The sequence below is a fragment of the Ammospiza nelsoni genome, chromosome 8, assembly GCF_027579445.1.
Source record: "Ammospiza nelsoni isolate bAmmNel1 chromosome 8, bAmmNel1.pri, whole genome shotgun sequence".
In the NCBI taxonomy this organism is placed as follows: domain Eukaryota; kingdom Metazoa; phylum Chordata; class Aves; order Passeriformes; family Passerellidae; genus Ammospiza; species Ammospiza nelsoni.
The window spans coordinates 9886554-9958642 of NC_080640.1; the positions used below are offsets into that span (position 1 = coordinate 9886554).

The window sequence follows — 72089 nt, forward strand, 5'->3', positions numbered from 1 at the left end:
AAAGGAGGATTTAGGCTGTAATGTTTTTCATTTCCCCTCATTGTTTGGTAGGCTCTGTCTGAATCTGGGATGCAAAGAATCCCTCAGCTTTCAAGAAGCAGGAATTCCAACTATGAAATCTGAACCTACCTCTGGTAAAAATGAGTGGAAAGCACAGGCCATGGAATGGAACAGGGCTTCAGGCAACAACACCAGGCACCTCTGAGAGACACTGCCTGGCTACAGGGTACTTCAGAGAATGAGCACAGCTGCTGGCACAAGACATAATGGAACAAATACTTTGGTGGAAGCAGTTTTGGCAATTTAGCCACTTTGCAATATTGTGCAACATCCCTGTCATTCTTAGGGAAAGCTAGAACCTTCTGGGAAACTGTTTCCTCTGCACAACATCTAAAGAGGACATCCAGTACCATCAACTTTTACAGAATGAATATTAGAGAATGATGATGAATATTAGAGTCAGGCAAAGAATGGAAATGCCTGCAAATCCCCATCTGCCCAGATTGCACAGGGCATTTTATAAACTCTGGGATCAATCCTGGCAATGGTTTGCATGCGTATTCACTTTAGTACACAAAGCCCTATTGAAATGAACCAGAAACTTGTACAGTGCATTTCAAAAGGACTTTGCAAAATACTAAGCAACAACTGTGCAGAAACAATAGGTCATAATAATGCCAGAGCTGCTGGTGCATCCTGTGTTCTCAGTGCAGTGCTCCGTGAGCCATCAGTTGTTGTATTCACCTTAAAAAATTCAGGGAAATAAAATACAAAAACAATATTAGAAATCTGGCGTCTTTCCATAAAAACCAGGAAAATTCAATGTTGCCAAGCTGAGGAAAAGCAAGCTTTAAAGAAAACAAAAAGACCCCAAAAGCAAGGATCTTGAATAAAATGTCTAAAAGAGACATGGTCCAAACATGTGGCACTTTAAAAAGCCTCTCATGAGAGTTTCAAGTCTGTAAGACTCAAAGTTGGCACCCTTTAGAATTATCAAAAAGTAGAGTTTCAAACACAACGGTCCCTGGAGAACACCCTGACCACACCATGGAAAATGCTGAAACCAGAGCAGGCTGGCTGTCAGCATGTGCATTGAACTGCTCTTGCTGTGCTGGCTTCAGGCTCTGAGGTCCCTGGGACAGACTGTGGCTCCCCCAGAATTCACACAACACTGCCAGTGTACAGTCAGTGCTTGACAACACAAACATTTGTCATTTCACCAAGCTCTAAGACATGGAGGTGGGTGCTGATGGGGTTTACATTATGCCATCTACTCACTAGTTTTAGCAAAATCTACTTTTATGCAAATCCTACTTCTCACTGGGGCAAATGGCTGAAGATATTTTAAGCAACATTAAAGCCTATAAATAGTCACATCTCCTTTCCTTCCAGCGTCCACTGGAGGATGCTGAGTGCTTCTAAGTACTCCACCTGACCTGACATGTTACATCAGAACTAAAACTTTAAGAATCCCTGAGAATTCTGATTTAATCTAGGAAACCACTCCCAGCACGCAGAGTGTGAGAAAGAATTGCTCCACTTCTAACAGATATGCCAGCATTGCTTCACCGTGGGAAACAGTTTCAGGCATTTTGGTTTTTAATGGCACTCTGGGCATAGATGCATGGAACATGCTCTTTATTTCCCCTCCTCTGTACAGTGCAAATTGACAGTTATATCATAGAAATTAAAAAAAAAAAAAAAGGTATCAGCATTCACTCATTACAGCTCTTCCAGTTCATCTGCATCACAGTTTTTTCTTTGCAAAGTGAGGAACGATGCCAGTGTCATCCTGAGGCAGAGGGCTGCCTTCTTCCTTCATTTTCAGGCTCTCTTCTGCAAGCTGGGATAGATACTTCTGCAATCACATAAAAAAACCAAAGCATTGTTACCAAAACTGGAAATATTCAACACAGGATTCTTTATGCCTCTTCAGAGCTCTAACTCTTCCAATATCTCAAAAGGAAAAGAAAGCACACAGAAGCCCCATTTTGGTGAAAACTCAAGCTAGAAGATATGGCTGTGACAGGCAAACTAGCTGAATACATGGAGAGCCTCAGAAGTTCAGAGCTTTACTGTGTGCCACAGGAGGAACTGGTGACAGAACCAGGAGGACTCCACTCCCCATCAGTCTGTATGACCAGACCTCACCTCTACTCTACTCCCCTGTGCTACAGGGCAGGAACTAACTCCACTGAGTCAACTGCATTCTGGTGTGTCAGAACATAAATGTGATTTCAGAGTCTTGATTTAAAGTTTATATATTATATTTTCAGCATGTCCAGCTCAGAGATACACCTTTTGTATGAGAACATTTTGTTTTAATGGAATAATCACACTCAGTAATAATCAACACAATTTAGCAATTTGGCTAGAGTATTTACCTTTATTGTGTTTCTCTAAGATAAAGCCTTTCACTGCTTTGGGTACTCACTGAGATTTAAAAGAACAGACATGGCCAGTGAGGCTTTCAGCCTTTTGGCAGTGCTCTTAGTTGGCAGAGCTGCACGCAAAATGGATGATGAATGGGTATGGGTCTCAAAATAGTGCTCAAACTATTTATTCAAGGTCAGGAGACATAGAAATGGATGGAAAGAAACTTTTTCAGCAACAGTTAGTGCAGAGACACCTGGGAAATTCCAGCATAATAATGTAGCAGTATTCTTTTTAATTATTTACACACATCACCTCCATTATACTCAAGAATAACTGATCTACACATTATTAGGATCATAAAACTCCTATTCTAGCTATTTTCTTATGCTGATTTATTTTGAAAAGGTCCTTTCACATCACTGCAAAATTCTCTACTTGCAGGATTTCCCCAGAGTACAGTTTACTCTTTGGCATCCATGGGGAAGAGATTAAATAAGAAATGGCTGTAAAAATCCTAAGGGCTGTGTTAGAATTGCCACATTCTCTCAGATAAATACAAGTTTTGAATATAAGAGGTTCATCTGAAAGTTACTCAGCAATGGTAATGAATGGACATACCCATGGACTGCACCCTTATTACTCTGACTAGAGAGACTGGGCTGTGGAAATTACACAACTCTCAGTCCTGATCTCTGGGTGCAAAATTCCACGTGGCAAAAAGCCAGAGTAAATGTTACAGTAGTATACAGAGATATAGGGACCATAAAGGCAGGGAGACATGTTCTGTACAGCATGAACTGTAATAAATCACTAACACTTGTCCCTGCATCAGATAACCCACGCTTTTGGGGCTCTTCATGAGCACCGACCAAAATAAGACTGAGTTCTATCCACTACCTTTAGCTGATTTTGCCAGCTGTCATGAGTACCACAAACAACAGATTTGAAATTCGAGATTCAGATTAATATACAGCAAAATGGAAGTCAAGTAAAAAAATGTATATTTTTTCATTTAAATACAAGTTTTGACAATTACTGCATAAAGCCAATGGAAAACAGGATGGAATATTGCACTGAGTTGCCAAGGTAGCTTCCACCAGATGAATGGTAGCTGGAGGAAGGGATGGCAAAAATATGGATTTTTTCGACACAGGAATTGCAGTGTATCCGTAAATACAAATATCACCTGGGAAAATAATTTATTATGATGAAGAGAATTAAAAATTACAAAAAGTCTGCAAGGCTGGCAAAGAAACAGCTGATTTTTTTAATCAGTGATTGATATTATTTGAGGGGCATTGTAGTTAGATAAAGTTGACTACTTCAAGACAAAACTATCACCATTTAAACAAGGCTTTTGGAAGAAAATTGGAAAACAAGCTGTTCAGTGTTGCATCCATATCCAAACACTGAACATATATTTTGGATGTGGCTCAAGGAGATCACATGAGAGACAACAAGTAGCAAATCAGCTATAAAAGACTCAAAGCTGTGACACAATTTGGGACACTGTTGTTGTCACTGGATGATGGCATTTGGCATTCAGGAAGGAGAACAGGAACACTGCAGCAGCACTCCCATAGCTGCACTACAGAGTCCCTAGTTCCTACATTGGTGGATACACTCATTAACTTGCATCATCACAGGAGAAGCCTCATATTCCTTGCAGAATGCATAAAAGATCATTATGGAGACTAAAAGGGTTCTAGCAGCACAGGGCAGTGATTTTAAATTTGCTAAGTTTCCATTTGAGCAGGCAAAAGTTGGACAAGACATTTACTTCCTGTATGTAGCAAGATAAGAGGTATGGCTCAACAGAACAGCCTGTTTTTATTGCTGCATTTGGCAGATTTAATTTTAACAGCTTTTATAGTCTTTGTTCTTTTATCTCAAGTCAGTGTTAGCTATCTCCCACAGTACTCACTGGAAATGTCTTAATGGGGAGAAAAAGAGGTTATTTTCACACTAAGTCAGTTTTAGTTGGGCCTGTTTCTTATGACTTTAACAAAATAAGGTAGAAAATTAAAAAAGAAAAATCCCTCTTCTTTGCATGGAACCAGTTTCCAGGGGCAGGAGCTGCAATCTTTCTTTAGAATGAGTTTCTTGGGGACAGACTTGCATGGGATACACAGCCTGCACTGAGTGGTGCCACCTCTGGTGAATCCCTCTGGGTTTTTTGTTTGAAGCAAAAAAAGGAATGCTAACTTGGCACCTGTTTTTCAAGCTTGCACTTAGAGGGTCCATTATGAGCAAGTATGAGAGCTCTGTAGGAAGCCTTTGGAAGCCAGAGGCCTTTGTATAATTACAGCTATGGAATTTCAGGAAAACCAAGAAGAAAATTCTCCCAGAGAAATGACTTGACTGTGAGTGTCAATGCCTACTAGCCAGCTAAGGAAAGAGAGCTATTACTTGAACAGAAGCAGAGTTACTGCATAGTTACTGTGGGCAGAGGGAAGGAGCAGAGAAAGGAGGAGCAGCCCTGCTTTGCTCTGCCATCACTTTTGCTAAGAGTATGAGAATGCCAGCACGAGTGTGTGTGTAGTGTACACACCCTGCTCACAGGCAGGACTGGGGGTGGGAGCCTCGAGGAGCCCTGAGCACGGGACATTAGGGCAGGCAATGCTCAGGCTGTTGTGACTGATTCTATTGATGGTGCCCCTCAAAAGCGACAAAGGCAGGTCTTTGATTGAACTGCAGGCACACATGGTCTCCCTGCGCTGTTACCAACTGCTGACGTGTTTTTGTTACATTCTTATGGAGCAACAAGCACTGACATGCTCCTGCACATCCCGATGGAAATGACCCAGCAGGGCTGCTCTGCACACAGGGAGGGGATTTCAGCAGGTCACAGGAAATGCCTGACAGAGCCCATGTGTCACAGAGAGCTGCGAGCTGAAACATGCTGAGAACCCACACCAACACAGAAATGGCTCTGGCTATGATATCAGACAAATGCCATGTTTAATGCTCCTGATGTTAAGATGTACTGAACTGCTGGGGTCACTGCCAGTGACAGAAACATCTGGGACCCTCTGAAACAGGGAATTAAAGATCTGACTTGCATGCTGTGCTAATCACAAGGACCAAATGTAGATGAGAAGTCTCTTTTTACCTATGATCCAGAAGTTGATTTCAAGGACCTGAGACTGAGAAATTAGCATGCTAATGATTGGAACTACTGAAAAGTTTGTTTACCTGAATTTCACTTCATCTGAATTCTGTCTACAGACTAAAAACTAATTTTTTATCGCATCATCTACCTTACACACAAACCATTCCACAAGCTTGTTGTTAGGTAGCTTCAGGTGTGTTTTTACCTGGAGATTTTTGTAGTGAACAGTACTCCTGCAGTGACTTGTCTTTGCTGTCTCTTCATTTGTATAGAAGAGTCCACAGAGCTTGCAGTAAAACCCAGTTCTAGGCACCACGAATTCCACGCCTGTTGAGAAATTCTGAATTACATTAAAGTGTCAGTTGAAATCCTATCCCTCTCATAATAAACTTGTTTTCAAAGAAAAAAAATATGCTTTTTAGTTAAATATTAGAATAGGAAGACTGAATCCTGAATCACTTCTCTGATTTCCCTAATTTTGCAATATTGAGCTGCACTTTTAAATCTTGTGTATTGAAAACACACCTTTTCTCTTCTCTCTCAGATATACATGCTTTAAGATCTATTTTGTCATAATATTGACTGGAAACTTCACTCTGTAACCTCAAGGGCTAGAAAGGCAATAATACTGTTTAGCAGTAAATACATGTTCAAGTTACACAGATTGCTTTTGAGGATGTACTTCTTCCAGGTGTTTTGCTCATAATCAGTATTTACACAGTAAAGCCAATACTTCTGTTTATGCTTTATGCCAAAGACTTTTAAATTACTAAGTAATTTTTCATATGTATTTCACATATAGTCTAAGGGAACTTATTTCATCTCATCAGCTGCCTTTTGCCATTCATTTGGAATGAATTAGCAATGATCTAGAATCAAAAGGCTGTTTCTTTCAACAGCTACCCGTCTGTCATAGACTCTGTTCCTTCTCTCCTCACATCTGCTCTGAGAAATAAATATAGCGAGTAGCCTTAAAGTGACATCTTGTTGTAAGCCCTGGGTATTGCAGGGGGCGGCCCAACGTACCCAGGGGAATGCTGAGCTCGGTGAAGACGTCCTCTTGCTCCCAGCCTGCTGCAGAGGGCCTTTGTTTAGGCTCTACCTCCGGGAATTCCAGAGATCTCATTTCCAAGTACCTAGAATTTGCTTAACAAATGAATAAATGCATTGAATGAAAATAGTTTATTAAAGAGATGTTTGTAAAGCTTCTTGGGAACACTTTCTGGGTGGATCTATAAATGAAGTAAAATCAGGAAAAAAATGCTTTTCCATTCCAATCAGAGGCCTGTTTAGTGCAACTCCAGCAGCTGTGCTATGGTGTGCAGTCACTCTGCTTTCTCCCAGTAGACCATTTTTCTATTTCTAATTTAATGCTATGTTTGGAGGGGGTTTTGTATTTTAGTCTATAAACAGAGCTATAACATTACACACCTCTGGCAGAAGTATGGCCTGACTGCAGCTTTTTAATCACATATATTACTGCATGATCAGTGCTGCAGCTGGGCTGACACAGGGGCTGCTGAGATGGGATGGTGGGGGCAGCAGGACCTGATGAATACAATTCTCCAAAGCTGCCTTTTGTAGGATCCCTGCAGCATCATTGGCATCTTCTCCCTGGAGCCACTCCTCCCATCCTCATCTCTCCAAGGGATAGTTCCTGCTTTATGGCACTCAGCCACTAAAAGATTTTGGTTTCTGAATAGTAGGGATGGATGGTGGGTCCCTGCTGGCTGACACTAATTGACACAGCAGGAGATTCAAGATGTGGAAACACTGGGTTGGTTTGCTGAGGTAGATATAGCCAGTCAAAAGAACAGATGATGTCCCTTCCCATGATTGTTATCATATGAATTAATTTTATTTAAAAAGAAGAGGAATTTGCTATCACAAAGCTACAGAAATACAGATAAACTGGTCTGATTCTTCTTTTTCAGTCCTTACGTCAAAGAACTACTTTACTTGCCCTGACAAAATTTCTAATGGATTGCAAATTTCACCTAAATAAGGGATATATTTTCTTATAAAACAAACATGTTTTTGCCCAAACCAAACCTTTCCTGTCTTTCAAGTCTGTAGTTCAAAGATCTACAGTTTCTGGCTATGAGAATGAATTTTTCTTCACTTTTAAATATGTCTATTGCATGATTTAAAATAAAATAATATAAAATCCTAACTGGTTGGCTTTCAAGTTAACTTTAAACCTACCCCAGGATTCCAATATTGCAGCAGAGAACTTGGAAGACCCCCAGTAAGCTGGTAAGCTAAGACACTCATGGCCTTTGCAGCAACTGAAGCTCCACTTCAGTTGATTTCTGTGCTTCTGAGCTGGCAGCTGCATTGGTAGAGGGCCTAGAGCCTTGGAGAGCAGATCCCAGATAACGAGTCCATGTCTGAAACCTGGGAAGCATGAGAGGCCCTGGAGCTTCCAGGCTCCCTGCTGACAAGCTGGAAGCTGAGATGCTGGAAACACTAGTAAATATGCTCTTGAGACACCCAACTCTTTCATCAGCTGGCTGCCCAGGAAGCCCAGGAGAGCCAACTTTGCCCTGCCCAGTCCCATGGCAATATTATCTCCAAACATGCAAAGTCTGGCAAGGTGTCTTCAGGCCAATCAGGCAAGTATTAAAAACGAATGAGTTTCAAATCTGTCCTGGAGGAAGAAGTTAGCTCAAAATCAGATGCTCACATGAAATGCTTCCAGCATTGCACTCTCAAAAATCTTCCATCAGCTTCTTTTCAAAAGCCCCTGTCCATCACATGGGCTCTGGCAGCAATTAAAAAAGAGCATTTCTGACCAACATACTCAATGTAGTTTTTCACTTCATCTCACTATGCACAGCCCATTTTCAAGTATCATGGTAAGGAACTGAACTGACTTTCAGACCTCAAGATCCCTTTTTTCCTGACAAATATAAATAGGTAGCTATGATTACATTTATTGACATTATCTCACAGCACATCCTATCAGTTATATTAAAGGCAGCATGCAGTAGAACAGGACATGATAAAGCAAGTCCTGGCAAAAGGCATATATTTGCATGAACAGGGACTGAGAAGTAACAATCTATGCACGATATCCATATTAAAAATGCTTCAGTACAGTGTGTAAGAATACCCACCTTGTCCAGGAGCCAGCCAGACATTACAGATACTTTTCTGTTGACCTTCAGAGACTGTCACTCATTTCATTGACAATTCAAAATAAATTTAGCAAGGCACTGAAAGACTTCAGCTAAACTCATGTGAACCTTGACATGACAATTATAGCAGCTTATGCCTTTCAGAAAGCTTGCAAGCTGCTTATCATATTTCCTTTACACTATTCATCTAAGAGGCTCTAATGATTTAGCTTGGCCGAAGGCACTGGGGTTCTTTTACTAAGCTGCTCCAAGGACAAGCCTTGATACTATTAACGACACTTGTTCTTGTTAGCAATAAATTTCAGTCTACCCTCAGAGAAAACATGCAAGGCTCTCTGCAGGCAGAAGGGAAAAAAAGCAGTAGTTACCCTTGGCCTCTGGACACTCTTGGCTTCCATGTCTTGTTTCTTCACTAGCGTTTTTAATGAGCGTTTCCGTAATTTCTCTGCTCTCAGCTCCTTGTGATCCCATCTGTTTGTAATCATCTATAAATGCATCAGGGAGCTGGAGAGTCTCTTCTTTCAGATGAACAGAAGGTATTTGGTGATCTTCAGGCTCTAAACGAGTGTCAGAGCTCTTATCAATTTTCCCTTCCTTCTGCTGGCAATCAGACTCCTTAGCAGATTGGTCTTCTTTCAACTCCTCTGGCTTCTGTTCAGGGTCCAGATTTAGGCTTGATGCTTCAGTTACAGCATCATCATTATCATCATCCTCATCATCTTCCTGACAGCCACTAGAAGCTGCACTGCCCTTTGCTGTTCTGAAGTTTGTTTCTAAAGCTTTATGGGCAAATTTGTCGTCACTTCTTGTTAAGTGGCTGTGATCGTTTTTCAGTTCTAGCATGGTTGACATACAGGGACACATTTCTGAAGCAGCTTTATTTTTCTGATCAACTGGGACTATTTCTTCAAGCTCAGTTATATCAGGCTCCATAATTAAATCATCTTCTCCCACTTCATCTACTGTCACTAATTCCTCCATGTTAGCAGGATACCAGGTCTCACCTTCTATTTCACTTCCACTCTCCCAGTCTCGGTCCTGTCACAGACGTAAAACATTTGAGAGATTGGTGATTATAGTTAATCACTGTAAAAAGTGGTCCTTGAAACCAGGAAAAACATTGATATGGCCATGTCTAACTCCTCTTGTGTTTTAATTTCAAAGAGTGATATGCCTTGGTGCTGTGATTTTAAATCTTATGCACAAGGACAAAAAAATCTCTTGAATTATCACATAAACTTCTCTTTGTGAAGATTCTGTAACTGCCTTGGGGACTGCAGTCTCTCCAGTCCTCTGCTCCTTGCTTTTCTGTAAGCAGTAGAGCAAGGCACAATGTGTTACACTTTGTTATCCAATTGATGCTACTGTGTGATCTCCCTCCTCTGCCTCCTTCTCAGTGCAATGAAAATATACTGAACCCCATTCAAGCCACTGTGGCTTTCTCTTTCCTGGACCAGGTCCTTTAAATTCACATGGTGACTGAGAAAACATGGCTTCCTTCTGCAGTCATTTCCTTCCACCAGCAAGATCCCTCTGGCAGGGACTGTGCTGGGAGCCACTGGCCTAAACTTTAGGAAAAAAAGCAGGTTTACAGTTATACCCCAAGGCACATATTCTGAAATACCTCATACATGCAGTTTCAGACTTACAGGACTTAGGCACTAATACTGGACTTGTGAAGTCTTAGAATTAAAAGGTATATCTTACTTTTAAGATATACTTGCATCTTAGATTTCAACTCCCAGACTCCTTGTGTACACACAATCTATTAATAATCTGTATTCTCCTCCTGTTTGGCTATTCCCACACTTCCCCTCCTAGAATCCTAAAACAGCATGAAAACTCTGTGAGCTGGCACTGCTCTTGCCAGGAGATCAGTTTTCTGCAGCAACAGATATCAATATCTTCCATATTTGACCATCAACCCATGACCCTACAGAAATGAAGCTGGAGGAATTCCAGGGACATTGCTGTCCCCGACTGCAATGCAGCCGTAGGGGTGCTGTAAAGCATTATTTAATTAAAACCAGAAACAATCAGAAGACTGCTATCTATAGTTCAGAAGGCCAATGTTCTAAGCAGTATTCATCATATCTCCCCTCCTTCCCCACTAACTGACCACATCTCCTATTTTTGGGCAGGGTTTGCCAAGTTACCCACCTCACTTGGGCATACATTCCTCACAGCTGCCACTGCCAAGCGCTATGTATGTGAAGCAATGTACATGAGCAAAGAGTAACTAAAAAAAGAATTCTGGAGACTTCAGGAAAAGCTGTCCCTTAAATCAGAGGTCAAGATAAGGCAAGCTAATTTTGACAACTTCCTTCATCCAACCCCTTTATGTGGTTTTTCATGAGAGGTTAATATTTAATTTGGGAGGACATTCTACCAAACCTGAGGTTTCAATCATTTTCTCAAAGAAGCTACACCAACAATGTGTCACCAACCTTCTCTTTCCTTGTGTTTTCCAGAATCTCTCCAGATTCTTTTCCTTGTTTATTATCTGAAGGTGAGCTCTTCACTGGAACTTGCTCCTCTTTTTCAAGCTAAAATAAATACATATACATGTATACAACACACAGTGGTGCTCTAGTATGTTTCTATTCTGGGTTTAGAGAAGCAAAGTCACTCACAAGGTCACATTCTTTATTTCTAAAGTTTATGCAAGTCAACTAGGCTGTGGGAAAAGACCCAACAATAAATTCCGTTAGCAGAGCTGTAGCTGTACAAATACGAATTAAGAAAAAGAATTTTAAACTAAATTAGAGGTGTAATTTATATCACAGAGTTGGCTGAAAGACAGGTGGGGGAGAATGTCAATTCATTAAAATTTCCAGCCTCCACTCTTCTGTTCTCTACCCACATTTGTTATGTTGGCTCAGATGTGGTAAGGAGAGCAGCAGTGTTAAACACTGCAGAAGACCTCGACTGTTTAGTTTATTGACACAGCATCAGTTGAAAATGGAATTGGTTGTACAGTTCATACTTGGGAAGAACAAAACCACAGTACTACCTCATACTTAGTAAAAGAGGCACAAAGCAAAAGTGAGTCCAAGACATACAAAACTATTTTTTCCTTTTAAAATAAATTACTAGCAATAGTCCCCAGAGAGGTATATCTTTAGCAAAGCCACTGTAAAACAACTTGGAAAACATGCAGAGGAGTGTGATTTAGGATGCTGTCTGACATTTCTCTCTGACGTCTCCTCCCAGGGAACCACACACCATAGTAAAACACCAGCCAAAGGAGAAAGATGATAAAAGGTGGTACAAACATGCTTATCTGGCATGAGGCAGTGCTGCTGCTGGTTACAGACTAGTGAGTTACAAATCTAGGAAATTCCACCAACTCAGCCCCTCAGGAGAAGAAGGTCAACTGGAAACAACCAACAATGGCCCTGGCAGCACAAAGGCACAAGCAAGAGATGGAGCCCTGGTCTGCCAAGCATATCTGCAGGCTCCTGTGCCAACAGACCTGAGGGTGGATGGCAGCAGCTATCCCTGGGGGACTCCAGGGGTGGCAAGGTGGCCAAGAGCCAGTAACCAGATCCCCAAGGGGTGGGGATGTGAGTATGGGCTGTACTCAGACCGAGCAAATGAGGTATCTGGAGGTGTTCCCCCTCCTACTTCTTCCCAGTGGAGAATCAAACCCAAAAACATTGCCACTTTACCACTGGAAGTATTTCTCCAGAGATTGCATAATTTTATAGGTGAGCTGATTCAGTGGTTTCTGTCATGGGAAGAGATTTCTGCCAGAACATTGAAGGGAGTGGTGTGAATTATCCCTGCCAGCCACAGTTGAGGGTAGGCACACATGATTAATAGAAACAATTGCTCTGTTGAGTTATCCAGAAAGAAATGTTTCTCATTAAAAGTTCGTTCTCCATTTTGATAGTATAGCAACCACTTCCCTGTATAAATACTGTGCACCTCTTTAAAGTATTACTTAATTTCCAGATAACTCAGTCCTCCTCACTGGCAGCAGAAGCAGGTGATGGATGCAGAAAGAGCAGCTATGGGGCATTCTGCACAGAGTTAGGAGGAGGACAATTGCCTCTTCACACACAACCTGCATGCAAATAGCAGACTGTCACTTGGTTTCATTTGCAGCTGTCTGACCCCATCCCCTCATTTGTTACCCAAAGGTTCTATGCTAGATACAAAATGATAATGTCCATATAACCAATACCACAAGAGTGTAATAGATCTGCATGGTCTGGGCAAAAACACGGACAAGATGGCCTCCCAAGACTTCTTCTGTGACTACATTCCCTAATTTCATCATGGAAAAACATTTCACATTGCTGGCATCACACCCACAACAAATTCTCTAAGATATTTCAGAAAATGTATTACTTCACCACTTACACTTCCTCTTACATATAGTTTTAGATCTCTATTTACCTCGTTCTCAGGTGGTTTGGTTTCCTTTACATCACTGCCTTCAGCAGTAGCATCTTCTTGGTCTTTTTCAGCTTTCTTCACCTTATTCTTATCACTTTGTTTTTGCCTGGAGCCCTCAGATGCTTTGCTGTGCTTCTGTTCAGCTGCCTCCTCCCTGGCAGTGTCCTCATTGTAAGAATGCCTGCGTTCCCTTAACTTTGCCTCTTCCTTCCTCTTAGATCTCCCAGGTAAATCCTGCAGCTGCCTTTGAAACTTGTCAGATTTTGACTTAGAGGATTTTCTGTAATAATCATCTTCCCTGTTCTTGTAGCCGGACAAAGGGTGAAGGGACCCAGGGGAACCAGTCTTTAAGTATTTTTCTCGGTGTCCTCTGCCTCCTTCAAGCCGTTCATCCAAATCAAACTTGTCCAGTTGTCGGGAGTAATGTTTCCTCTCGTGTACCCACGTGTCCGTCCTGTCCCTCTTCTCGTCCCCATTCTCTCGCCATTCTCTGCTATCTCTTTCCTCTTCCCGTCGAGAGTAGGGGGACTGATCCCACGCGTCTCGCCCATTTCCCCAGTCGGTCCTGCTGGTCCCCAGCGGGCTGTGCGGTGAACTGCACGAGGTGAAGCTGGGCGTGTGGGACCGGGGTGACAGCGAGCGGCTTATGGGGCTGCGGGAGCGGGGCCTCTCGGTGCCGTACCTGCTGCAGGGGGAAAAGGCAGCTACTGAAACTGGCTGACCCACTGCTGTCTACCAATTCTTGTACACTGGAGGCTCATGGGGACTGCCCTGGGGACTGCGAACCTGAGACCCCAGGCCTTTCACAGACATGCACTGCACAGCTGCAAACAGTGAACAGGAGAAAAGGCAGTGTCATAGCCACAGAGCTTAACTAAATCCCCACAGAACTGTCAAGAATACATTCATTCATTCTTAAAAGCATCTCAGAAGGGTTTAGCATTAAAAGCTTATAATATATTAATACCTTTACAATGACCCTAATGTGTATACCCATAATACTCACTCAGCTAGGGCATCTCTGACACAGAAGTGACAAAGACCACCTGTTTAAAAGAGATGTTTTTGGACTGTGATTCCTCTTCCGTTTTGCTGAAAGTTCCAGAAGTCAGAGATATCAGAAATGTACCTAAATACATTTTAATCTGAACTGCCTCCTTCCCACTTGGTCTCAAAGCACCCCCAGCCTTTATGCTTTTCAGTCAACAGGGAGGAGAGTGGAAAAGTTTCATTTTTATGCTCTTCACATGCCAGACATACCTTCTGAGACATAATCAGTAGGAAAGAATTAGTTTCATAACATGCACAGTTTCAATTGGATCTCATTATACAGGCCCTGTACCAACTATTGAACTGTATAAAAATAGATACTATATTATAAGTGAAATCCCAGTTAGGAAAGAAAATTAAATATGAGAGGGAAGCACACAGATAATGCTCCTTATATCTGCAGATTTACAGACTTTCAGTTCCAAACTTTGGAGAAACTTTACCTGTCCACTTCACGCAGCAGGTCCCTCTCCCTCTGCGAGTGGATGTCCTGGATAATAGCAGCCACATTCTTACCGGGCTTCTAAAATAAACAAAGACACTGTTTAGCATGCTGCCCTACTCTCCAAGCTGACACAGGTGATTTGTCCTTCAAGAAACAGTATCCATGATTCACTGAATTATTCTAGAACTAGAAATACTTAGTTTCAGTGTTGTGGTTACACTCTCTTTTGCAGTTGCCTTCTCAACAGCACGATCAAAGCAGTAAAATGATACAAATGGAAAATTTGCTCCATTACGTTGTAGCAGTCTCTCTTCATATTTGGCTGCTCTAACAGGCTTTGAAAACTAGCTTGTTTTCAAACCTTGTTACACAATCACTACAGAGCATTTTCTAGGAACTGGATCTAAGAGGAAACAAACCAGACAAATTTTTCTGATACAGAATCGAATATGTATAGCAGCCTATCTCTGATCCTCTAGGTATGAACTGCCTTCTCTTGATCTCAGAGTTATTCATTCTGGATTATAGCTCTAAAGGACTATGTTTAGACAAGGAGAGCTTCAGACAAGCTAAGTGCAAGATGTATCCTGGGGTGTTGATTACTCCTAGGTAGGATGCCCTACACAGTCTGGAGTGCTCACAATTCCTCAAACACTTGGAGCACACACAGATGAGCAACATAATCATGCAGGAACTCAGCAGTTTGTAGCAGTATGTGCTAGCTCATGACTATTTCCTTCTTGGTATTTTTATTTGCTTGCTTTCTTTTGCAAAGCAAAATGATTCCGTGACCTGAAAAATTGTCATTGGAAAAGCAGAAAAATCTTCCTGGAATCTAGGCAAACTATCACATTCCTCTGGGTAACTCCTGCCTCTCAGTCAATCTCCACCACCAAACATCTGAACCCCTCCCTGTGCCACATTAGGAAAGTCTGCCCTGATTTATGAACTTTTGGCAACTCATTTTAAGTCTCCTTAAGCTAGTATACACATACAGGAGAGAAAGAGGCTTTTCCAAAGGTCAAGTCAAACTATCCAAGTTCTTTTATTTTTTTTTTCCCCAAGGCTCATAAAGGACTCTTAACATTAAATTGGAACATTACAGATCTGTTCTACAAAATAACTTTGTGCTGTGTTAGGTAATACAATATGGAGCTCTTAAGCTCTGCATTGCCAGTTCTGGTCCAAGTCACCATGAAATAAAATTACTCTCTTAGTATTACATGACAGTATATAAGCCTCTATAAATACTTTCACAAGAGCAGTGATCTCTGGACATCACTCAAGTGTCCAGAACAGAAGTGTCACACACTCTACAGAAAGTCTAAATAATATTGCTCTGGTCTGACTCTATGTTAAATGAAAAAAACCCTCATGTTTTATAACTTAGGTCATTCACAAAAAATAAAAAGAAATCAGTATTCTGTTTAGTCCTGTTACCACTGCTTGGTGTCAAGACTGCTATGGCTCAGGCATGGAAGCAGTGAAAAAAGTACTGTTCTGGGCTTAATGCCTGACTAAAAGGATAGAATAATCTTATTTTTGCTGACATGTTGTATCTTACACATGGCTGTGTTTTAGATCTTTGTTAGACCAAGGAGTCTGCTCACAATGAAGTTCAGAAGGGATTTTTGAAATAATGGTATGAAACGATCATAGAAAAAGGGGTCTCTTCCAAGAGTTACAATTTAGAATAAGAGCAAGTGTAAAAGATCAATAATATACACTGCTTAATTTATCTTTATTTCTTTTCCCATCATATTCAAGCATTAATTAGAAATCAGTAATCAGCAAGAATCTTTTAAAATGTATTCACCAGATGTGCCATGGAAACTCATATAATTTGATCAAGAATGACCATCTTACCTTCAGCTGTAATTCCTTGTATCTTTTAGACATCCTAATAAGTAACTTGTCATCATTTATCATAGCAGGTTTTTCTTTGTAGTACTGTACCATGGCTTGGGCTGCTTCACTGTAAGCCATTTCCAGAAAGGCCTAGCACAAATGGAGAGAACTTTACAATCTATTACATAACTAAGAATACAAAGTAAAAGAGAGAAAAGGCAGCATAATAAATTTTCTCTGGATGCTTCTCATGCAAAATGTCTTGATAGTACAAAATTGGGTATCTTTCCAGGCCTGAAACTGAGATTATAATAGTACCTTCCATTTCTCATTTTTTCTTTAACTGCAAATAATGGTTTCAAACCAGCTATTAAAGCAAATATGTCACCTTAGAAGATGGTTCAGTTAAAAACAAAATGACTGGTATCTAATCTTCCTTGACTGGCAGTGTTCAAGGCCAGGCTGGATGGGGCTCTGAGCAACCTGTTCTAGTGAAAGTGTCCCTGTCCATGGCAGGGGGTTAGAACTAGATGGTCTTTAAGGTCCCCTCCAACCCAAACCATTCTATGATTCTGTGATTTTTACACATTACAATCTCAAACATTTTCCACCAGCATGGATTCTACATCCATCCATTTTGTCTGCTGCAGGAATGTGAGAGAAGATATTCTATTCTTACCAGCTTACACCACTGATACACTTAAGATACTTAGAGTATACTTAAGCTACTATAAAGAACAAGAGAAGTCTGAAGTAACCCTAACAAATGGCTGAGAGAAGGCAGGAAGTAATTCACTTTTAAAAAAAATTAGTAGAAGTACAGATTCACAACACTTTTTCATTAAGATTGCCAGTATTTTTAAAACAAGAACTTGTTTACATGTGGTCATGTTTACATCCTCATCTAATTCAGTGACCACCAACTTTTTTTTCACTTTGAGAGCAGACTTCATGTATTTAAGTTTCTATTACTAAATCAGAGGTTTCCCCCCAAAGACTGTCTTCATGTTTATGTCTTTATATCTTTATGTCTTTTTGCCAACAGATGTCAACCCTGGTAACCCCAAATGTACAGTACCTGATTAGTAGATTTCATGAGGATATAGTTGGTGACCTTTCCAAATGGGAGGCCCAGGTTAATGACATCATTCTCTGTGCAGCTTCCCTCAGGGAGGTTGCAAATGTGAACAACTCGACCCAATGTAGATTTCCTCTGGGGAAACTGGGGGAAAAAAACCCAACTTAAACCAATGTTTGTATGTTAGATATTTTCTCCACTAGATAACATCTTACATTTCTGCAAAAAAATTATATGCTGTGCTCACCTGCTATTAAGAAAAAATATTCTTTAAAACTTGCATTTTTCAATCCTGGTTTAGAAGTACAAATGGAAATGGAAATGTTTAGCTGCAGTCCAATGGAGTCTCTGTCCCTGGACTTTGCATAGTCCAGAGAGGATTTCTAGAAGGCAGACACCCCCTTCAAACAGGATCAACAATACTCCTGCAAAAACTAACTACTCACTGCAGTCCTTGCTGAATTTATGGATATTGGAAATCACTGCATGGGTGTTCAGGATAGCAGGGACTAAATAAAATCCTTCTTCACGGAACACACTGGGTGGGGGGTAAAAGTGATCCCACCTGACTTGTAAGAGGACACACAGCTGTACCTGGGGTTAGAAAACCTGCTACTTTTCCCTCTAACTGCAACAACACACAGGAAGAAGGACTTCCCCCTGGGGGCACAGTGAGCAGTGGACATGCAGAGACGCAGAGCTCCCAAACTGGGCTGGCAAAGGCACAAAGCACTGGAGTGGTGATCACTTCCCAAGGGTAGAAGTCTATTTTGGAGTGCTGGGGCAGTTCTGAAAGAGCTGCCCATCTCCCTGGCATGGGAAGCAGGCTCTACACCCCCTGTGCAAAAGACATCAGGGTACAGCCAGAGAGAATGTTAATTTACCATAGCTAATGACAAGCAAAACGTCACTCACACAGGATTAAATCTTTCCAGACTACCTCCATGTTTATGACCTCTCCATTAGGATTTTACTGAAGAAGTAACTCTACCTTCATTTAAAATTGTGCCATTCAAGGGAAGATGCAAATCATGTAATCTTGTGGGATCAAGTTCACCAGAGCCATCACAAATGTTTGGCTTGTCAGCAAGTTCACAAGTTACAGAGCTAATGTTATCTTATTTACACCTCCATCCTGTTGCCTTCCCTTCAGACTTCACCACTTAACCATTTGTGTATTTTTGCTGCATTAGAACCCTGCATTACACAGTGATCTGCTACTGAGCTTGCATCTCACAGAGCCCACTCAGGTGCGTAAGGTAAGTCAAAAGAGAAGTGCAAAAGTCCAGAAGTTAGGTTTTTATTCTGGCATAAAAATAACAAAGACCTGATCCTGAAAAAAAGATGAAGCAATTAACTCCAATTGAACAGAAAAGGTAGTGATGTCTGCACACATCTGGCAAGGCAGCATGTAGCACAGAAGAACACTGCTACAGCTGGAGAAAAAGGAAACATCAAATGCAGTCCCAGTGTAAGAACACTCCAGATCACCAATCACCTCCTGTTTGTTTTGTTAGATCTGTTAAAAGATGATATGTAAGAGTCAATTGGACTAGAAAGGCTCAGCTCTTCAGTGCCTGGGCTCCGGAGCCCACGTTCCCACACACAGCCCTCAGTACATTAAATCGAACAACTGTAAGACATTGCCACTTCCCCACAATTGGCAATGGCTTAAATGAAAATGCTATGCCATAAACTTGCTGTAGTTCTTGATTAAGAAGTGGTCACATACTCGTGCCAGAAGCCAACAGGCTGCACCAAGCAATAATCTTGTCAGCTGATTGCAGTTAAACTGGATCCATTCATTAAACAGAGCTGTAAATCATGGCCAGAAAAGGAATATACCCTTTCCATATCTACAATCAGGAAGTTAGAGGAGCTGTTACATGCCAGGTGTTGCATGTAATTTTCAGTAATACTCAAAGTTAACTTTCTTGGCAACCAATGTCTACAAGGAGTTACCAATGCAGCTGCATGGCTATTAAAAAACCACAAATCTAAAAAAAATTATGTACAACAGCAAAATGTACCTCATATTAATTACAATATTATTTCACTCATCCAATCTGGTGATTTTTAATTACAGCTGTTTTCTTACATTTGTTGTTGCTGCTTCTTGCTTTTCAAACTCTTTATCCCTTTCTTGAGCTTCACATGAAATTTTTTTATAAAGATAGTAAGAAACTGCCAATCTCATCCCTGCAGTGCTAATGGCTCACCACGCCCAAGTGAAGACTGGTAGCACTTGCCTTTTACAGAGGGATAGAGTTATTTGCAGATGGACAGCACAGAGCAAGCTCTTCCAGAAATCTGAACACTTTGTTTATGATTACATGCAGGGTCAAGTGTAATCTCCTACTGCTCAGTTAAATGGCAGCAGCTTAGCTGAAAGTGAATACTACCATGCAAAGGTGTAATAAATTATAAGCCACCTGGGTTGCAGAGTGAATGACAGCTGGCAAACTCAGTCTTAACACCTCTAATATAGCTCCCTGTTCATCCAATAGGCTTCTGAAGAAAAAAGGGATTTACAGCATCCAGGAAAATCAAAGTTATTGTTTCTTTTATGTCTCAAAATACTGCAGGTCATTCAGAAGAGGACTTCTTCAGACAGCTTAAATGATAAATAGTGACAGATTCTAAAGAGAAATGACACTGGTATTAGCAGTGATTTCATTTGTTGCGAAGTTGACAGACATGATGAAAAGGAACATTCCTCTGTGCCCACTATTAGTCCACCTCTGACCTTGGAGGCAGCTGTCATGAGCAGCTCTGCTCTTTGCTGGCCTGCACTCACAGTGCCTGTGACAGGCAGAAGCTGAAAACCCTTCAAATAACCTCTTGCACAGTAAAAACTGCACTGTAGAAAATTGTCTGGATTAAGGAAATCTGTGTGAACTTTCTGCAAGCAGTGCCTGATGAACTCCAATGAACTGGAGTGCCACAGGGACACAACTCAGCCTGGCTTTTCAGTGTCTGAGACCACATCAGGAGAGATATATACATAAAAGTTAACAAGGTGAAAAGTTGAACCCCTGGATTACTGCTGCTATTCCATGAACGCCTTAACATAAGTCTTTGGTGTGTCCAGCTCTAGTTGTAGCTTTCTGATATGTGATGAGTTTCATTTTATGAGTTTCATAGCCCTAACAACTTTGTATTTTCATTATGAATATGGTTTGCTTTTATTTGCCTTTTTTCTCCTCTTTTAAAATGTTTCTGCTTTGTCAGTGTAAGAACTCCTTTTAATGTTGGTTCTTTTTTCTGGCATTTTTTGACTATAGAGCTAGGAATTCAAGTGTGCATTAGAGCAATATAAAACTGGGTACCTGTGCTGAAAGCAGGCAGGGACTAATAAACCTAAACCATGGAAGGCTCCACATCGAAACAAACTTGCTGAAAGGCTACCAGTGACAGCAGAGGATATAAATACTACACTAAAATAAACTAAGGAAAAGCTAATCCAGTATAATGAACTGATCTGGGACCTCCAGGAGAATAACAGTGAAGCTGCAGGCACTGTCCATGCCACTGTTGCTACCTGGGAGAAGGACCTCAGTATGAGAGAGGCAGACAGCAATTGCTACAAATAACCAGAGAGATAGAAGGTTGTTTTATGGGCTCAATATTGAAGATAACTCAAAATTAATCTAAATCTTCATCCCAAACTGAAGCTGACCTTCCTGGGTCAAAAAGACTCAGATAATGGGGGAAAAAAGTCAATGGAAAACACACACAAACCTATTTACCAACCTCCCCAAATAACTCTGACAAGCAAACATCTGTTAGCACTGGAAAAAACAAAGCAAAACAAAAACTACAATCAAGTTCATATTCGGTCAAAATCAAAAGCATAAAAGAACTGTAGGGAAGTTGAAATAACATTCATATTCAGACTACTGCCTAAAAGAAAGCCTTCAGGGTTTTAATTCCAGTAAGCAGAAGTGGCTTCTACAAGAATCTTCTACAAGAAACAGAGACATCAATTTGCTTAGGTACTCACTCTTACCCCTGATGGAGGAGAAGAAAATGTAGGACCTGGCTGGCCAAAGGATCTTGCTGGTGTAGTGATAAAAGAGGTGCCAACATTTGGTGGATAATCTAAATAATGGATTACACACATTTCATTAAATCTTGGCTCATATTAATTGCATTAATGTGCTCAGTAAACAATGCCCCATTTACATAGTAAATAATTTCATAGTCTCTACACCAAATTATACACTGTTTTGTTGTAGCATGAAAACTAGTTATTGTTTGAAAGAAAAATAAATTCATATTTCAAAGGACACAGTATTGGCTTTCATTATTTTGTGCACAAGTTCTCAAAATTTTTCCTTTGAAACTTTTATCACATTTCATTTTAAAAACACAGTTCTCCTCAGAGACTCATTTCCTCTTCAATTAAAAAAAGTGTTTTTAACTACTTCACATACAATTATTCACCTTCGATACTTGATGGATTGAAAACTGCTGCATTATTTGGTGATAAATGCAATGTTCCATCTGCTGAGCTTAACATACACCGGATACCAGTGCTGGAAAAGAAAGAAAAGAACTTTAGGGACATGCATGATATACCAAAAACATTAAAGCTTCATTGTTAGGCAGTAAATTCCCAGTGGAAAACCACTGAAGTAAGGGATATTCTGTTAGAAATTCACTTTGAAGAATTCATTTTAAAATAATACTTACTTATCTGAAAAAGCCATACATTTTTGAATGTGAAGACTTCCCTTAATGTGCTGATCCCAGTCCTACGTTGAAACAAAGAGACAATGAACACAGGAAAAATCCTGAGACAAATTTACAAAAGATTATTCTTCCATTCAGTTTACCTTATTCTAAAACCAATACTGAGATGCTGAAGAAACCATGTGATGTCAGAGCCAAGCACACCTTCAACCAATGCATTTACTGATTCATTAATTGAATATTATCAATTATTTTACAAAAGGAAACCTTCTCTGTATTAGCTTTTAAATTCAGTGTATTTCTAGTAATGAAGCTATTTAATTCTTGCTGAAGACCTCATCCTGCAAAGTGCTAAGCACCTTCAATTCCTGCAATGTCCGTAAAGAACGTGTTCAGTATTCAAGGCAGCCGGGACAGTGCTTATTATTTCACTAGATCAGCAACATTTGTGAAAGTACACTTAGCTATTTACATTTCTATGATTCAATTGAGGCAGGCATTAAACACCAACTAACAGATCTCCTGAAACTCACTGCAATGGCATTCCCCCTGCACTTTTTAAGTGTTCAGTGAGAAAAACAAATGCCCAGCATGCCCTAGACAGGGTCTGCTTCAGCCCAGCACCACAAGCTGCAGTAAACAAAGCAAAACACTTTGTAAGCCATTGCTAAAAGACTAAAAAGTAAACATGAAAGCAAATATATTCAAATACCCCAAATCCCCAGGTTTTTTAGAGATCAGGTACTATTTAATCTGCTGGTCATTTTCCTTCTTACATACATGCTGTTATAATTTTATTGTCAGGCCACCATCAGCATGAGAACACATGCCTTTGTGGTTAGGTGCTGGTCCTGTGATGTGAGAGAAAAGGTCACAAGCACTTGTTGAGCAGGGCTCACCAGGAGGCCAGAACAACCATGGATGGCTGTGGGGCTCAGAGGGCCACTTAAGTGGCCTTCTCCAGACTTGACCTAAAAAACGTGACCTACAACACACTGCCTGGGAAATTAGGAAGCTGTTTCTTGAGGGTGAGGTTGAATTTGGAGCTCCCTTGGTAATATGAACAAAAAAGTGAGAGAGAGCACAGTCTGTACTACATGTGCAGAGCAGCTTCTTGCTTTCAGGTCAAAGTCCCTGGGGACCCTGAGACCTAATTTTCTTGTGAGACACAAGGAGGACAAATTTCCTACAGAGAAATAGTTAAAATAAGTTTACAAAAAAAATGTGTTGGTTTGTTTAAGAAAGCTGCTTCCATGAGGCTGTGTTAGGCAAAAGCCTTTGGGATCAGAAAAAGAGAAGCAGATGAAACTACAGACATGGGGTTGCAACACTGGCTTGAGTACTGGGGGATCAGCTTCAAGCTCCTCCCTGCCTCACTTTGGGCCCATGAGGTGAGCTAGGACATAGCTCAGACCTCATGTTTTTACATCAGTGCTGTAATCTCACCATCTTTCACGGCAGCATGTGGAACAAAACCCGATCTCGAAGCCCCAGTAACTGCCATGAAACAGATGTACCATGGCCTCAGCAAAACTAAGGCCTTTTGTTTCTTTGTCTCTCAGGGCACCTCTGTGGTGATGGACACTGGCAGTGAGGGGTGGCAGAAGCTGGTGGCCAGATCAGTCACCTGACAGCCTGTCCAAGGGTCTGACCCATGCCCAGGGACGCCCTCAAACCACTCACCTTCAGATCGAAGATCTTCTTGTCGCACAGGGCGCAGATGTGGGGGAAGTGGAGAGGGGCCACACCGCGGAGGTCGCCAAGCTGGTGCGGCGGCAGGGAGCGGGTGGGCAGGTCGGGCGTGCCGCCACTGCGCTCCTCCTTCTGCCTCATGCGAGGGCTGCCGAAGCTCTGCGCGCTGTGGTTGAGGCGGCCAAAGGCGGGGGGGGCGGCCGTGCTGAACTTTGTGTCAGGTGTCGGCTCTTCGGGGTTGTACAGCTCGTTTCTTATTTCATACTGCTGCTGACTCGCTGACGGCCACAGGCTGTCGCCGGGCATGAGGTCAGGCTTGTTTTGGCTGGGGAAATTAGGGATATTTTCCCACTGGTTGCTTGTACTGCTGCCATGCAAGACAGGGCCGGGATCTCCTTTCGGATGGGAGCCCGTGTGTGGGTCGCTGGGGAAGGCCCGTGCTGCACCGAGCTGTGCTGCCGCCCCGTAGGACTCCTTGGGAAATGTCACTGCCGCCTCGTGCTGCAGCTGGCCGGGAGCCCCAAAGTGACTCTCGTAGCGCGGCCCTGCTGCTGGGGTGGCAGTGTGGGTGCCGCCAGCAAGGAAGCCGTGCTGGCTGGACTGTTCCCCCTCTGAGGCAAATGCCTGAGAGGTGGCAGTGACAGCATTTTGCTTGTTGTACTCATAAAATCCCCCCGCAGCAGTAGATGTGGAAGCCCCTGCCTTGCTGAGACCCACCACCACGGGTTGCTGGCCGGAGGTCGGAGCCATGACACTTCCAAAGGGATTCATGACGATTGCGTTGGGTGCCTGGGCCTGGACGGCTCCCAGACCTCCCCCTGGGGCAGTTAAGGCCGGGCTCTGGGCAGAAAAGGCAATGCCACCAGAGGGGAACCTCGTGCCAGCGATGCCAGGCCCCTGGGGCGGGCCTGCGCTGTGGCCCTGTGGGGCGCTCATCACCGTGGGGTGCCTCAGCTGGTTGAAGAGTGGCTGTGACATGGCCACTTTGGAGAGCACCTGGTTGAGGACAGTGGCAGCGGCTGGGTTGTTGGTGACAGCAGTCTGAGCCAACTTCAGCCTGTGGAGCGTGAGCTGTGCCTGGAGTTGTGCCAGCTGCAGGCTCGCCGGTGAGGGGAGCAGGGGGCTCGGGGCGCCAACAGAGAATGGACTCTTCTCCAGGAGTTTGGCAGCACTGCAAAGGATCGGCATCTGGGTTAGCCAAATTCACCCCACACCTACCTACGCCCACCTCCTGTGAAAGCCCAGCATGGGATACACAGCTGCTGCCAGAGGTTTAGTGTATCCAAACTCAGGGAAAGCAAAGCCCATACAGGCCCTCCCACACCGTCCCCAAATCAGCAATTTTCCCCCTTTTCTGCACTTCATGCAACCTGCAGCCCCCCTGCTGAGACATCACTGATCCTGACTGATTTTGTGATACCTTCATTATTCTCTTTTCCTACAAAGTAGGTAATGTGAAGAAGAGGACATCAAATGGGATTTTAAAGCCAGCCCCTCAGGTATTTCCCACCTAGCACATCTGGCTGCATAAAGCAAGAGAAAATATTCCACATGCATTTATTTTGTTTACAGTCCTTGTGCTATTAATCTGAACAGCAGCTTGTTCTGTAACAAAGCCTATAGTTTTGCAAATGCAAATATAGAGGACGAAAAAAGTGAATGAGAAGCAACTACAAACAAGCTGTCCTCAAGAGTATTCCTTGTTCAGCTAGAATCAAAGACAAAATTTCTGCAGCGCCAGCTGGTGAAAATCAAGGTCTTTATACTTCCTAGAAATAAGAGGTACACTCAGCGTTGTCCTTCAAGTCTCATACATGGGATGAGTAAATTATTGAATTGCCTGCTTGAACTCCAGAGTTGGGAAAACAGAAGATGAATTTTTCAGGCATATGGTGGTTTCTTGCTTTGGGAAACACCTTTGAGATATCTCACCAATTCCCAGCACCACCGCCAAACTATCATTTTCATGCTCCTACTGGAAAAATGTTATCCTTCACTTTCCACCACCTCTGCTCACAGACAGCACAGCTACTCATTGCATTACAAATGGCTGTTCATTCTGACAGTGAGAGCAGAGAACACTCATACAACGGGACGTGGTCCAAAGCTCAATTAATTTATATTGTAAAAATGTATTGAGTTTCAATTGAGGCCTTTCAAAGTAGCAGGAACCATGCATCAACCACCACGCAACCCTCACTGTTAATAATTGGCCAATTTGCCAAACTGCATGGATGAAGCTGTAGTTAATGATAAATGTCTTGTCAGCATGCTACATTTGAAAACCACAAATTAGGAAAACATCTGCTTAAATCCAAAGTATGACTAAGAGAAAATGAATGGGTTTCATATTTAACATTTAACTTCCACTAGCAACTGCAAGGCACATCTGTCTCCCAAAACACAAACCACTGTTTGGATAAATGCATCATTATGTAATGACACGACTCCCTGCCAGCACAGGCTGACACCAGTGCTCAGCTTCAGAGCTGAGGTGCCTTTTGTTTCCCCATGTGGTTTCCATCACTTACTCCCTGACTTGCACTTACAACCCAGTTTGCTGTAAATTTGATTATGGATGAGAGTCAGTGTGCAAGTACAGTCAAAACAACATGGAGAGCCTCACAAACCCCAGCCCGGAGATCCTGAGGACGCACAAAGCTGCTGAGGAGTGCATGTGGTGAGAGGGGATGCCACAATGGCACACGCACTGTCATTGCCACCGGGGGCCATGGCATGGCCCTGTGCCTAGGCTGTATTGTGCCACCAGCATCTGGAGTGTCCAGACTCATGGTGTGTTTTCTGGCATTTACCACAGGCCTGACAACAGTTTTATTTTATAGCTAGTTATACCCTTTGTTCTTTAAGTAGCTGCAAAACTCTTTAAAAAACTTTTACAAAGCATGCAAATAAGATCTGCCCAGTGGTCTCAAAAAGAAAAGCCAGGAGCATATAATGTTTTCAGCACAGGAGCCACAGATGACTCCTGCTCCCAGCAATCTAATTCCACTGTGCTGCAAGCCTACGCAGCAGCGTCCCTATCCCAACAGCTGCAGCCACTTCCCAGCTCTGGTGGTTACCTGCTGGATACAGGCACAGGCTCCCTCTCCAGAGAAACCTTCTCACTTGACACTGCCACAAGCCCTGAAGCTGCCTCAGCCTCCTCATGTCTTGACCAAGTTTGGAACATTGTTTCCAAGAACCTGCACCCCCAGCTGGGCAATGCTCTGGGTGCTGGCTCTCCCCAGCTCTGTGCTTGCTCCTGGGATCTGCTGCTGGGTATGGGGAAGGCAAGGCCTGGAGTGCCCTGCACAGCCACACTGGAAATTCTCTGGCCACTCCAGACCAACAGCCTTTGGACCCTGCTGTGGAGCAGGGCAGCACCAGCCCCTTGTGCCTGCTGGCTCCATCCTGGATTGCAAGACAGCAGGCCAAACCAAGGAGAGACTGGGGCTCCAGGAAACCTTACCGAAAATGAACCCATTGTATGTTGAGTACCATATGGCATTCACACCATATGGCATTCATACCATGTGGTATTCAACCATATGGTTGTATGAAGAAGCCACAGTCTCCAATCCACTTAGAGAGGGACAGAATAAGAAGGAGCAGTTGCTCCCATGCACCAATAGGTTTGGGAATGGCCAAACCCTCAAAATCCATGTCTATTATGAATTTCCAGATTTCAGGGTGTTTCGGGTTGCGAAGTTTATCCTCCCACAGCAGAAACAGAATATTTTATCATCTAACCAAGGCAAAGAAGGAAGTGCTTGTTCTTGGGTCAGTGGGAAAGCAGATACAGAGATAGAAGGTTGGAGAAGAGCTGTACATAAAGCATCTTCTAGACAGGTACCCAGATTTAAGGATTTCTGTTCTGTTGTGAAATACATGGCGCAAAAGATATACCGGGCCAGCGTGCACAGCTTTGAAAGTTTCTTTCTTTCTTTCTATTCTACTACCACAACGTTTATGTATTTGATAACATAATTTTGTAAATAATCTTGCTACAGACTTACTAACCTGCTGGAAAGTACAAACACAAGGTGAGGATAGCACTCAGCTAAGGTATTTTGTGGGTGCCATTCCCCATTTGGACACACTTCCCACCCCCAGCTCATCCTCAGGTTACTGAAAGGCAGCCCCCAGCTGCTTGTGGGGGGTCTCTGCCACAAGATGATTGAAAGCAGCTGAATGAAGCTCTCAGGGAATTGGCCTGCGTCAGACACAGTTAGCTCTATCCTGTGCAAAACATTCCCGATTATAAGGTCAGCAATGTAAAAAGTAAACAGAACTTGTCCTCTGCAATTATTTATTTAACACCCGCTGTACAGCTGGCCTACACCAGCACCACTAGGAAGGCCAGAAATGGTCTTTCTTTGCTGAAATAATGACAGGCAGGAGTGCTGCCACACAGTTTCAACAAAGAAATCCATAGCCCAGACAAGTTTTCACACAGCTCTGAGAGACAGGAGTTGAAATTGTACATTGATATCGCAGCACTCACAATGGGATTGCAAACACTGGGAAGGTCATATCACCATAAATCAATTCAGCCCACCTGCTATCGCTGTAATCTTTATTATGCTTTTAGTATCCAGGAACAGTGTCAGAGGTAAGGTATCTAGATGGCTGGATTATTTGAGCAATCCTGTCTACAAGAGTGATGAAAAGGTTGACCACAAAACATGTCTATTAGAACAGACCAACAACCTGGAGCTTGATTTTCAACTGACAAAACTAAGGGTTTCACAATGCTGCCCAGCACCTTTCAAAATTAGGAAAGAAAAAAAAAATCTGGACTAATAAATTAATGATCTGAGTTACAACTATTTATATATTCACAAATATTTGAAATGCTGCACAAGGTGTGAATTTGAATACTTTAAAAAAAAATCTAATTCATAGCAGTGCAGAATTTTTCTTGTCTCTTCCATGAATCTTGCATATATTCTAAGATTTTTGCATTCCCTCCCCAAGACATACCTTTACATATAATTACACCTACCCGTCAAAATATTCGCAAGAGAAATTTTTGATAATTTTTGTTCCAGAGTGTGCCTTTTTTTCCCCAAGCAGTCAGTATTACTATGTTAAAATTTCAGAATTAAAATGACAAGGGCATTAACATACCCAAGTATCCTAAATGCATCATCACTCTGCACTAGTACAGTATTAGATTTAAATGTGTGCAGTAGCATGCTGGTTTTTCTAAAGCTGCTTCTGAATCAGTTAGCAAACTTTAAATTAATGATTCAGGATTCCTGAATACATCACACAGAACCATCTCCTAACTATGCAAGCACAAAATAATTCTGTTATGCAGAAAGGTGAACATATCCCTTCCCTGTAATGTATCACTTATGAGAAATATACCAGGCTGCCTTCTCTAAACTCATCCAAAATAATTGCCACTGTACTAAAAAAGCAAATATGCCTCAAAAATATACAAATCAACTGTTTGATGATGAAGTTAGCAAGATATTAGCAGTAGACGTAGTTTTCAAATTAAAATGCATAATTTGACAGCACTTCATTAAAACTGCATGCTTGTATGTGAGGACAGAATCCAGCCTCTTGAACACAAGGGAACTACAACATCATATTTCAAACACTGTTAGGAGTAAAGACAAAGTTCAGCAAATTCCACAACATATATTAATGATAATAAAATTATTATAATTACATTTAATATAATGCTGTTTTGCTGATCTTATTAATAATACAGGATCTATATTCATTTTTGCTTGTTGAATAAATCCAGCACTTATACCAACAAAGACTGAGCACTGGTTAAAAATGAACTCTGGAAATTTCTCCTATATTCTTAAGTTGTTTCTGGCTGATATTAAATAACTGCTTATTTTCCCTTCAGCTCCACAAGAAGCTGTTTTGTTGGGTTTTTTTGTTTAAGTAAAATGAATTTTTTTGTCATAAAAGCTTAGAAAGACTGCTGAAAGGAGATAACCCTTCACCTTCATAATTTAAACTCTGAAATCATCTACCACCAAACTTTTTTTCCTGAGCTCTGGTTAGAAATTATAAAAAAAAGAGATCATGTTTCCCAGTAAGTTCAGCTAATGATGGGGAGCACTAAAAACCTTAAGCTACTTTAATACATGTATAAGCTGCAAGTAAAACCTTTCTTATCCCAAATAATGATTTCTAAAGCCTTCCATTACACTACTGAGAGAGGAAAATAAAACATCAGCCAATGTATACATGTGCATTGCCAAGTGAGTTTTGCATGTTTGGCAATGCTAAACTCTACTACCTGGACAATTATCTAACCTAACAGTTATCTAGAAGATGAAATGTGAAATGTTATCACAGAACTGCTAACCCTGATATTTACAAAGCTAATGGGAGTTAAGTGCTTGCCTCCTACCAAGAGTCCTTGTGCTTGTGTTTTGGCTTGAAACTTTGAAGCCAAAAGGTTCTCTTGCCAGGCAATTTTCACTAAGAAAGGAACAAGATAAAAGGGCAAAACACAGTAGCTTTGTCTTGGATAACAGTTCTTTGTTTTGATCACAGAAATAAAATTGGAAGTGATCTTAGAAGGATGGTTAGACCAGTTGCTGAAGCAGGATCAAGCTGAACTCAACCACTTGGGATATATTTGTTTAATCTGCTCTTAGGAAGCTACTTTGGTGGATATTCCATGACCTTCAGGGTCAAATTGCTCAAATCCCCTTAATTTTATAAAACTCATTAGAAGCCTATGGTAGCTGTCTGCTGACACCCTAAGCCCATCATCCCATGCCCACAGAGAAGGGCTTCTCTCACCTGTAGCTGCTGCTACCATATCTTCTCTGCAATCATCCCAGCTCCCTTCTCTACACGTTTTGTGTGCTGCACTTGTTTGCAAACCCCAGGCTGATTGCTTTTCTTTATAACAGCCCTGTGGTTCCCTGTTACACCCAACCCCTTTCCTGAAGGGATATTGCCCAGATATGCTGGTTGGGAGGAATCTTGGGAGCTCAGGTGGTCTGACTTTCCACACAATAAGGACTAGCTCAGTCCTTGTTTTTTTTGACTGTCCAAAGGATTAATTGTATCACAATTTCATTTTATCCTCATCAATATTGCATCCACATTAGATCAGATCTGGTTTGTCAGGATTACTCTGAATTCTCATGGTGCCTCCAGAGCACTTGTAAACTCTCTCTTCTCAGCATCAATTTAATGGACACTTTGCTCACCCAAGTTATCAATGAAGGCATCAAATAATCTAGGGATGTTCCAAATAAGGCAACTGTGGTGTGCTTTCCATTTGCTCTCCAAACACCAGTAATTCAAGGACATGTTATCTACCTTGCAGCTCTGGTTTGCATGCTTAGGAGACCATGTTTTTTCCTCCCTGACAGTCACTTCTGCTTAAAAAAATCCAACAAAACATACTTGCATTTGCAAGAACAAAAGGGTGGATCACCTCTGGTGAGACTGATTTCTTATTAACAACTCTTGCTCTATATTTCTGGGGAAGTTATCTTGGATTGTTGTTTAAAATCAACTATGTGTTCTGGCTTCTTTGCAACAACATTTGCTTCTGTTTTGTTCTAGCTGCTTTCAGTTGCTGAATCCAGGGCCATAGAAAACAGTTGGCACTTAGAACACAAGAATAATACCAGGTACCACCGAGGTCTATGCCGGCTATCACATTTCCTGTATATGTTACCCAGTACATGTTTTATCCTGAAAATATACTTCTTATATTGTGTGAAACTCCAGATTACATACTGGGCTTATCTCTGCTTTCCCCCACACAATGCATCTCTCCACAAATAGTTAGGTAAAGTTCAGCTCTTTTCAAGTAAGGCACATATTCTAGCAAAGGCACTACATAAGCCCAAGGCTCGAAGTCATTATTTCCAAAAGCTGGAAAAGTTATCATATTGTTTCGTGATATTTAAATGTTGCTTGGTTTTGATGATGTTCCACAGTATGTCAAAGATGTCTCTGAGCACTAGTGTGCACATAGGAACATTGGTTTATATTTTAAATTTCAGCATACTAATTCCTTTAGCTATACTGCAAGCAGCTAGCTGTAACTGCTTCCCAAGGAAATGCAATCCTTTATTTACTGAAATTAAAGAAAAATATTTTTCAAAATTTATTTTAAATTTACACTAAAACCTGTCAGAAATAGCTATAGCACCAGACCAGTGCCCTCAGTAACATGCTGCAAAGTTCTAAACTAGCAGAGAAATTGTGTCACAGTTTTGTGGAGCTTTCAGGGCTTGCTATAACAGTCTAGCAGTGTCATGCTGCCCATGCCTGTCTCTCCAGCACCCTTCCTGCAACAACTCTTATCAGCTAGGCTTCAAATACCCTTTACTGGCCAAAGTCCTGGTTGGTTGGATGATCTCTGCAAACCAGCATCCCAGCAGGGGTCCTGTAAGGAGGGGTGTTGAGGGACCCCAATAACTCAGGACCCCAACAGCCACGGGCCCTGTGCAGATGATGGTGTCGGGATGCTGAGTGTCCAAACCCCTCCTGCTCCTGCCCCAAGCTGCCAACACAACAGCACTGGGAACTTGCCTGGGACCAAGGAGCACAGAAGGTCTTTTGGGGGATGAAAAGCAAGAGAAAAGGTGGTATGGACCATAATGCAAATCCAAAGGGTGGGCAAAAAGGCAGGCACAAGGATTAGCATTGGCAGAGCCAGGTAACTCTGTGGGAACAGGGCAGGGGCTCCAGCAGACGCACCCCTGTCCCGGAGCGCGGCCGCTCTGCCACGCGGCTCCGTGCACCCGGCGCTGCTCCCGGCCTCCCCTCGCAAAGAACACAATTCTGGGGGGAAAGGATCTGGAAAACTTATTTTAATGTAATGAAGAAAAGAAAATGCAGACCTTAAAAAAGAAAAAACTCAATTCAGAAATCCTTTAAAGGTTTTTACATGAACGCATAGACAAATGCCCAACTGAAAAATAATCCTTGACATATAGTATTTGCTACAAGAGATATTACAGTAATATCTCACCACACCTCCTGCTAATGTGTTCTCTGCATGACATTGTTAACCACTGCAATAATAATAAGTTTGAATGTATCAATATCTTGCAGTGCCTGGAGGCACAGCTGTTTTCATTTGCGTGTTGAAAGTAGGAGCCATAATGTGGTAGGCAGATAATTCTTCATTTGAATAAGCCATTTCTATTTCACAGTAACATAAGACAACATAAAAGCCCTTTTACCAAGGTAATATCTTTACTTTGTAGACAGGAAAATGACATATAACTGTGGAAAGCATAGAGTACAAAGAAGGATTTTTATTTCTAAAGTAGCTTCATTTGTGTTCAAAGAAAGGATTGCCATTTGTGGGGGGAAAAATTTAAACTCTCCTTTCATTTTTAAATATTAGTGCCAATGATACATTTGAAAAGTTTAATGAAAAAGCGTATTAGTAAACTAAGTCTCTGGCAGAACAGTACTGACACAGGCTACAGAAATAACATGCAAACCTGAGCTCCCCTGTTTGTATGCTAGGTCAGCTGAAAAGTGAACAGCTTGTGACCACAAGTCACCCAGGAGCATCACAATCATTTCAGAATTAATCTAGTATCACCATCTCCCTTAAAAGCTGTTTACATGCTAGGTGCTGCTAACCAACATAGCACATGAGTGCAGGAGCAGAAATGCTGGAATAGCTCCTATCTGAAGTGGCCGAGATGGTTTACTTTCTCTTTACTGCTAATGTTGAAATGTTGGCAATTTAAAGTAATAAATTCTTTTAAAAACCCAACCAAAGCCCCTGAATCTTCAGCTATTTTTCAGTCAGATTTATGATTGGAAAGCCAGAACCTCTGTGGGTTTCCTAAGATGTTAATATTACATGACTATATACTTCGGCCTATTTTTCGGTTTTCCCTTTATGCATATTTTAACACAACATAAATGTTATAAATTCCTATTGTTTAGGTACTCTCACATGCTACTGGTGTACATAAATTATACATGAACCTTGTGAAGCCCCAGTCTAATTCAGCTGTTACTGAAGCATGTTGCAAAGCCTTCCTGATTTCACTGTAACAAGAGCAATGCTTCTGTGCCCCTTTTTGGTTATATTTAATTTACGCATAAAAAATCAAGTAAGTTTGCTCTCTTTCCATGATGTCTTTGAAATCAGCCTTTAATACTAGGTCATTCATACTATTACACAGAAGTAATATGCAGGGTATTTTAGCCTAGAAGCTTTCATTATCTGTTTTGCAATGAATGTTGCTCACTGTTTTCTTTAATGAATTCCAATTTCTATGCTAAAGTAATTTAATGTGAATCTTAAAAGGTATATGAGAGGTTTTCTTTAATTTTCTTATGTTAGAGGGCAACAGTTGCATGAATCAGACTGAGCATGTTCCTTCTGGCAGAAAACAGCCTGTGCCAGAACTGTTGCAACTCTTTGGCTTTGAGAAGTTTAATTTATTGTCTTAAACAATAAAATGCCATTCAATCAACCTTGTGAAACAAAACATAAAACAGGACTGTGCTTAAATCTTGAACAGGAACCAAAAGAGTTTTCCACAAAGGAAACAAAATTGGAAGAGGCATTTTGTATTAAATAACATCAATTATTTTGTTCTCTCTTTCTGTCTGCCTTCAGTATTAATTAGGAGTAACTGACAGTTAATATGCTCCAAGCTCTGCATGGTAAAATTGATTAGTATACTAAGACAGAAACTAAGAATCAGTTTTTGATGAAAAATATCAGGTTTCAGAGCACTGCATGTGGCAGCCGTAGGAAGGAAAAAGTGTGAAGATATTAACCTATCCCCAACACTGAGCTGGGCATTCGCCCACTCCTGCTGACAGAACTGTCAATGGACACGGCCAGCCACTACTTTTAGGTTAAACACTGCCTTATTTCCTCTCAATTTTTGCTTGATGGTCTGTCAATTTTTACTATAATGCACTGCTCTGCTGAGTAATGATTGTCTAAATGTCTATGGAGCTTACAGGACTGAAGAAAAATAAGTTTTTACTTATCCTACTAGCCTGCACATTAGATGTTACACCTTGTGTTATTGATGTATCTTTTAACTGCAAAACACCCTAGGACCCAGATTCAATTTTGAGTGGAAAGACATCCAAGAAAGTTATTACTGCTATTTCCTTTTTTTAAAAAAATATATTTTATTTAATACTATCATATTTATTTACCAGCCTTTACTTCTGAAAATAAAAAACTCTCTTGAAGTATAAAGTATCAGTTATTAGAAAAACCCCAAACAATAAAATGACAAAACAAACAAAAAATAATAATGCTTTGATTCCTCTTTTTTTCTTTTTTTATTCCAAAGAACTCTATTCATAGCCTAATGAAGGCATTTCCAAATTCAAACATCTTCAAAAAATTTTGGTATTTTGAGTTGTTCCACGATTTGAAAACAACTCTTTGCCCACTGCTTGTAAACAGCACTAATGTAATTCTGCTTTGTGCCTACTAACACAGACTATGAGGCTTATTACCGGGTGGTTAACCATGGCAAATCAATAGGATACAATTGGGTGTGGAATGTCTTTTAAAGTCTAAAAGCCCTTTATTACAAAAAGCTAAGCACGATAAGAAGCTACTGCCCAAAGCAGACCGTATCTTTAATCTGAAATCCCAGTTAGCTGTTGCCGCCAGAGCTGCACTTCCCTGTCTTTTCCCTTCGTTACGGAAAGAGCTGAACTTCAAAATCAAATTTTAAAGATCCTTAAGATACTCCACTTGGCACATCAGTGTCCCTCCTTGCTGAGAGGACGGGGACACAGGCCTTTTGGCAAGGCGGTGGGTGGACACGGGTGACACGACATGATCTTACCTTCTTGCAACATGAAGGGCTGCCGGGAGCAGCGAGCTGGTGCGGAGGGAGCGCGGCCAGGAGCCGATGTCAGCGTTGCGCACATGCCTCCCAGTAACGTCCCACTGACATTCTACCTGCTCTCTGCACCCCGATTATTTACAAGCTTCCTTCCAGAAAGTCACAACTTTAGGAACAAAATAACCCACCCCAAATGGAGGACTGGAAGGCGGATCACGTGGCCACCAGGAGCCCGTCCTGTTGCATTACACGCAGCAAGCGTGGATGGCAAACAATATCGGTTGATGTTTATGCCATATGTTCTCGATCTCTTCAAGTATCAGCACCAAAATCCTGCTTCTGTACAGTGTAATACCACAGGATCCTACTGGGAAGAGGGTCACAGTCTAATTAGGCAAACTGCGGAAAAAACACGGCTCACTAATGAAGACTGAGGGAGACTGAATTTTACAAAGCAAGTCCTTGCTCTGGAAGACAACAAGCATTAGCCAGCTGAAGTTTTAACAGTTTCTTAAAACACACACTCAAATAAGTTACATTTCATCCCTGGAGCAATTTGTCCATGTTTGGGCTGGCTGCTTCTGAAGGACAGTTGAGGTTTTGAGGAAAGACACTGCTGATATTTGTTAGCTTGAGCATATTATTGCTCAAATCAGCTCTCCGCCCACTCAGAAACACTCAGCGAAAGGCAAAGTCATCATCCAGCACTAATCCACTGCCCCAAAAGTGTGCGATCGCTGACCTGTGCCACAGGTTCTGCTGGGACCCCAAAGCAAGAGGTAGCGCAGAGCCCACACACCCGCATGCAGCCTTCGGCAAGTTATCTCAGCAGGTTCTTCTCATTGCTGATCCACCTTTTCCTTGAAAACCAAAGCTTTCCAAGAACAAAATTTGCCCTTCCATAAACCCAAATATATTACGCCTTACATCTAGGGGGCAAAATCGAGGACCTTTCCCGTATTTCACACTATTAAAAAATTAACATAGACAGACAGCTTTCTATTTTCCTGTCTCTGCTTCTAACGTGACATAGTATATATGTCAATTAAGAAATAAATTCTCTTATTAATAAATAAATGAGCTGTTCTCACACATCCAAAGATCAAAATAAGGCAAATACTCCTATTTTGCCACAGGAACATGAGCCTCTTCAGCCCATCAGACAATGTTTCCTACAGCAAGAGCTTGTTAAACTTCCTTTTTCCAGCATTAGTCTGGAAACCTTTTGCAATAGCACTGGCACTCTGTATGCTACATGATCCTTCTATGGAAGATGCCATTTCCAAAATTACCTTGCAGTAAGGGAAACCACAAACTAAATCAACCTACAAGCGCGCACCTCTTACCTTAAAAAAAAATATTATAATCCTGCAATACTTCACACTCATTCAAAGTGGAGACTGGAGGGATCTCCATCCATATTTTCTAATTTTTTCTTGCCTTATTTCTTCCTTCCTGTACCACGTCAGAGAGCTCTCCCCGCCCCTCAAAAGGAGAAAACTATTGTTCAAGTTTTTGGCTTTTCTCCAAATATAAAACCCCCAAAGCTTAAGAGATGGCGAAGACCATGACTGAAAAAGGAAAGGCACCTAACAGGTGGTCCAAGGGGGTTCCTTCACACATACAACTCCCATCAGGAAACAGCATAAAATTCAGGGGAAGGAGAAGGAATTAGTAAAAGCTACAGGGCTTTTCTACAGCCTGTCACTTCTCTCCCCAACACAGGCGCCCTCATGCTCTGCTCTGCATCTGCATTACATTAAATGGGGTGAAGAAACACAAACCAACTTTCACTCGAATGTGAACTCTCCACTTTGTGTCACCCTCAGGACAATCATGTGAAGCACATATGGCGAGCTCAGCCTGGGAACCGCACGGGACCTTTCCGGCCAGGAGCAGAGCTAATCCCCACCGCTGCCCGCACGAGGTTCATGTGACCGAGCGCTGCAGGTTCTCCCTGCCCGCAGCTGCTGGCCCAGCCAACTGCGCCCTGTCAGCAGGCGGATGGCATTCTTTCCACCGAGGCACGGCAGGCCAACGGGGAAGGAAAACAAGGAGAGTAACACGGGCAGCTTGATTGCAGAAAACACTGCCTAACACACAGGCTGCACGGCTGCTGATCTCTCCAAAGAGGGAAAAAATTCACTCTCTCAGTTATAGGGTTTTCCCTAACCTGCATTTTCATCTGTCATCAGATACTTGAGTTTCCCTTCACACCCAGGGAAAGAACGTGCCCCAAAACCGTGGTGTTCCTGGCAGTCTGGCAAGTCTCATCCCTGTAGCATGTCCTCACTTCATCTGTCTGCTAAGTTAGGAGGAAGAAGAAAGAGAAAGAAACAAGCAGCTACTCCTTTCCTGACTTGCTCACAAGGAAAGACATGCCATTCACAATAAATCAGTTAAAAGTTAACATCTATCTGCCTTTTTTTGGGTTTTTTGCAACCTTAAAAGTGATCAGAAGGGATCAAAAACTCCATTAATTTTAAAAGTGGATGCACTTCGGAGAGAGACTGTGAAGTCTCTCAGCTGGTTCAATTTCAGCTGGGAGCATCTTCATTGTTTTCAGATAGTCCCAATACCCACCTTTTTGGCACCTGCAAGGCCTCCTAACTGCCTGATGCCCTCTGCTAAAGTAATATGATGCTCTCTGGGGCTGGTGAGATGAGAGAGGCTCACTGGCAGTCTTTAAATATTAGTGGGAGTAGGGAAAAAAACTATTCAGACCACTTGGATCAAAAAATGAAAAAGCATAGATGAAGTAGTGCAGCTGAGAACAGATTTTAGCTGAGCAGTTGGCATACAAGGAGAGATATCAAGTCAAAGGCAAGAATATATTTGATGAGGAGGTTTAAGTCCTGTGATGCAGCTTTTCAGGAAATTTGCTCTGTAATACTCTAATTTGGGATTGTTTAGACTTGACTTTGTAATTTGGCAATCAATCTTTTTATATAAATCACCTAAGCATAATTTTTGGGTTCTGAAGTTTCTTCACTTGTTTAAAAATCTCTTTTTATCACAGCAAACATCAAAAAAATTTAGATTCTGCCCCGTCTCCAGAATTTCTGGATCATAGTATTACTGTTACAAAAACCATCAGTACGTCATTTTGAAAACATCCTGAGAAGTCAGATGCATCAACGCAAGCCAAGCAGAAATGTGACGGATCAATTTGAATATTTAAACAACAGAATTTAGAAAAAGAATTGGACTGAGATCTCCAGATGTGGGAGCATCCCCACTCAAAGAAGACTACTGAATAAAGAACACATCCTGATATGTGAATGGAATATGAGCCTAAAAGTTTCTTGGCATAAACTACCTTCTACAGAGTGGGCTTTGGAAGAAGCTTATCTACATATTCCACAAAAATGAGCTTTAGAGTCATGCTTCTATAATAGCCAAGAAATGAGATGCTAGCAGACAGAACTGTAGTTGGATTTGCTGTAAGAATTCCCATATTTCTAAAACAATCAAATAAGTTGGGTTTTTTTTTTACATGGAGTGCGTTTCATCCATCTTAACCTCTACAATGTAATGCACAGTAAAATAAATTATCTTCTTCACCCAATAAAAAAAAACTTAATAAACTGTCTTCACAGTGCAAGCAGAAAATTCTCATGTATTTCTTTGGCTTTTACTCACAGCCAGTCACTCTTCCTGAGCTCCATCCAGCTCCATATAGCAATATTCAAACAAATTATTTTAAAAAGGGAAGCTACGATTCTTTCTGTAGTCAGCATTATAGCCTAATTAAGCATTACAGCCTGGTCCTACAGACCAGGACAGGAAACCACCTTCCTTACTGGGCCTGGAATCAGACAACTTCATCTACAACTTCTTTATGATAGACAGGAAAAATTAACATATGTCTTGAATGTCTATATCTAAACTAGTAAGTTGAAGACCAGAAATATTCCACACAACTGTGATTCCAAAGTGTTTGGGCATCTGGACATTGACATTTTTGAACAACCACTAGCAAGACCATTCAAACTTCATAAATACTTTTTAACATGACATCAAGAAACAATGACAGACCTTAACATAGTCTTCTGGGTTTGTAAGTGCAACCACTGTTTGATAATAAAACAGGCCCACATCAATATTTCTGATTATTTTTTTAAGATGCTCAAGTGCCTGCAGAGATTGAGGCTTCCAAGATTGGCAGCATCAAATGTATCTGCTAATATATACTAGTGAAATCACAGCGTAGTGCTGCTGCCAGAGTCCAGGTCAATTCTGGTATCAGGGGGGATGAGCTGTAAAACCTGGGTTTGGGATGATAAAGAACCCTCTGGGTCACACAGTATGAAACAACTGTGTTACACCTGAGGTCAGACTCAACTCTTTAGTGGTCTTTTCTAGCTAGGAAAACCTCTGCCAAGCTGAGATTTGCTTGTGTGTCCAGCATTCACACTTCTTCTCCACCTGGTTCAAAGACTGTGCTAATCAAATACGCTAGCAAGTATTTTTGTGGCACATAAAATACAATTTAGCAAAGAAGATAGTTATACTTTAAGCATGGCCAATAAATCCCCAGTCATCCATATGTGTAACAGATGCTGAAGCCTTCTCCCTGCAGAGAAATGCTGGCTTCCTGCACTACTGCTGGCTGCTTCCATCTAAGGGCAGAGCACAGTCACCTGCTTTAATGTTTTTCCTATTTTTCTGTTGCTCCTACTAGGTTTTGTATTGTAGTCCACAGTGAATGCAGTGAATGCAGGTTCATTATCACACAGGGAAATAACTTGGTGGATGGGACAGCAGCTGAAGATCGTGTTCAGTGCTCAGCACCATTACAAAGAGATCCTGAGCAGTTTCCATAGGTGCACTGGTTTTCAGTTAATTAATTGGATTATCTAAAATCCTCCTGCACGACAGATCAGTCTCAAAGTCTCTTGTCAGATTTAGTAAGCCTTCAGTCAGGTCTTCCAACTATGATCCAGCCTGTGTTCTCTGTGTTGCTAATTCTTTCAGACACTTTCACCCTCTGATTTGTCTACTGAAAGCAAAGCCTTTGCTCATCACTGGAGCTTCAAAGAGAATAACACACACAGTAAGCTTGGCTGCCCACTCCAGCATTAACATACAAATAACTCAGAGGGCTATCTAGATGTCATTGATGAAAACTCAGTAACAAATAATTTAGTTGAGTTTTGTCCCATTTGGCCATACATTTGGAAAAAGGCATGGTCAGCTAGGCTTTCACCAATACAGGATGGTGTTTTCTGCAACACATCTGCTCCTGCTCAGTTATTTTCACCTAATACAATGCACTGATGTAGAGGAAATTAAAACTACGGCAGAACTGCCAATAATTTGCAGCACAAGAAAGATTCATTAATTTTCTCCTCTAGGAATGAGTGTGGCTCAGTACATGGAGCTAGACAGCCCAGCTCTTCAGCAACTCTGTCAGGAGCATGCAGAGGTACGCAAAAAAGCTCTTTCCCTGTCTTATATGTCGGTCCTGAGGGGTGTGATGGAGACAGCCAGTCCCAAGTGCCATCTGCCACACTACATGTGAGCATCACACTCTGCTGCCCCTTCACATGCCTGCCTGGATTAGCCAATGTCAACAACAGAGTTACACCCTTCCCTATATGGGCACATGAGGGGCATCCAGCTCCATGTGCCCCACGGGGGAGGGACTGCAGGGAGAGGACAGACAAAACACAGGCTTGAAGCCTTAGGAAGCAATGCCAATCTACTCCTGACTCTTGAAACAGGATCAGAGACCCTGGGAACAGAGCCCTGGAGCAGTCGAACACACTGAGCAGATTTCGTCCTGAATATGAGTCACCTGATGGCAAGGCATAAGACAACCCAGCGTTTTGGTGCTGCCAGCCTTTTTGGTTCCTCATCTCTCATCCTCTCCACATGTTGCACAGCTGGTGTGGTGAGTACAGCGGCCCTTGAGCAGCTGAAATGATGCTCAGGGGGAAAGGCTCAAAGATCTCAGCAGTCTGGAGTATCTCCAGGCAGGGTGCATTTATCACCAGTGCCACAAAGGCAGGAGGGAACAAACTCAGATTGTACCGAGTGCTTCCCTGTGTGCCGCATCCTGGGTTTGTTCAGGAGAAGGTTGCTGACCTGCAGCATGAGCAAGGACAGGCCAATGGTCCTTCTGGCCTCCTGGTCTCCAAGAAGGGAAAGAGCACAAGCAACACTAGGTCTATGAACAGATCATGGGAAGGATACACATGTGTAAAATTAAGCTGAATGGTGGCTCGAAGATGTCCCAGGGTGGTAAGTCTGGGGGTTGAGCAGAAAATGAAATTATCAGCAAAAACACAGAGAGAGTGGTTGGTTAGAATGTATGTTCTTCCATCTGAGGCACATACTTTCAGGAAAAAAAGATACTAAAGTATTTTCACATGAATCAGCTGAATGTAAATGTGAAATATTGCATGAAAATCACAGAATAAGCCTAAGAGTTAATATCAATACTAACATCTAGGATGAACCATTTTAATAATGTCTCCACTCTGCTTCTACCCAGGAAAACATGCTGATGCAGGCTGGGAAATCTGAGGAGCAGCTCATGTGATGCAGACTCCTGACATTCCCCCAGACGTGACTAAGCTTAAACAAGTGGCATTATCTGGTGCATTTGAAAGCAAGATGTGAACAACATGATCATGGAAGCTTTTTTTGGTACCTCTCAAAATGTTCCTGTTCAGGATCAGGATGGGGTTCCTGAAGTGAAAGACGTTATGAACAAGTTAAAATTTGCTTGCAGCATTCATGGTCTTGTCAGCCTTGAACTCAGGAGAGAGTGCTGAGAGCTAACAGCATGAATGTATAAAACAGTAATTCTGTGAAAATGCCTACAATGGAACTGACACCATCTCCGTGACAAAAATAACTACAATGCCTATCACAGAAAACACAGGCTTAGCTAGAAATAGAGCCTAAAAGTAGGCACTCTTACTCAGTTTTGCAAGTTTTACATCATCACAAATACATTGATATTTTAAGTCAGCTGCCTCCAAATTTAGAATTAAATAGTAGGTCACCACAAATGCTATTTTTGAGTCATGAAGCTGAATACACAAGTGAGTTCTGTATTAACCAAAATATTGAATAAAATTAAAATAAAAATAAATGTATGATGTGAATCCCAGATGCTATTACCCTAGTGTGTGTGCTCAGCTCAGGAACACCAAGCTCAAACAGCACCTAAGCCCCTGTGCAGGCAAACCCTAAAGGCACACAGCAGCTAGAACTCTTGCACTGCACTTTTCCTTATTCTTAGCATGGGATTAATTTTATTCTACATTCATAGGTGTTTCTTAAAAAAAAAATCTTGATATTACAAATGAAGACTTCTGCTTTTGAAGAAGGTAGAGTAAAGAGATCATTCTTAATTTTAAAAGATTTTCAAGACACATATGGTTTGGAGTCAAACACAGCCTCTTCAAACAGAAACCAATGTATGTTTTCCATCTTAAGAAACTTGTAATTTGTCATCTTTCCTACCTAGACTTTTGCATTTAGCTCAGCAACTACTGGAGGTGCTCACTGGCTGATACTGCCACCCAATGGCTCGTTAGTCATTAACAGATTACAAAAAATAAAATTAAAGCAGATGTAAAGCAGAACCAGTTCTGCTTCAGCTATGGGAACAGAAATCACCTTCATAGTAGGACATTTCCATTAAAGAGCTCTTCTTAAAAATGACCATATAAAATACTCATTTGAGGATGGTGCAAATGGAGCTGAATATTCTCACTACCATCTCCAGCAACAAACATGGGTGAGTTATTCAGCTGACAAGGACAGCAGCTTCTGCACCCAGTCCTCAGCCAGGCACTTCTGAAGATGTTCCCCCACTGCAGGAGAAGGGATAAAGAGCCTCTTTCTCCTTTCTGGCTTTCTATCTCTGGCTACACTTTAGCCCTTCCTGATATAAAGAAAATCTGACTGGCCCTGAAGACTTTTTAATTCAGGGCATGGTGAGGGATCCAACAAATTATCTTGTGATCTCTGAATGTATGTATGTAGAGAAAGTAAAAGGGACTTCAAGAAGAGAAGTAAAATTAATTAAAGATTGAGGAGAAATAGAAAACTCTGTTTCCATTCCTGCAATGAAGTCCATGAGAGATTTCTTTGCCCACAGGTGGAGGAGATCCCACAGTGGGGAAAGCACAATGAAGCTTCCTGTGTGGAAGAAGATGGGAGTTTACACCTGGTGCACACCTTGACTTTGTCTTTAATTAACAGGGGGGGGTTCCCTTCTTTCTCCCATCCCAAGTGGTCCTGAAAATGTCTCCCCATCCCAGGCTGCAAGAGCCTGACTTTGTTTGTTGGGACCCTTTCCCTCACAGCCAAGGAGGGTCAGATGGCTGCACCACAGCCCCAGCCTGGGCACCTCTTGGAAAAAGACCAGCCTTGACCTGCTCCTGACTCACAGCCACCAACAACACCCATCAGCCACTCAACAGGGAGATATGGTGAGGCCTTCTGGAAGCAGGATTCCAACAAGAAAAACAAGAGATTTTGTTTTCTCTGAAAAAAAAAAATTATTATATGTGCTACAAGGTCCCAACAATTTTACTTTAATGTAATAATTTGATTCACAAAGCAATGTCTAATAACTAGTTCTTTTTGTCATTTTCTTGTTAACAAACAAGACCGATCCTGCTTTATTTTCTGCATACAGTTATGATGATAAGCATCTTCATGTGTATTTGCTGTGTCATAAGCAGTAGTAAAATAATTTCCATATTTTTTCCCACTAAGTACTAAAAAAATTTCCTTTGGGAAAAAAATTGTAAGTGCTTTGTTATGGACTCACAGCAGCTTAAGACACCCATAAGGAATGCACTGAAGTTACAGAGGGGCTGCAGTTGGTCGTCCTGCTCTGTGTGCAGGGCATCCTTCCCACAGTGGTATTTGGTGAGTGAAGGTGGAATAACCACTAGATGGGGATGTCTGGCTTCAGAATGTTAAAGAGCAAAGAGTTAAGAACTGTGTAGCAATATCTGCAATAAAGCTTTATCAGAGTATTCAGAGGAAAAGAAAAAAAAGGAATGAGAGGAACAGAGAACACATGCACTTGGCTTCTCCATGTCTTTCACTGGATTGAGTGAAAGACCATGCATGGATTCATATTGTGCAAGGGATAAACAGTACAAGAGAAACAGGTAGAAAACAGTATCAGATCGATGTGCATATTTCCAAACTGACCTGAAAATAGTTTCAACAAATATCCAGGCAACAGCAAACTGCTGGTGTATCTCCCCAACCTTCTAGCAGGTTCTCCCACTTCTGACCATCTTTCTTCTCTGGCAAGGGATCTTTTGCAGTTCCACCTGCTTGTCCTTTTTCCCACCCTGCTGTCCACATGGATCCTCTCCTCTTCCCTCCAGCACCTGGTAGCCAAATCCTGCCACTCCCCTATCCATGCCTTTCCACCAGGTTACAGCTAGAGCTTCAACATGCATCTCCTGTCTAAATGAGTGGGACCAACACCTTCATAAGATGTGCATGGCCCTCGTCCCTTCCACCATGACAGAGCTCTTCAAGTGGTTCTGCAGATCCCAGGGCTTGAAGCCTCTCTTAGATGTCCTCACCCTCAAACTCTTCATAGCACAGGCAATGCTTTTTCTTTTCCACTTTATCAGCTTTGGGGCCCACTTGCTCACTTGTCTCTCTTTCTCTCTGTGAGTGCAATGCCTTCTGCACTAAAATCCAAGGTCCCTTTTCCCTCCACCTTCAAATCCCCTCTTCCAGTATTACCCTCCTCCCCAGCAGTGGCTAAATAATCACAGAGCAGTAGAGCAGTGGGGGATTACTCAGAGATACTTAAATATTTCATATATCACTTGAAAATCTCAGTATATGTCAAGAGAAGGCTGCACTCTGAAGTCAGATTCTTTTACAGAAGACACCTGAGGAGCCCTGTTAGGAACACAGACAGATTTGGGGGTATTCCAAATAAACTGTATCTTCCTTTTTCTAAAGTTGAAAACCATTTATTCCCATAAAAGCTTTCTAACTGATATTTGTTCACATTAAAAAAAACACACGAAGCCTTTTAAACTTTTCATCTATTGCTTTTTCTTGTCCCAAGGTAAAAGGTTACAAACAAAACACCACTCTTCAATGCTTTGAAAGTAGCTGGTCATCTCCTTTTAAAACACTGTTGTGTAAGAGTGAAAAATGGCACAGAACTAAAAAAAAAGTTATTGAAAAAGTTTCCTTCAACTTAGGGAGCAAAATCTTGGATTTATTTCTAAAGCTATGTTTCAGAGATGACACATATTTAGTCAGGCTTTTATACTCTTGAGTAAGCAAACAAAAAACCAGTCTATGTTCAGCATGCTTTGTCATAGCTTTCAACTGCTGGAAAGCAAAGGTAAATACAAAAAGCACTGCAGGCTGTATTCCTCACCACCATTCTTTTCACCCAAAGATGAAATATTTATTGATCTCAGCAGTACAGACTCAGCCTTCTCTGGGCATTTGCTGTAACATATTAGAGATCTGAGGAGATGCTGTTAATGGTCACATGGGAGCCTCAGTGCATTTACAATGCAATTCTGTCACACCACTGTGACAGAACTAGTGACAGAATTAAATTTTTCAATGTAATTCTTAAACTTCCATGCCTTTACACTACTAAACATTCAGTCAGGCTCATTACAGACTTTGACACGCTCTGCATCTGACTGTAACGGAGCATTTTGTCATTTGCAAGACAGCATTCCCCATGCTCTGGTCCTGCTCAGTGCTCTGTACAACCAATTAGGCTGTGGAATTCCCTCCCATCAGGCATGAAGAAAGTAATTCATTGCATTATGCTTCAGCATACCAGTATCTGGGTGGGCACTGCTATTTACTAGAAGAATAACTATATGTGTGCATAAGAAAAGACTTTAACTACAGCTCCATGAAAGATCCTGGGCAGAGATCTCTTGAGGAGCTGCAGACAATACTCCCGAAAGGAAACCTGATTCTATCCTCGGAATTACAACATCATCCACTACAGCAAGGAAGCATAAAACAGCTCATTAGCAGCCCTATCGAGTGACAGACCTAAAGCCAGCTCCAAAGTCACCCACACCTGTCTGCCTATAGCGAGTGCCAAAAAGCCAAATTCCTTCGGGATTAGAATCCTCGTCCCTTTTCTACATCTGCATCTTACAACCCCAATTTGTTCCAGGGAATCACAGGTTTTAGAGCAGCAGGGTGAACAGCAAGAATGAAAAGATAAGCAGATGCTGTAGATCCTCCCCACAAATGACCAAATTCTACACTGCGGTGTTTTAAATGTGAAAACCAAAAATGCCATCATTTTTAATTAGCACCATTTGAAATAGCACAATATTAAGTCACCCAGCAAAAAATACACACTGGCACTTCTATTATACTGGTTCCTTTATGGTTATAAACAAAAAGGCACAAGTCCTACCATGATCTTAGGATCTCATTTATAGTAGGCACCCTGAGGTGTTCTTTTGACAGAGTAAGAACAAAGAGCATTAATAATATACTAGTTAATGTGTGCTTCACACTGAACTCCAATACCACAGTGAAAAGCCTTAATTATGATAAAGCTGAGCAGAACTCTTAAAAGCAATCCAGAAAAATCTATTTTTCCACATCATGATTCACAATTATGTGAATGTGTCATCAGTCTCTCAGGATCTGTTTTCTACAAGCAGTGGGATTTTTTAAAACATGCTTTACATACAGGCCTCAGGGGTGATCTATCAGGAAAATTGAGAGTGAGTACAGAGAAATTAAATTAACAACTGACATGCACCTGTATCTGTCAGAGATTCAGCAACAGGACTACAAAGACTCATTCAACTCTCTATAGGAAGAAGGGAACAGCCTCAGTGAGATCAGACAATTTTATCCTTCTGGAAATCTTTCCTAATTGTAGCAAACTGCTAGAAAAACAATGACGAATAGATAATACAAAATGGTAGAAACGGAGAGAGGAGAGAGATGCAATTTTTTTGAGGCATTTTAATACGAAATTTCAGATAGTTGTAATGATGTCTTGAAAGTATGAAAAAGGACTCCTCACTAATGCCACCCTGGTTTTTTTTCCTTCTTGATATAATTAGCATTATTACTATCAGAATTTAGTGCACTGTTACAGTGAAGGACATAAAACTAGATGCAATAGAGCTGTGGTTGTACACAGCTGTAATAAGACCAATAACTCTGATCCTATAGAGTAGAATAAAATTACACAGCAGAAAATGAGAACTCCTCACACTGCCAAAACACTACAAGGTACAGCTCTGAGGTACAGCACACATGCAAGCCCACGTGTAAGAATTTTTCAGAAAAAATTACAATCTTGCAAGAAGCAAAATGAAGAAAAAGCCTTCTGAATACTTCCCTAAATGATTCCTTCTACTGCAGCAATATAAACCTAGGTGAGCTTTTTTCTAGATATTAAACTCAGCTTTAAGTTTTTATCCCAAATAACATTGAATCTAAATAGCTGAAGACCTATTTACTTGAAGAAGGCCTGGGACTTTTCTGTCTGGGAGAGAAAAGAATTTAACAACAGCCTGAATTTCTTGATCAGTTCACCACAGCTTCCTCATTGCCTAGAACTGCCTTAAATTGCAATTCTAATTGTAGGCTTAATTGGTTCTTAAAAGAAATGCATGGTTTTGTTGTAAGGAAAAGATGCACTAATGCTGGAGGACCATTTAATCTCTCTCTTAACTTACAACTTGTCTAGCAAAAGTTTGAAGCACAATAATGATCCTGAAAGGAAAGTCTCAATGGCACCCACATCTAAACACCCACCTGCTTCCCCCCACTGCCAAGCTACTATGGATTCAGCACAGACACCTAACTAGCACCTTCCAAATTTTGGAACAAGCCTGAATGAACAGGAGGCAGGGCAGATCCAGAACAGGTTTAAGGAGGCATACAGCTGGCCTGAGAGTGGCACAGGAATTCAGTAATCTGAAGGGCTGCATTCCTGGCCCACATGAAGGGACCTAGAGCCCCAGCTACAGGATGCAAGAGCTCAGAAGTCCGTTCAGTTATGTACTAAGGAGAGATTCACACTGGAGTAAAAAGTCACATATCATGGCAAAATGTTTGTGAGAGAAGCTCAAAAGCTCCTTATTACAGGTGGGAGGGCAGTAACTAACAAGAATCCACTTACTAGGTTCCCCCTCCCTGCCAGAGCAATGAGACACTTCAACTATTTCTCACTCAGCATTTTGCCTTTTACCTTAATAAAACATGCAGAAATCTTAAGGAATTTAACTACTCTACCTGGGCTTTAAAAATCTCTATCTCTGGTTAAGAGTCTATTTCATACAAATGTGCTAAGAGGTATCACCTTCAGTAGGGTTTTTAGGAATAAGTACCTACCTTATAAAGATAATAAAAGTCATATCCATTGGAAACAGCTGCAGGTTCTTCTAACACTTGCAGGGCATCTTTAAAGAAACCCCTCGGATCTGTAGCTGCAGTGCCAGTGGGAGAGCCCAGGGTTGTGCCTGGCCACTTGGTTACACACACAGTCTGGAAGCTGATGCACTGGATTCTGCTCTGCATCATCACCCTGCCCTTGCTCAGCCAGAACTTCAAACCCCACAGTCTGTCTGGGATAATACCTTAAATCCTAACCCATGCCTCCCTTCCAAAAAATGTACACCAACCCAATTCATTGCTTTTGTTTTATCTGTTACGCATATTCAGTGTTCAACTGCACAGTAGAGGGCAGTAAATCTTCACATGCCATGGCAGAAACCCTCCCCCCTTAAGAATTTAAACAATTTGTGAATACATTTATGACATTTTTCAGCACACTGTAGAAGTAAACTCCCACTCAGCTACACAACTTCAGCTTTCTCACCAACCTTTTCCCTAGGTGTACACACATGATTCTATTATTTCACACAAGGTTCATTCTAATGTTCTTTAATTTCAAAAAAGCCATGGGATGTACATGCAGTTTAGTGCTCTCAGATGAAGACTGACTTATTTCAGTGTAAGATAACCCAAAAACTTATGAAATGTTCAAGAGAGGATTCTTAATCACAGCTGTAAATGTGTTGACACACAGAGAGTGAGGAAGGGAAAAAACATACTTGGTGTTACTGACAGTATGTCAAACAGCATTACCAGAAAGAGATGAGCTGCAGCATGTGATTTGGATGACACTTTGAGACACAGAGATATATCTTGATCTAGATTTTGTGCCATAAAAGAGCATCCTCTTCCTGCCAAGCCTCTACAAAGCTCTGAATCTCCCTTAAGTTCTCTAATGTTCAGCATTTAACCTCTTCTACCAAAGATGCCATTTCAAGTTTTAAAACACCCCATGTCCCAGTTCACAAAAGGTACATTTGCTTAATAATTTTACAGCTACAGGTATGTCTGAGTAATTTATAGGACACATGAAACCATAAAAATTGAGCCAAGAAATGGTACTTATAGGACATGAATTGGTAGAGGTATTCCCAGTTCCCTGCCTTGGTTCTTGGATCATCATCAAAATGAATGAAGATTTGCTAGACAAGAATTTTGTTTAAGTTCACATTTAGTTAAGTGGCCATTTTTCCAGTGAAATTGTAAAATTCACGCCAGTGAGGAAGGCAGCCCTTCAAGTGCCTTCTCTTCCAGTGTACAAATTCAGCTCATCTCCAAAAAATATTGTTATGCCTGGTTGTGTTTCAGAGACTTTCATAAAAATCAGTGAGAAGCCATAGAACAGTCTCTATAAAGTAATAATGATACTAATTCAACCAGATTAATATTGTACTGACTTGTAACAGCACACAGAAATCTGGTTTACATCACATCTTTCTGACGGACTGCATTCCAAAATAATTTTGGTGCCAGCTCTCACATTCCCAAAAGTGTTTTAAAAGCCACCTTGCAACCATCTGCAGAGGTCTCTTAGCTTGCATCCAGCACTTGAACACTGACTCTCTGGGAATTCTGGGCTAGCATTCAAGATCAGTACCCTGGCATCTGCACAGGGCAGTGCAGAAGTGTGAAATCTTTGGGACTCAAAACTCCACCAGAAACATCTTCTGATCACGCTTCATTTATATGAAAGTCAGTCAAACAGCTCCTGCAGTTCTGTTTCTCATGAGCAGCAGCTGAATTGCTTGCACAAAGCAATCTGCCTGCTTGCACTAAAGCAATTGCCTCTGCATTGCTCCAGTGTGCTGGGGCAGCAAGGACAGAGATTTATGCCAGGACTCACAAACAATACTGCCCTTGTACCCTCTCCGCTCCAGCGTGGGACTTTCTTGCCGGCAGTGGGGAGTGCTTACCAACAATACAACTTTTCTTTCACAAAATAATGTTGTAGATTCATTTCTCTTGTAATTTTGAAGTACTCTGTACACACATTGGATATTTTCTACTTTTCAAAGGACCCCATCAGGGAGGCCTGGCAGCCATTTATTGCAGAAAGAGAAGGCAAAGAGAAAGCTGCCTACAAACCCCAGTCACCATACAGATGAGCTGGATGCAATGCAGTATCTTCTCAAGCTGAAACTACTTGAACCCAGGAAAAAAAGTTAAGAGGAAATTTTCTTTAGATCCTCACAGCATTGTTAGAAGAAGAAATAGGAAAAACCTGCTTTAAATCTACCAATTTAGTGGGGTATGCAAAAAATCTCACTGTTTTCAAGAAACCTAACAAGAGCATTGAGGTTGTACCTATGAAAGGTCTCAAAGCTCTGAATTAAAATTTATCTCTTTGGTTTATCACCCAGCCTTCACCTCCCAGCCCCAGAGCAAAGCACACTGGCTTCACACTATTTCACAACATCTACATCATCAGGAAGAGCACAGGATCCTCTACACCACCAGAGAAATTTCAGCCCAAGACTCTCATTCAGCGCAACATAACTTGATTTAGGTGAAGCACAGAGGAACCTTATCAATTGTAATCTGATGCTACACAGCCTATGAACATCTCCCCTCTCAAGTGCTGAACTGGACACCAAACTTAAGATTTCCTTGTCAAATTTTTATAAAACTCCCTTACAATATAATCTAGTATCTGCAAAGTGGCATTATCATCCATGATTAGAGCTGAAAACTTGCTGAAGAAAAGGCTATACACCATAATTTAAAAAAAAAATAATGCCACTCTTTTCCTATCCACTAATTCTTCCCAGCCACTAAAGCATATGTCTAACTTTCAGTGGCTTACTGGTGGATTTAAGGCAGTGGAATAAATCAATTATCATTTCTGTGGGTTGATTTTTGTTGCAGTTCTACTAGGAAAAACATTACCATATTCTCACTAAATATTGACTTTAGCGTACTGCATCCTTCTATTTTGATACAACAAAGTTATCCTGCTCTTTTCCAAAGAGAAATGAAATATTTATTGGAAAGCAAGATGTATCTCAAACAGTTCTTGGTTTTTTGCATCAATTCTAGCTCCTTTACAGTCTTTATCTGGTACTGGGTCTCAGTCCTTTCTAGTGGCATTCTCCTGAAACATCTAAATTCTTCCATCAGCCATAGATTTTATTTTATACTTCCCAGAGAGAACGCCCCTGTTGATTTTTCTGTTATTGAGTGGGAAGAGTGCAGTAAACATTCTGCAAGGTTTCTTTACAAAAATCTCAAATTAATTTATTCACTTCTAATTTTTTCTTCTCAATCAAGTTTGCTCAGAAGATTTTTCTCCAGAGAGATGAAATTCAGCATTTCTGAAATGCCACATCAGTGGGTTAGCCATCCAAATCTGCATATGGCTCCTCTTTGGGAAGTAGGTCAGGCTCACTGGTCCCTAGGCAACCACCAAATCTCACTCCCTTGATCAATGCATCTGCATTCCTCTTCATGACGTCTGAAATGGGTTCAGCTGGTATTGTGTGCTGTGGTTTTTGCATTAAAAGATTATTATCTGTTTTTAGCAATGCTAAGTGAGTTATTATTGGCTGCATCAGATCTCTGGCACATTAAATGGTCCATTTTAAAATATTCCATATCTGCTTTCCTTCTCCTCCCACATACCGCCATACAACAGACTAGTTCCCATTGGTCTCGGGCTTTATTTAATGGATTCTTTTCCAGACTTTGATTATCAAATTAATCCTCATGCAGTCAAAACTCAGTGGATATGAATTACTCATCAATTCTTTAATACTATAACATCCAGCTTGATTTCTTTTTTTTTGTGCTCATCCTTTCTAAGAGTCTGGATGAGCGTATGAGCAGAGGGGGAATTCACAGAGTTCACTCCCAGCAAACTGCATTGCACTACACACACGCACTACCAGGGCCTTGGAAAGCATGAGAAGTGACCAAGCACCATATAGAGCGAGGCAGGGACCAGACAGCACAATGACAGAGCTCTGTAAACCTGCTTCCACTGGGGCTGCTGAGATTCCTTGCAAGAGCTGCATCGAGTACTCAAAGCTGCTGCTCAGTCACAGTAGCCTGACCTGGCAGTGGTTCAGCCACTGAAGTATCCCATGAGTTTTATGACCTTCATCACACAAATAGTTCCCTGAGGGTTTAGTAATACACATTTCTTAAAGTCACTGAGAATATCAGTTCTCTCCTGCTGGTCTCCCACAGCACATATTTTGTATTAGGGGATCAATCTGTTCACTGCAAGCCAAGCTCAGTTTGTACATCTGACTTAGCAATAACACCCAATGCAGTAAATGAAATGTTAATTCAATGCCTTTATGTCTACTTCTTGTAATGTCAGACATGCTTTGCCTGCCAGTTTGCAAGGTACAAGGCTGCTGCATGCAGAGAGCTCTGCAGCTCCCTGGAACACAGCCCAGAGCTGGGCCTGGGCTCTGTTACTGGGCTAAGTTCTATTGGTTTATAAGAAAATAGTTCATAAAGTGCTGTATACTTTTCTTCCTTTCTCCTGACAATTATCTTCTGGTTATGGCTCTGAACTAAAACGAAAACCAAGACTGTTTTTCTTAACTGCATCTAAAACCGTCATGTACAGGTAAGAGTAAAAACCTAAAAAAATCCAATCTGCAAACCTAAAATCAAATTATGATGGAGAGGCTAAAGCCAGCTACTAAAACATGAATATTATTATGTAAAGGTAAAAATTGTATTACACTCTCTCATACTTAGTAACTACCCCTGCATGATTAAAAAAAGACATAATATAAAGGCATTAAACTCATATTTCCCATTTACATGCTCCATACTTGGATTTAAAACTGGTGAAACGGAAAAAATAAAAACAAAAATATGTGAAACGTAAAGGAAAATAAGAATGACATATTTTTCTCAATGTTCTTGCAGATGAGTAATGGGCACAAAACAGAATTTTTTTTATATTTGATTGAAAAAAATGTGTCACTTCTGCTTATCTGTCATAAAAGATACAGACTCTAAGGGAAAACTTCTTCATAGTGATTAAAACTGGCACCTAGATCCCAGTGTCTCAGGAGAGACAAGACCAAATGCAGCCACTGACTAACGCTGGCTGTGGCCTGCCCCAGCCCAGCTGATGGAGGGAGGAACAGCCATTCCACACAAGCAATGTCAAGTGACAGCAGTTTTACCTGACACATACTCAGCAGATGCATCAACAACACAAGTGAAGCAGATGCTGCTTAGACCTTCCCTGGGGAAAGTATGAGAAATATACCTGGATTAACGCCTCACCTCCATGGGATTGCTGCACTAATCATGGCTTGTCTTAATACCAGCCTTAGCTCTCCAAAGCAGCAAGCCAAGAAGCTTAACAACTACAGGCATTTAGGGAAAACTGTCTTCATTCCTCCATATCCCACCAGTTCCAGGGACCAGGGCTTTGGGGCCTTGGCTTTGCTGTGTGACTTGTGTTCACATAACTGCAACCTTAAGATCTGCTGGGCATGACAGCCTGCAGACACAGCAGATTTCCATCTGTCTTCATCATCAAGCTGTGGCTGTCAATCCCACCAGCTTCACGGGAAACCTTGGTGTTTCCAATCAGCTTAGCCTACTGTGCACATGCCACACAGTTCCAAACCATAAAATTATTGTTTTTACAAGGGCAGTGGATTGAAAATTGCGTAAGCCCTTCAACTGAAGAAATGGGAAGCTATTGCACCAACTTAAACGCACATGTAAATGGATGAAACCATATGCACCAGTGTCTCAGGATGTATTTGAACCTTGAAGCTACAACATATATATTTATGCACCAAAGAGAAAAGGTATTCTGTATTTCTCACACAATGATTTATACAGGAACTGTCCTTGGAGCAGCAGTTCACCACCTGATCTCTGAAGCCAGCAATGGCAGCAGCATCTTCTCTAGATACAGAGACACGACAGGTGGGAGAAGCAGACAAGACAAGATTTCTTTTAGGTGTACAAAGTTTGTATTTCATTCATGCTATTTCTGAAATGGAATAACATCAGCAAGTAGTCATGAGGCCACAAGTTAGGAAATTACATCATACACTTGGCAAGGACTGTGGGATATAAATAAACATGAACATCAAACCTTTCACAGAAACAGATGCAAAAAGGGATTTATTTGCTCTTGTGCAATTTGCAGTTTGCAACATTTACATGTGGATGTGCAAATTGTTTTTTGCTTCCCAGGAGTCAAAACAGTTCTGGCAGAACTGGGCTGTACATTGCTACACGAAGGGAAAGGGGTGGTTGTTACAAGATGCAGAGCATAGCACAGAACCTAGCTCAGTACACCGAAAATCATAAATCTAACAATGGATGTAAGGAACCTTCTTCCTCTCTCCATTTCCACATTCAGAGTAGTTACAGAAAGAGAAAATACTCTGTGTGCTACAATTTAGTACAAGTAATCCTTATAAAAAATTTTCTGCAGCCAACCTTATAATAGAAACACTCTACTTCCCTTCTTCCCTTTGGGTTATTTTAAACACATTTATACCTAGAGCCAGACCCTGCAAAGACAAAAACACAGGAATAACTTTATTACCACAATTTGTCTTACAGGTCCTTCTTGGAGCAAATGTGCACACATGCTTCTGACTTAATTTAACTCCATACAAACTTTTATTGCTTCTTCTGCTTTTATAAAAGAATGACTTAGCTCTCTGGATGAAGGTAGGCATAGATTACTGAGATCCACAGGACAATGGACCACACTTGTCCAAAACTACTGGTGTCCTATGCCATTAATCAAAAGGGACAGCATGGATTCACTTCTGGGCACTGGAATTAATAAAATGTCAATTTAGCAGCTACCCAGTTTTCAGAATAAGTGTGAGTAGACAAACCTACCTGTCAGGCCAAACAATTTGATAAATCTGAATTCATAATAATGCAAAAAAAAATCCCAAACCAACAACAAATCAAAACCAAACACCTCTTTGGAAATATTCTTAGCACTCCTCCATGCTGGTCTTTCGTAACTTTCCTTCTTCCTTCCCACTCCCACCAGGGAATAAGCAACAGCCTCGAGATGTTGAAAAATTATGCAAGTGAATCCCATCCCTTCCACTGACATCCCTACTTGCATGGGGATAGCACTTTCCAGTGCTACAAATTCCAGGCAAAATATTTCATCATATCTTACTGCCTGGCAACCACCCCAAAATGTACAGGTTTTGGTATGTACTCTGCAAAAATACACAGAATCAATTCTTACTGTTCAGCTCCCCCCATCTTACAACACTGTCAGAGCTGGAGAAGTCACCTCAATCTGGATTTACCACATTAAAGACTTCTATCGCTGGCCTTGCCTCCCCATAATTAGCTTTTGGTATTTCAATCTGCAAAATCTCTTCTTTATTCAAGAACTCCTATGTGCTTTAGTACATCTGCTTAATGATGGTTTTGCTGTTTCAGATTGTTGGCTATCAAGTGCAATGTACTTTTTACAGGAGAGCAAGGAGAAGGAAGACAAGAATGGAGCAAACCCACCCAAAGCAGGACCATGACACTGGCATTTTCTTATGTAAATCTTAACAGATTAACACATGCTTAACTAGCAGGAGGTGTACACACATGACTTCAGTAAGCCTTCCACAAGTTAAACCAATGGTGCTCTACAGCAGAGAGGTTCATTGCTCACTGAAGCTTAGGTAGCTACTGTTTGAAACAATGCACAGATTAAATAACTGCAAATTCTAGAAACATGCCAGGAAGGCTGGACTGCTAGTCTATTCTAAGATTTGTTGCATTTCTCTGTCTTGCAGCTACAATTCATAACTATATGCAGAAGTTCTGATTTCTAATCATTAATTGGAATAATGATCATCTAAAAGTAACGATCCTGCACCACAAAATTAATCTAAACACAGAGAAACAATTTCAAGTAAATGGCAGTCTTGCTGACTGAGATTTTATAGATGTTGCAAGGATATTGCTTCCTTGCTTCTAGCACTGCCATAATTTTAAGACACAAATCTAAACACATCTTTATAGTGTTGGCCTTCAGCCTTCACACTTGGCTGCTGTAATCACTCCTCTCCTAAATTTTTCTTATTTTCCATAACGATTTTATTTAGATCACGGCCTCTTACTCATTCTCTCTTGCAGTGCAGGTAGTAAAGCAGAAATGTTATTTAAACACAGAAATCCTTAAAGTAGATTTCAGTGGAGTTAGAGACTATTTTTAGCCCACCTAGCACAGAGATTCACTGAAGTGTTTACTAGCTTGAACATAGGTCATAAAGTCTGCATTTGTCGGTACCAAAGACCACCTGCAGTTTAGATTATTTATGATCAGTGACAACTGGGTATTACTCTCCAACAGGCAAATATATTTAACCCTTCTCTATGAGCCATAAAGCTCTTGAATGGACACTGCAGTAGTGACCTTTGTGTGTCTCTCACGAGTGTCTTTCCATCCTTGTGCCTCTGGAAACATACAGGGGACTTGCTGCCCTCAGACTTACAGGCTTTTCTTACTGCTCAGATCAAAAGGGAAGGCCCAATTGGACATGCAGGGCCAAAATCCCTCAGGAAATGCCTGAGAAACAACAGGCAAATTATCTGGAAAGCAAAACAAGCCCATCTGCAGAAGATAGTGGAAAGAACTTAAGAACTGAGACGTGAAAACTGCATATGTTACTGTATGTCCAGCACTTCACATTTTATCAATTTCAGTATTATTTAATCTCAAATTAACCTTGCAGGTAACTATAAGTCCCTATGAAATAGTCAGATATGAAATGTAAAGCCACTTACTTTGCCAGTATTGTCAATTATCTCTACTGCCTTTATTACCTATTATATTTGTATTTGTTTCCTGTGGTCGGCCATTGTCTCTTCACGTTCCTACAGCAAATTCATGAAGATGTTCCTAAAAGAGTCTCCTTGCCCACCTCTCCCTTGCTGACTGCTCAGGGTGGGAGGCTGAAGGAAGTTGCCAAGGGCAACAAGATCTTAATTGATCAGGTTTGGGCAAATACAAGAATTTGATCAGAGATAGTGATCTACAGGATCAGGACTCAGTGACTCCATTGCAGGTCTTCTCTGCTCTGTTAAAGAGAGACTGCATCTTAGCCCAGAAAACCTGCTCAACAGTTCAACCCTGTAATAATACTAAGGATGGAACGATGAATTAATGGTTTTTCAAATCAAGGAAGTTCTCCCTGGGAATACTGCCATTGTTATATTTACCTACTGCAATACAAATATGATAAGCTTAGATTTGTAATCACCCCTGGTTTCCTCTACAGTCAACAGATAAAACTGGTGATCAACAAATAAAGTCACATGATGCTTATAATTTGGATTTTGGATTGCCTGGATTAGAAACAATGTAACATTTCTCTATGACTTCTTAGCACAAGAAACAAAAACAAGTTTAGTACTGTTTTATAAGCCTAATGAATAGAATAGAGCTTTTGAAGTCAAAACAGATTCCCATTTTTTCTCCTCTTTATAATCAATTAATGAAAAATTATGCATAAATCATCTTGTGTCTAAACCAGGTGCACAGCATCACCTGGAACCAGAACCCATTCTCTAAGCACAGAGAACAAATCTGAAATCTGACTTTCAAAACAGAATGATCACTCCATTCCTCACCAACTCCAGTACCATATAAATTACTCTGGATGAATTCTCATTTGTTATTTGGGTGAACACAAGTCTTCTTGCAATTAATGTCCATGAAAACCCAAGCTTAGTCTGTGTCACTTGTCATGCCTAGATGACTACTAACACTTATAATTTTACACAGTGATTATCTATCATGTAAATAACTACCATGACCTCCTCAATGTCAGTCCTTAGTACATCAGAGCAATTAGAAACAACAATCCTGCTGTTACTCCAAACTTTGATAAAGCCAATAGAAAGATTTCTCTTTATTTCCAAAAATAATAAATTATTTTAACTATATACTCATGGCTTTAAAAATGTTGCCTCTGAATCTTTAATTCACTTGTAATCAAAATATTCTTTGCAAAAGAACAGGGCAAGACAGCCCTGGCAGGTCTCCTGGGATTTCCTGCCAGACCACTGAAGTCTGCAAGGTTGGGCTTCTGCTTCTCCACCATCATCACCCACCAACCTGACAAGCCCTGGGAGAGCTGGCTGTGGACAGGGTTTTTGGGGCTGGTTTGCTGGATCTTAGTCCTAGGCAGTGCATGACTGCATTTTGCATTTGTGGAAGCAGGAACGTGAAGCACTTGCTCCGCTACTGGCTCCATCCTAGGAACTCAGGCACATGCTGCTGAAACTGCCAGGAACTCCTGTAAAAAGAGGGCTTCTCTGTAAAGAGCTCCTCCAGCTCAGCCTCCTAAGCAAAGACCTCAGATGCAATGCAGCAACAGATTCAGAGCCAGTACCTCTCTCAAAAAGGAAGCTCCTACTTGCCTCATTTGAGAAGTAAAAAATAACAAGTCAGAAATTTTATATCTTAAATGCTTCCAAGAAATAGCCCAGTAGTTATGATCACACAATACTTGCTGTCTTTTTTCATAGAGGGGCACTGCTTTAACAAGCAAGCTGACACATTCTGCACTGGCTTTATCTTCCAAATGATTTCAGGTTCTGTGCCAAAGTCAGCACATTATAATAATCTTGCCCTGGAATGGAATGTGGGAGAAATTATTTATTACAGATATTCACATACATATGTACTTCTCGAAATAATCTGATGTTTGCTCATAGTAGTAGCTAGAACAATAAACAGATTAACAACTTATTATCTCTCTCTTCTGTGAAGATTATAGTTCTCTGCTCCTTGGCAAACACTTTGTGCAACAACATTATGTTTCATTATGCATCACTGTCACATACTTTTGTGCGAGATGTCAAATTTGGTACAAAAACCTTTAAAGTGAATTAAATTTTATGCAGTTTCATTCAACTGCTTATTGATGCCTTAAATTATCTTCCCAATTCATATTCCTGACAATGCAGCTTGAACTGCAGAAGACTTTGAAAAGTAACACTTGTTCACAATTCTTGAATTAGTTTACACTGCTGAGCCTCATGGAGCCCAAACTTCCGCCTGGTTGCACAAGTGATTTACTAAAATACACACAACTGAAATTAAGGATTCCAGATTTACCACTGGGATATTCTGCTGCATTCCCACTGATCTCCATAGCATTGGTTAATAGCAAAGGTCACTTTGCATTCCAGCACGCTTGAACAACCCCCTGAAGAGCCATGCCTGGGGCTCTGGAGAGCTTCTGAAGACTAACAGAGCAGAGGGGAGGTGAACAAGGACAAGATGTCGCTGATGCCTTGAGGTATACCTTCATAAACAATCAGGGAAACTCTTTAGAAAGAGATTGAGTTCTAACAGGTTTTCAGAGATCTGAGTCATCAAGAGAAAAAACAGGGCACTTTGTGCTAATTTTGTCAGAACTTACTGATTGCCACTACTATTTAATCAGCATACTTAATGTCATTCATTACGATGAGTATTCACTTACTGATGAACAAACCTTCCATCGCATTTATCAGCAATAATCACTTCTTCAGGGGAAGGCTGAAAGCCTCACAGCCCTCTGATGAACATGCTAAAGTACACCAAGATAACCAACAGTGAGAAACTGAAATTGGCTGTTTAAAGATTACGTTCAACTGGCTGACATACATCTCCTCAGACTCTCATGATGTCTTGATGAGAGATTAAAAGCCCTTTTGGCAGTGTGACCTCTGCATGTGTAGGGTAATCTATATATCCTGCACATCAGATCCCTGCCTCTCTTGTCCCCTTTAAACTAATTTTCAAGCTTTCTGTTCTGCTTGGCTAAAGATAAAGGGGGTTCAGTGCTATACAGGTGAACACACACAGAGCTCCTGCTGCTTTTGGGGAAAGATCAGAAAAATAGTGCAACTCCTACATGTTCATATAAAAAAAGTAGTAAAATGTGAATTAAAACTATGTTAGAGGAATAATGTGTTTTGGGAAACAAAACAGCAGATGATCCCCAAATTTAGGTTTATCCCATCATGCAATCAGGCCCCAAATTTCAGGAGAGCCCGAGAAAAGCTGCTACAGACCCAGGAGAATGGAGCTCTCCAGCTCAAGTGTAGCAGACCTAGGGTTCTGACATAATGTACAGGGATTAAGCAGTGGCCTTCCAATACTATTTCTAAAGATTAGTGTAAGATTTCTTTATGATAACATAATTATGTCAAGAGTCAGTCCTGTTTCTTCTAGTCATCAATACTTTTATGCACTGTCATTAATACATTTCTAATTTTCTTATTCCTTTGGTGTAACACCCTTTTCTCACACAATCTTATTGTATAACTTGCTGGCAAATGTATCTACCAGGGAATGAAACACAGAATTTATTTGATGTTCCTATGTTACTGCCCTGGTGCGGATGCTTCAGCACAGAAGATTTTCAGATTATCAAGATGGGGTAAGAGGAATGTAAAAGTTAATTCCTAAGATACTTATGGATCTGGCAGAGGCCAAGCACTAGAAAAGACGCATGAAGGAGAAAGGTTGTGATGGGGATCTGTGTCACCAGAGCTCTGGAGTGCTGCAGTGTATGTTTAAAGAAAGCCTTTCTTAGAATTGCAAGGATCCACATGGCACAGTGCACACATGGTGCATAGTATGGCATTAACTGAGGAGAGGATCTGAACAAGGAAAACATTGGCACCTTCTCCTTTTTTCATGGCTACAATGTCTCCTTCACAAGAGAATTAGGTGCCCCATCTGCATCAGAGCTAGCGCTGGCCAATACAAAATTTTTCTCCTTTCCTAAGGACAAAAGCTGCTTTGAGAGTTGAACTTGAGGTTATTCTGCTCACAGTGTACTTCAATAACATTTTTTAAAATTATCTCTGATGCAATTTTCCTGGTCTTTAGCTTATTATGGTAATATTTGCATTTTTCAATGTCCTTTCAGTGAAAAGCCACAAGTAGGAGACCAAAACTGATCATGTATATAAGTACCACGAGAGACCTGACAAAAATAACATTTAACCAGTGAGGAGGCGCCCACAGGCCATATGCATGTGGGTTTACCCATTTCACTGTGCATGACTTGGCTGTGTAATACATATTTTACATCAGCTCCTGCCCTGACGGTGTCCACATCAAACCCTTGTAAGAAGATGAACAAGCTCTTAGGAGGATATGAAATTACTGACACAACAGAACACACATAAGCCATGGCTTAATTCAGCAGTGTCCTTAGGTGCCACCTTTTCCTAGAGTATTTCCAGCTTCCACAAAAGTTTCTGGAAAGCAAGAGAGCAATATTTAAAAGTCAGCAACAGTTTAACTTGAGTCTTACACTATTTACATCTATTTATCTTTTTTTCCTTGTAAGGTTTCCATGTGACAGGAGAGTAATTTGCAACTGATAGCACTGAGATGCATGACTTTGCATACATTACCCACTATGGTGCAGCGTAGAGATATTTCAAGATAGCTTAAAATAAACTGGCTTGAGCACAAGAAATGGGTTGAGATGTAACAACACAGAGCTCTGCCCACAGCTTCATCCATCCCAACAAGTACCAAAAGCAACTGGCACAGCTTGCAGATACATTAGGCTTGGATGAGTGCCGACCTCTGCCACTCCTACCCCTTTTTGAGCAGGCATTTTATTCCATGTTAACAGCACTTCTGCAGAGAAGGCTTAGGCTCCTGCTACCCATGTCCTCCGTGCACAGCCACTTGTCCCCAGTCCTTGCAGCAACACCCACGCCAACATCAAACAGGCAAACCAGCCTGCCACATGTCACAACAGCAGCTGTGGCATCTGCAGAGAGCCTAAACCCCTCCCTCAGAACCCTACGGAGACACTGGAGATCCTGCACTGGAACAACCACCATGGTAACCTGCACTGTTACCACACTGGGCAGGGGTCAATATGAAAGTAAGGAATAAAGATTTCATGTACCTCAAAGGTGATTTACAACAAGTGGAGAAGGGGAAATGAGACAGGAAAAGCTATTTTCCTCCACATTTGTATGGCATGTGAAATTTCCTTCTTAGCATACCAGGTCCCTTCAGGATATAAAAACTGTAGTGACTGAAGAAATAACAAGATGATGACATAAGAATCAAAACAAAAATTAGGTGTCTGAGGCACAAAACTATATTAATACTTTTGAATTTAAAAAAAAAAAGTTTTGTACAATTTTCAACGTCCTCTTCATGGCCTGAGCAATTATATGCTAAATGTTATTAAAACTGCAAATATCAAAGAAAGAGAATCAGACACACTCATTCACTGAAATTCCTGATTATGTAGGAAGAAAGTATCAAAACTCCAAAGAGTTAAAGGACCAAACATTTAGTGTACTTTCAAATATCAAGTTCACACGCAAATCATCAAGTTTATCTCTTCCCAGATTCAGGGATGTGATCCTTTCTGTCTTTAAAGCACTTCCTAAACAGCACTTCCACAACACAATCTAAACAAACAACCCACTTGTATGCAAGAGTGCATTTTATGATCTGCTACACCAAGATTTCCTGAAGTGTGTTCAAGAAAATGGCCACATGGAAGAGGATTTCTCTTCACCTGCACAACCTAATTAATTTTTAGTTGCTTCTGGTTTTTTGGGAGGTTTTTAATGCTACAGTTCAATTTTTACTCTACTCCCTCCTCCAATCAAGAAAGGAATCTAGAAATTTAAAGGGTAAATCCAGGAAAAACTCAAAATTATTACAGAGGCTTACATAAAAGCAAAAACAGCCGCAGTGGATTAATGTATTTCCTTTCCCACAGCTTTTTCACTTAAACCATAACTGTGCATATTTACTGCAACTCTTCCATCTGCCAGCGGCATTGTGCTGACACATCCGGCACACAGGCTGAGGGCTGATGGCAAGGAGACAGGTCCCACCACTGCTCTCAAACTTTGTGATTAATATAGCATGAAAACTGGTGAAAAGCCACACTCACAGACATTGCTGACTATCAACAGTGACCCAAATCCCTGTTATTTCAGTCCTTTATTCTAAACTTGAGTCAAGTCTTTAACAACATAAAATGCTTATAAACAAAAACTAAAATAGATTGTCATCAAAAGCTTAAAGGTTATAATCAGACTTGCTCCTTTTTCTTACAAGTCCTGCATAGCCTGTGTAGAGGAAGAAGAAATAGCTCATGCAGACATTTAGTTTTTCTTTTATGAAAAGCAGTACAACCAAAGAGGAGGTACTTACCTTTTGACAAGGTCAAATAGAGTCCACATCACTGTCAGAGTTTATCCTTTGAACCCAATCCTTTCAGCAGGCATATATATAAACACACACACTTGACAATATGGGAAGTGTTACTGATAGATAAGTTATGTAAATGATACAGCGTACTATAATCACCTCTAAACTTATTCTCAGAGTTCAGATGCTTCTGGAAGAGATCAACCAGCCTCAATGTCACTCCAGTGACCCAACATGACAAACCCACTAACTGCAGCAATGTCAGAGTAGCTCTTACAATAGCTTGGTGACCTCTTTGAAAACCTCTCTCCAGCCTAACACTGGCCTGAAAAAACCTAGCTCCTCCCCAAACTGAAAAACGCATATAAAATGCACGTATTTTGCTTCCATGTAGTGAACTTCAAAAAAAGTGATATTTTCTTCTCTTGTTTGTGATAGCAAGTCTGTTTTGGAGGGGTGGTTATTTCTGAAGTGTCATTCTTAATTACTAGTAAACAAGCTGACTGCAATTCTGACACTGAATTTCACCCCTCTTTCATATTTTCTTTCTGTCCAACACTTTCTACATGACCAAAATGGGCAAACTCACAGCAAAGTGTGGCCATTTTAGCAGCTTGAGAAGGCCACCAAAAGCAACATACAATCCCAGTTGTCAAGAAAGATGAAATCAGAGTCTTCAGACTACTGGAAAATACAGCCATCCCAACCACCCTCATCCTACTGATGCACCAAGCAACAGCAACACAGCCAGAAGTGGATAAAGTAAACCCATGTAGCTCCTATACCCTGGTAATGCTGACTTCATCCAGAGGTTAAAGTAATGTAGTCTCATTTGCTGAGAACAACAGGCAGGCTTGGTGATACAGATGTTTATTCACCGGGAATACAAATCGGATATATCAGTTTGCTGTGCAGACGTCAACAAAAACATCCAAGCTCATACTTCCAACTGTGCTTTACACTAAAAACCATGGTGTGAACACAGTCTTTCCCTGCCCCATGACGTTTCCTGGCAGGTGCTTTTTCCTTAGAGACGACTATTATCATTGATGACGAACATCAATGCTTTTCATGCCCATTTAAAAAGAAAAAGCTCCAAGCTTTCTTAACTCTCTGCTATAAAACTTAATCATTTACATCTTAGCACAAATAATATTTCCATGTGCCACAATAGTCCCATCTGATATCAAGCTGTGAAAAAAGAATCACCTACTGATCTTGACAGGCTTAAAGGTAACAAAATGACTTTTGGTCAAGAGCGTCAGTTAGGACAGCAATCTCATAAAGGATCCTTGTAAGAAATATCACCCATTGCTGTTCATAAACACAAGCCTGGTTTGGCTATATTCAATTACAAGCAAAGAAGGATAATTAAACAGTTCATGATATGGAATGACTAAAACATGTGCAATCTTATTTTTATTCTCTGCACCTGTGTTTTCTATGGCTTAAACTATAATACTGATCTTTTAAACTGCACTCAGAGAGTATCCCAGAACATTCACATGGGAATGACACGTTCCATTTTTAATTAATATGTAAATTTAAAAGGACGCAAGATACTGCAGAGCCTTGCCACTAGCCAAAGATATATTGGCTAATAACCATTAAGATATTTACTCTTGCGTCAAGACGAGCCAAGTACTTCCAGAAGTAGTCCGTGCGCCCAGTTTACTTGCCAGTGTTATTTTTCTCCTTTGTTCTCTCCACCTGTATTTTGTTTTTTTTCGCTGCTTCAACTCATATTATTTAATCCACAGTGTAATGGGGACCTCTAGTAGCTCATTTTTCAAAACGGATTGTAACCTCTACCCGTGTAAGCTGCAACTGCATTTTCCAGCGCTCGGGGCAATGAAACCACAGAACCTCGGCTAAAGCCCTCTAATCCTTAACAAACTCTTTGAGGTGGAGGCTCGCAGCGCTGTCGGATGCGCGCAGGGGACGGCACGGGCAGCTCTCGGTGCCCTGGCGGTGCCGGGGGTGGCAGCTCTGGCTCCGAGGTGGCCGCAGGACCCTCGCCTGTCCCGGGCGGCCGCGCTGGCAGCGCCACCGGGCAGCGAGGGCCGAGCAGCCCCCAGGGCCGAGCCAGGTGGGTGATTCCGCACTTTACCGCAACTGCCCACTCCTGTCCCAGCACCGACAGGCTGCTTCCACCCTAAATATCGCGGGAAACATAGCATCCTCGTGCTTTTACTTAGTTATTACATTTTTAATTAATTTTGCAGTATCATGGTAGATTACTGCGATGTCTGTCGTTTCATCTGCCCTATATTCCAGCCATTGCTTTTTACAGATCTTACAGGAGCTACAAAATAATTGTTAGGTATTTTTATTTTGCATGTTCCTTAAAAGTACTTGAAAGAAAAGCACTGGGAGTTGGTTTGGATATAAAAATTGAAAGTAATCTAATATAAACTTTATTTTTTAAAAAGCCAGTTAGTTTGAAGCCTCCTAAACTCAAAGAAAAAAGAAAGAAGAGACTGCACGATATGTGTGTTTCTAGGCAGGAAATTCATAATATACACAACTGCTCTTTATTTCCAGTTCATTTTCAAGTGTGTGGGTAACACACTACAATATTTTTATTTGGCAAACACTTTCTCCTAAGGTAGAAGAACAGAAATTGCTCGATAAAGAAAAAGTACAGTTATACAACTGAATGAAAACTCATCTACCTTCAAGATATTTAAACACATACAAAGAAAAACAAATTTATATCCTTAAAAGTTTTTACATGCACCCTTAAACCTACTGTAATAGTTAAGCATAACCATTAGCTGACTTCTCTATTATAATGTGGACTAGTAGTAATTAAAACTATTTATATAATGATCTATTATACAGCCGCCACAAAAATCTAATGTCAAACACATCAAAGAATTTTCTGACACAAAAAGCTTATATTATTCAATCTTTGTGATACACTGACATTTAACTATAACATCAAAATGTTTTCGCACTTCTTCCCTGTACACTCTGGATAGCACAGAACTTTCTGAGCTCAGTGAGGATTTCAAGAAAATTTCTTCATTGCCAGTATTGACACACATATATTAACTTCTGAGAAACAAAAATTATTTAACATTTTAACTACTCTCACATATTATTTTTCTTTTATACTACCAATCAATGGCCCTTCATATTTGCTATACTTTCCTTATACTGTCCTTCTTAGAAATATACTTTAAATTTACCCAAAAAAAGTTTGAAAATACTTAACTGAAAAAGATAAAACATCAATTCAGGCTAGGTATTACTATGTTTTAAAAACAAGCATCTAAAATAAGAAAAATTACTTTTAGAGAATTCACAAAGAATGAGATGTTTTAAATAATATTTTCCTACTATGACAGCCAATACCTAGAATTATTTTCATTGTGCTTTATTCCAACAAGCCAACAGCATAGCAGCTTCTAGCTGTATGTGTAACTCAATCATCTCATAACAGCAATTCAGAAAAACAAATTTCTTAAATGTTGAATAGATTGCCAACAGCATAGTAATGGAAAATTATTCTAAAAGTTATAGCAACCATGATACTTTCTCCCAAGTGATTAGGAAAACATCTGTTATTTACATTGGGATTTTTGTTTATAACAGTTACTCTTTCTTTTCTTTTTACCTCTACGTGATATTTCATTTCACAGTAAAAGGAAGTGCATAGCCAGTTTTAGATTATGAAGGATTACGTGGCATTAAGACTGTCAGAAGAAAGAGTGAAGGCAAACTGCGAACCAGCCAGATTAACACCAATGCTGTCACCAGGATTTTCCTTCCAGCGCATAACATTTAAATTTAAAATATTCTTTCTTTTTTTAGATTTAAAACGTAATCCTTCAAACAGTCTTATCATAATCTTTATTTGAACTTATGATATGTCCAGTGCTATAGTTTCAGTATTTTGCAGACTTCTCTCCTAAGAAGGATGTAACAAACCCATCTAAGGCATTAACTCTTTTGTAATTTGTGGCTTCTTAAAGATTTTTTTAAGATGACAATTATACAACATATGAAATTTAACATTAATTCTTAGTAACCAAAGCTGAATACAAACCAATTTTAATACTCTGAGCACATCAATGAGACTTGTACTCAAGAAAACCAGCAGAAACACAGATGATTGAAATATCCATGAACATTCTTAACTTTTGGGATTTACCATAAAAATGAAACAGCAAGAATAAACACACCCAATTACCCCTCAACAAGTTCTGCATCATCCCCTTAATTGCAGGTTCTTTCCAATACTAAAAACAAGTTTATATGCTTTTAAGATTATATGCTATCCTACATAATGAGAAATGAATACAAAAAGCAGTCATTAACACACCTAACTACAAGTTTCAATAACACAATTTCAATTATGGTTGTCAACCCTTTATTTTCAGAGCTTTCCTACAAACTTTAAAATTCCAGAAATAAAGATGACTGTAACCACATATTTTTACGACAACTGTTTTGTAAAATTTACCACAACATGTATTCTGAAGCAGATTATTTATTTTTGTATCAAAATTTATTTTATATTACCACTTAATATGCAAGCAATTAAGCCACTGATTTAAAAAAAATATCTTTGAAATAGAAAACAGATTTTTTTATAAGTTTCCAGACAAGTTTGTAACAAGCATTCCTTAAATCTAGCAGTGTTCAGAGTCAGGCCAGAGTAGCCCATTTATGGTTTCCCCACTCCAAATAACACAAACAAAATAATATATACCCAACAAATCTTTTTTTATATGATACACAAAAACCAAACCTGAATATAATAAAAGTAAACAGCACTATTATGTAAAATTTTGACAGCATTCTCTGATAGCACATTTAGTTGGAAAGAGAGACAGATTAATTAAGATGAAGAAGTACAGAAATACAAATTGTCTACCAAAATATTTCTTCCTTTTCTTATCTAGCCATTTATCTTAGAAACTGCTGAAATACATTCCGCTAAAAGCTGACTGCTAATATAACTTACTTGGGCCATTTTCACTGTGCACTGATCAGAGGAAACACTTTCATGCTCTACTGAAAATGCACAGGTATTTTTTAGCACTCTTTCAAGCCCAGAAAGAACTTCCTTAAACAACCTGATTGTGCTTAATGTTTTCTGCTCCATTGAACATTCACACAAATTAAATCAACTAAACCAGAAAGTAATCAACAAAAAAAAGGCCTAAATTTGTTTTTGCTTACAAAATTCTGAGTGGACAATGAAATGCAGTAAAAACTACTCAAAGATTTTGCTTGTTTGTTTATTATTTTGTTTTATCATTTGTTTTGGGTTTTTTTTTTAATGAAATCTAGAATTAAGCTAAACAGTCTCCCAGAAGTTATTTGTTTAAATTATTTTACAGTTTTCCAAGGGAAAGCTGGGTTCAGATTTTATTGTTCAGGACCTTCAGTGCAAAATCTGCCCAAACTCCAATGTCCCACACAACACAGAAACCTGGCCTTTAAAGGGATTTAGTCTATCAGAAATCAGCTCCAGAGATAAGATTCAAATGCTGGGTCTAGTAATTCCAGGTGTTCTCAAAGCCACGTTAGCGTCACAAATGGAGAGGATTTTACCCTTCCCCACATCCTGTTTACAGAGCAGATGTGGGGGCTCCCTGGACCCTGACAGACAACTCTTTGTTCCCAGTTGACTGGAGGGCTTCCAAATGTTCCTGCTAAAGACAACGGGGTTTCTCTGTCCCAGTTGTGTTATGAAGGAAGGAAAATTGCTAATTCCATTGGCTCTTTAGGGGGCACGTCTCAATGATAGTGGTCAAGGTTACCAACATCGCTACAGGTTTCACAGTTGGCTTATTTTAAGGTGCTTTTTGGTTTTTTTTTCTCTCAAGTCTAGAAATACAAGTAAATGAATTTTTATGAATAACCTCTCTAGGATTGAAGATTTACTGATGAGAATTAATTTGGCTTGGGCTTTAAATTGTCTCATGCCATCTACTCATAAAGGAGTATTTGAAATCACTAACTGAATGCAATGAGCTATTTTTCCTGTGCAACAAAGCCAACACTCCCTTTCTTTAGCCATTTTATTGAGAAATACAGCATTTATTCCCTCTGCTTAATACTGGATATTAACACCTATTTTGGTTAGATACCAAACAGCATGCAGAAGATTCCTTGGAAGGTTTCTTGAAGCAAAGATTCAGAGAAGAAAATTTCTATTTTAGAATTAGCAATTCTAAGCTCCAGGGGGACTAATAAATAATATACAGAAAACCTCAAGCCAACTGATTTTGGAAACTTGGCATTAAACTAAAATTCTGAGTGAGTTGAACAGAAGTCTCTAAAATATTAATTTTTGGTACAATCTCACCGAGCAATATGATGAAGATAATAAAAAGAATACAAAATGTATTTTCATGCTCCTGAAACGGAAAGGTTCATACTGCTTCCTGCTCTTCGAGGGTAATAAGTAGGAGATATTTACTGGCATAACTTATTGGATAATTTGGTCATTTATTGGAGTTCTAAAACAGCATGATTTGCTTAGTTTTATGTCTATAATACATATGCACTGAGTAAAAAGGCACTTTTTAAGTGCACATGTAAAGAACTGTTCCAGAACTATTTATTCCTACAGAATACAATTCCATTCTGATTTTATTAAATGTACTTTAACAATGGCTTTGGAGTATTTGAGATAAACAAATTTCGTGTCACATCAATGTGGTATTTCATATATTGTGCAAATGAGTAATTTGTATCTTAAACTCCTTCACAGGTTTGCTCCCAGTGCTGTACACAGCAGGTCGTTGCCTGTACTGAAAAGTTTTGCCGCAGTTTAGCAGCTCCAGTTTTCATTCACACAACGCTGCAACAGCGACAAGATTATGAGTTTTCTTTGTCACTCCATTTACTGCGAAGCATTTTACTGAATCCATATTGAAGACCAGCAGTAAGATCTGATAAAAAAAGTAATCTTTCCAGCTCTCACTTCAGCTAAAATAAAAGCACACGGGTCATTGCTTTAGAAAGCAAACTCCAAGCAAAGGACAGCAAAATACCACTGAAAGAATGGCTCTGATACTCTGCTGACTTGTATTACCTGTTTGATACATGAAGAGCCTGAAAGCTGGGGTTTGGAAAATTTTACAAGTCACCATGACAAATTTTAACATAAAAAACATCAATGTATTGCAGATGTTAAGCCATTTCTACTAGTCAAGAAGATTTTCAAGATAGGTGGTTTAAAAAAAAAATCCCAATTCTCCAACTGCAGAGGTGGAGAGGACCTGGCTGGGACCAAAGCAGCTCATTCTTTACCACAGTTAATTTTTTCTGCCCTTTTTTTTTTTTTTTTTTCCCTTCTAAGCTTCTTTTCCTTTTTTTGTCAGTTGCAAAATGGGTTAATGACATGAAAAATTGTTGACACTTTCATTCGGCAACTTCACAGATCTCTAACCAGGAGCCGCGTACAATCCACCGGAAAAACCGACAGTACAGTATTTAACAGGTAAATGCTTTTGTATCTACTCATCTAGTCCTAGAAATCACTGGGGATTAATCTACATTTACACTCTATAGGATTTGGGAGTGCTTCAGAAAAGCCTATGCTGCTACATTTGCAATTTTTCATAAGAGCATTTCACAAATCTGTGTAGTCAGAATTACAAACTCCCAGGACAAGGAGTGACCACATTGTCTGATTCGGATTTTTTAGTTAATAACTAGGACTAATAGTTATTATAGTTAGTTAATATAGAAGCATCACTTGTGGGGATGACAGCAACAGAAACCATTTATGGTAATAGAGATACACCAACAAATTTCTTCTGGAGGGTATGAAGATCTTTGTTGCTTCTGGAAAAACAGGGACTTAATTAGGCTACAATTTATTCTGTGGTTTCAACTGTTTTTCACCAGACACTCAGAAATTATCTACAGTGATATGAGTAAGAA

At 40.6% G+C, this 72089-nt stretch overlaps 1 protein-coding gene across 1 annotated transcript; it reads right to left on the reverse strand.

The window, feature by feature from the left end:
* Positions 1-1315: 1315 nt before the first annotated feature.
* On the reverse strand, positions 1316-25028 carry RBM20 (RNA binding motif protein 20). The gene is made up of 13 exons (XM_059477170.1): positions 23832-25028; positions 22149-22210; positions 21900-21991; positions 21463-21554; positions 17454-17597; positions 16394-16525; positions 14526-14605; positions 13033-13717; positions 11076-11174; positions 8997-9666; positions 6515-6634; positions 5694-5815; positions 1316-1858 (listed from the first exon to the last, which is right to left on the reverse strand). Exons 1-13 carry the CDS (start codon positions 25026-25028, stop codon positions 1748-1750), a joined length of 3606 nt encoding a protein of 1201 aa, XP_059333153.1. The 3' UTR covers positions 1316-1747.
* Positions 25029-72089: the final 47061 nt, after the last annotated feature.

Bases quoted from the DNA above. Each gene is read 5' to 3' on its own strand.
- RBM20 (XM_059477170.1), bottom strand. From the start codon at position 25,028: ATGCCGATCCTTTGCAGTGCTGCCAAACTCCTGGAGAAGAGTCCATTC. The intron at 11,175-13,032 runs GTAAATAGAGAT...TATTTATTTTAG, and splicing joins CCAAACCACCTGAGAACGAG to CTTGAAAAAGAGGAGCAAGT. The intron at 1,859-5,693 runs GTAAAAACACAC...ATGTGATTGCAG, and splicing joins TTCACTACAAAAATCTCCAG to AAGTATCTATCCCAGCTTGC.